Consider the following 71,279-nt stretch of genomic DNA (forward strand, 5'->3'; position numbering starts at 1 on the left):
ACCCATATTTTTAGTGACTGGGTCAGCTAAGGAACAATATGGATATTTTCCCATCGCTGTAAACCCCTCCGGGGGGCTGTGGCACGAAAGTAACAAAATAGCAGACCGCAACTATGCCATGTGTAGTCTCTACGGAAAGGTAAATTCATAATGGAAAAAGTGGCATCACTTTCAGGCCTCTATGATCAACCAGTGAGGAGTTATCAAAGAAGTTAGAGTTTTAATAAAAACATGAAGGGTGGAGCCCAGCCCACATGATGTCAGCACAGGGGGCGTGTGGACCGGTCCCTTCTTTAGCATAAAAGATCCAACTTAAGATTGATCCATATTCATTGCCGGGAGTATATATTTATTATAGCAACGGACCCAGTTCGAGAACGGTCAAATCTGGAGCGTTTCCCCTCCACCTACACTGTGTTCCAAATTATTATACAAAAAGTGTTTAGGAGTGATAAGGTAAGAATTTTTTTGTTTGTCAGTTAAACTCATTGATGGTGATGTGTGTCAGGGCTCTTTATATCACTGTAAGCAATTGCAGACACCTGTGCTAGATAGTTTGGCAGGTGTGTCCAATGAAAGGCAAGACTACTTAAGAAGGCTGTCCAACATTATTAAGCAGCTTACATTTTCTGGCAAAATGGGAAAGAAAAAGGATGTGTCGGCTGCTGAGAAGCAACAAATTGTGGAGTGTTTAGGTCAAGGCATGACTACAATCAACATTGCCAAGACACTTCATCCTGATCATCGCACAATCAAGAAGTATGTAGCTGATTCACAGTACACACGTGTGCGTGCTGATAAGGGCAAATTGAGGACTCTTTCCTACAGGCAATTACGTCAGGTTAGAAGAGCAGCGGCAAAAAAGCCTTGTCATAGCAGCAGACAAGTTTTTGAAGCTGCTGGTGCCTCCAACGTCCCTCGAACAACAAGATGCAGGGTCCTTCAGAGGTTTGCAGCTGTGCATACGCCATCCTGTCGACCTCCTCTATCCACTGCACACAAGCAGAAATGGCTCCAGTGGGCCAAACAATACATGAAGACTGACTTCAAAACTGTTTTGTTCACCGATGAGTGCTGTGCAACGCTCGATGGTCCAGATGGGTGGAGTGGAGGATGGCTGGTTGATGGACACCCCATGCAAACACGGCTACGGCGCCAACAAGGAGGAGGTGGAGTAATGTTTTGGGCTGGAATCATGTGGGAGATTGTCGGCCCCTTTAGGATCCATGAAGGGGTAAAGATGAACTCCATAATGTATGTTGAGTTTCTCAAACAGCACTTCCTTCCATGGTTCAAGAAGAAGAACCGTGTATTCCGCAGCAAGATCATTTTCATGCATGATAATGCCCCGTCTCATGCTGCACATAACACATCTGCATCTCTGGCTGCTATGGGCATAAAAGGGGACAAACTTATGGTGTGACCCCCATGCTCCCCTGACCTCTACCCCATTCAGAACCTTTGGAGCATCATTAAAAGGAGTGTCTATGATGGCGGGAGGCAGTTCACATCTAAGCAACAGCTCTGGGAGGGTATTCTGTCCTCATGCAAAACAATTGAAGCAGAAACCATCCAAAACCTGACAAATTCAATGGACGAGAGAGTTCAGAAGCTCCTTTCCAACAAGGGGTCCTATGTGAAAATGTAACATCACCTAGAATAAAGTTTTGAGTTGAAAACTGTTTGATTTCAGTTTCTAACAACCTGCTAATGCTTATAATTTCACAAATGACCATTTTTTTTGTTCTTTATTAAAATGAAAAGGTTGAAAACTCTGCTGTGCATAATAATTTGGAACATGCATTTTGAGGGCAGTTTGAGTGTTTTATTTTTTTATAAATCTCCTGTTATCATCGGCAGTTTATACAAAAACCTTTCAATTGTCCTCTAATAGTTATTAGACTGGAAAATTACAATGACTGCAATTCATAGAGGGAATTTGGGAAAATCTGAGAAAATATTATTTGCATAATAATTGGAACACAGTGTATACTGAGTCGTCCATGTGAACTGTATAGAGTAAGTTTCTTCTTTAATCCTGTTTATTTTGTATAACTGTATATTCTGTACTGAATTTTCCCCTTTTGTAAAATCTTGTAGATTTTTCATAACACTGCCTCCCTTTTGGATTAAATATAAAATGTAATAGTTCTGTTTCTTTTGCTCTGAAATCTTTCACTCCCCCGAAGCCATATACGCTACCAGGACGCAGGCGTCCGCCCAGGCCTGTATTATAGTTCAAATCTGGACGGTGGTGGCAGATAATAATTGGGCTATCGTGAAGCTGACAGTGACAGTACTGGGGCATGTACACATATTTCATGCGTTGGAATCCGGAGGTGGACGCCTTACAGTCACTGGTCGCATTCCGATTCCTATGTAGTGAGTATTCGGGATCATGTGCTCGTGAATCCCTGACGAAATCCGGACAGTGTGAGATATTGTGTGATCTCCCTGGTGTCGTCTCTGTGGAACCCTGACACATGATCTTTAAATTACTCAGAATACCCTGCCATACCGAGGAGAGTGACGAAGCAAACCGTTCCTCCTCAGGAGCTCCTGAGGCTCTTCCCCCACTAAAGGTACCAAACTGTGGGTGATAACCGTATGCACCGAAGAACAGTGGATTTTGACGATGATTATTAATGGCAAATTCTGCTAGCAGTAAGTAGGATGCCCAATCCTCCTGATTTTCGGAGACGAAACACCTGAGGTAGGTCTCCAAATTCTGATTGACACGCTTGGTCTGTCCATTCGACTGAGGGTGAAAGGCAGAGGAAAAGGACAGCTGCACCCCCAGTCGAGAACAGAATGCCTTCCAGAACTTGGAAACAAACTGGGTGCCCCGATCAGACACCACATCGGAGGGAACCCCGTGAAGCTTCACAATCTCACTTGTAAACACCTGAGCAAGAGTCCTGGCATTCAGAAGTGCAGGTAATGCGATGAAGTGAACCATTTTACTGAACCTGTCTACAACCACCAAAACCACCGTTTTGCCTGCAGAAACCGGTAGGTCAGTAATAAAATTCATGGACAAGTGTGTCTATAGCCTACTAGGGATCGGTAGCGGAAGAAGACTACCAGACGGACAGGTGAGCGAAACCTTAGAACGTACGCAAATACTACAAGCAGCTACGTGTTCAATTACATCCCGATGCAACCCCGGCCACCAAAAAAGACGAGAGAGGAGGTCCGCGGTTGCCTTACCACCTGGATGCCCAGCAAGCACAGAGTTATGATGTTCCTTAATTACTTTGCAGCACAGATTAAATGGTACAAATAAGGAGGCAGGGGTGTCCCCCTGAGCCTCCAACACCTCACCCTCCAGTTCAGGATACTGTACTGAAATGAATACCACTTTCTGTAATATTGGGGCAGGGTTCTCATGGTCACCGCCACCAGGGAAGCTCCGGGACAAAGCTTCAACCTTGACATTTTTGACCCCTGGACGAAAAGTTACAACAAAATTGAACCTAGTAAAAAACAGGGACCGTCTGGCTTGCCTAGGGTTGAGACATTTAGCTGACTGGAGATATGTCAGTGATAACAGTATTAGGATGGACAGCCCCCTCCAACCAATGTCGCCATTCCTCAAACGCCAATTTGATCGCCAAAAGTTCCCTATTACCCACGTCATAATTTCTCTCAGCCGAAGACAATTTTTTAGAAAAGAAGGCGCATGGACGCCATTTACCAGGGGACGGACCCTGAGACAACCCCGACATCCGAAGCATCGACCTCCACAATAAAGGGCTGAGAAACATCGGGTTGACTGAGTACAGGTGCAGTGGCAAAATGATTCTTTAAGAAGGAAAAAAGCCCGGGGGGAAGCATCCGACCATTGGGAAAAATCAGACCCCTTCTTAGTCATGTCAGTAAGGGGTTTCACAATTACAGAGTAATTTTGGTTGAATTTCTGGTAAAAATTAGTAAAGCCCAGAAAACATTGTAGAACCCTCAGGTTCTCGGGACGTTCCCAATCAAGGACTGCACGGATCTTCTCCAGATCCATCCGAAAACCCGAAGATGACAACAAGTACCCCAAAAACTGCACCTCCTGAACAGTGAAAACACATTTTTCCAGTTTGGCATAAAGTTTGTTATCCCTTAATATCTGGAGCACCTGCTTAACATGCCCCCGATGTGTCTCAAAATCAGGTGAGTAAACCAAAATATCATCCAGATAGACCACCACAAACCTGCCCACCAAATGATGGAAAATATAATTCATGAAATGCTGGAATACCGCAGGTGCATTGGTCAAGCCAAAAGGCATAACCAGACTCTCGATGTGTCCTTCCAGGGTATTGAATGCTGTCTTCCATTCGTCCCCTTCTCTGATTCTAACCAGATTGTAGGCTCCCCTTAAATCCAACTTGGAGAAGACCTTAGCTTCCACAACCTGACTGAACAAATCAGGAATCAGAAGAAGAGGATATGGATCATGGATGGTAATTTGATTTAATTCCCAGAAATCTAAACAGAGACGTAGACCGCCATCTTTTTTCTTCTTTTCTTCAAAGAATAACCTTTCCGCCACAGGCAAAGATGAGGGTCTGATGTGTCCCTTCTCCAGACTTTCCGCAATGAAATCCTTCATGACTTGTCTCTCAGGGCCAGAAAGATTATACAGTCTGGACTTTGGTAGTTTAGCTCCGGGGGTCAAGTTATTAGGGCAGTCATAAGCACGATGAGGAGGCAAATCCTGACACCCCCTCTCAGGAAAAACATCCTCAAAACCAGACAGAAAAGCAGGTAATATTTCCGTAGCGACAGTAGCAAGGGAAATATCTAAACAGTTCTCATGGCAGTAATCTCCCCATTGAATATTCTCCCCGGTTTGCCAATCCATCAACGGATTATGTTTAACAAGCCAAGGAATACTCAAAACAATAGGTGTGGGAAGATTGTCAAGGACATAAAGGATTATTTCACAATGAACTGACCCCACCCTCAGTTTTACATTATATACAATCTGAGTAAATGCTTTCTGTGCAAGTGGCGAAGATGGAAATAGGTTTAACTAAAGTACTGCAAGCAAGACCATGAGTTTTCACAAACTCAGCATCAACTATGCTGACTCCGGCTCCACTGTCAACAAACACAGAAATTTTCTCGGTTTTGCTCTCTAGCACCACCTCTGCCGTTAGGACAAACCGGAACTGCAGGTTGGCAACAAATGCACCCCTTGTTTATCCAACTCCAGACTACCAAGAGTTAATCAAGTCTCCTTTTGTTTAGGAATTGAAGGACAGGTCCCAACAAAATGTCCACGTTTCTCACAAAAAAAAATACGCCTTTTTTCTTGCGAATCTCCGTGGAAATGTATGATGCAGAGACACCCCCTAACTACATGGGTTCCTCCGCCTTCTCCCAGTACTGGTTCACCCCCAGACTGCTCCCCGGGCAGAGGTACACAACCTAGACAAGAAGGCCCCGGAGAAGGTGGTCTCACCCGTCTATCCCAAAGGCGTCTATCAAGATGTATGGCCAAAGACATGGCAGCCTCCAAGGATATACATTTTCAACCTTTTAGTAAGACCCTCACAAAATTGGCTTCTAAGGGCTGAGTCCTTCCATTTGGAATCCGTTGCCCATCTACGGAATTCAGAACTGTACGTTTCCACTGACCGAATCCCCTGCTGAAGGCGACGTAGCCTAGACTCAGCAAAGGCGGCTCGGTCAGGGTCATCATAGATGAGGGCCAGGGCTCCGAAAAAAAACCTCCACAGACTGGAGATAAACTGAGTCCTGCGGTAACGAAAACGCCCACGACTGAGGATCTCCCTGCAGTAGAGAGATCACAACGCCAACCCGTTGCTCCTCATTACCGGAGGAGTAAGGACGAAGTTTAAAATACAGTTTGCAGGCCTCCTTGAATACAAAAAACTTGTCCCTACCTCCTAAAAACCTGTCTGGGAGGGCAACCTTGGGTTCAGGCTGGACAGGCCTACTTGCAGAGACCCCCACATTGGCGACCTGTAGCCGCTGCTGAACCTCACAGCGGAGGTCATTCACCTCCAGAGACAGACTGCGCAGCCGCTCTGCAACTGAAACCATACCAAGGAGAAAGAAAAAAAAAACACGCCAAAAAAAACAAAGTGTCAGTTTTTTTTGTTTGTTTTCTTTTTCCCTTTTCAAAACGTGCTCGGCCGGCGATAATGTCACGCAAGGTGTGGGAAAGACTTAGTGCAACACAGAGGGAAGAGGGAAAGGGAGCCCAGACTCTAGGGAAAGGGGGGAGTGGAGACCTCCTAAGCGGATCTAGTATCACCTTGTCTCCACTAACGTCCCTATATTTGCTCTTCACCAATCGCCGCACACGAACCTCGCCCTGTCTTTTCTTGGTGTTAAGCCCTGACTAGGGAAGGGAGGGGGATGAGCGCTAGTCGATCCCCACTGACCACTAAAGACAATAAGGGGGAACAAACAAGGGAAGATAGCTTAGCTTTTAGTCGACTTCAGAGAGATGAACACCCATCATCAAAGCTCCAGAGAGAATGAAGTAATGCACTTGATCCAAGCCTTCACAGAGGGTTATGAGTATCGCCGGCATCTCCCTCTAGCAGACAGCAGGTATTTATACACCCAGGCAAGGGTGTTAATTAGCCAGAAGAAGGTAGCCTCTGGGTCCAAGAAAGACAGTCTCTAAGAAGGTGTCTGTAATGCCAAGCGTAGAAATCTCCTGCAACCAACTGCAGGGCGACTGTCTGTCACTTCTGACACACTTGTGACAAAACCATGCAAAGCACAAAATACTGATGACACAAAAAACAATGTGTGTTCATGAGATTTCTGAAATCTCAAAGATTTTGCTGATACTGTAAAACGCAGCAGAAAATGTGCATATAAAAACTCATGAAAAAACCTCTGAAAAAATGCCTAGTGTTAACATAGCCGTACTGGTGCTCTGATTCATTCTTGTCTGAACTACTGCAACTCTGTACTGATCGGTCTCCCTCTTACTAAACCCTCCCCTCTCCAATCCATCCTAAAAGCAGCAGTCTGCATCCATCGCAGTCTGGCCTGTGGTCTATACCAGCTGCCCCCTCCCGTATCCATCGCAGGCCGGCCTGTGGTCTATACCAGCTGCCCCCTCCTGGATCCATCGCTGGCCGGTCTGTGGTCTATACCAGATGCCCCCTCCTGGATCCATCGCTGGCCTGTCTGTGGTCTGCACCAGCTGCCCCCTCCTGGATCCATCGCAGGCCGGTCTGTGGTTTCCACAAGCTGCCCCCCTCCTGGATCCATCGCAGGCCGGCCTGTGATCTGCACCAGCTGCCCCCTCCCGAATCCATCGCAGGCCTGCCTGTGTTCTGCACCAGTTGCCCCCCTCCTAGATTCATCACAGGCCAGCCTGTAGCCTTCACCAACTGCCCCCTCCGGCATCCATCCCAGGCCTGCCTGTGGTCTCCACCAGCTGCCCCCCTCCTAGATTCATCACAGGCCGGCATGTGGTCTCCACCAGCTGCCCCCTCCTGGATCCATCGCTGGCCGGTCTGTGGTCTATACCAGCTGCCCCCTCCTGGATCTATCGCTGGCCTGTCTGTGGTCTGCACCAGCTGCCCCCTCCTGGATCCATCGCAGGCCGGTCTGTGGTTTCCACAAGCTGCCCCCCTCCTGGATCCATCGCAGGCCGGCATGTGATCTGCACCAGCTGCCCCCTCCCGGATCCATCGCAGGCCGGCCTGTGTTCTGCACTAGATGCCCCCCTCCTAGATTCATCACAGGCCAGCCTGTAGCCTTCACCAACTGCCCCCTCCGGCACCCATCCCAGGCCGGCCTGTGGTCTCCACCAGCTGCCCCCCTCCTAGATTCATCACAGGTCGGCATGTGGTCTCCACCAGCTGCCCCCATCCCGCATCCATCGCAGGCCAGCCTGTGGCCTTCACCAGCTGCCCCCTCCGGCATCCATCCCAGGCTGGCCTGTGGCCTGCACCAGCTGCCCCCTCCCGCAACCATCGCAGGCCGGCCTGTGGTCTATACTAGCTGCCCCCTCCCGGATCCATCACAAGCCGGCCTGTGGTCTATACGAGCTGCCCCCTCCTGCATCCATTGCAGGCTGGCCTGTGTTTTCCACAAGCTGACCCCCTCCCGGAACCATCGCAGGCCAGCCTGTGGTCTGCACCAGCTGCCCACCTCCCGGATCCATTGCAGGCCGGCCTGTGGTCTGAACCAGCCTCCCCCTGCCAGATCCATTCCAGGCTGGCCTGTGGTCTATACCAACTGCCCCCTCCCGCATCCATCACAGGCCGGCCTGTGGTCTATACCTGCTGCCCTCCTCCCGGATCCATCGCAGGCCAGCCTGTGGGCTATACCTGCTGCCCTCCTCCCGGATCCATTGCAGGCCAGCCTGTGGTCTGCACCAGCTGCCCCCTCCCAGATCCATCAAAGAACGACCTGTGGTCTATACCGGCTGTTCCCCTCCCGAATCCATCGCAGGCCGGCCTGTGGTTTCTACCAGATGCCCCCTCCTGGATTCATCGCAGGCCGGCCTGTGGTCTGCACCAGATTCCCCCCTCCCGAATCCATCGCAGGCCGAACTGTGGTCTGCACCAGCTGCCCCCTCCCAGATCTATCGCAGGCCGGCCTGTGGTCTGAACCAGCCTCCCCCTGCCAGATCCATTCCAGGCTGGCCTGTGGTCTATACCAACTGCCCCCTCCCGCATCCATCACAGGCTGGCCTGTGGTCTATACCAGCTGCCCCCCTCCCGGATCCATCGCAGGCCGGCTTGTAGTCTATACCAGCTGCCCCCCTCCCGGATCCATCGCAGGCCGGCCTGTGGTCTATATCAGCTGACTATATCCGGATGAGACTTGTGGCCTAGCTGGAAGAACCAGTGACCTCTGCTATGGCCATATAGATATAAAGAGAACTCACGTGGAGTTGTATTTCACCACAGCCATATTCTTTAGCTCGGTGAAAGGACTGGCATAGAGGGAAACCGTATCTACCCCAGCTGTCATTTCTCCCAGGAAGTCCTCTAATGCAGCTTGTTGCAGAAGCAATGGCAGCCCGTCCAACATCAGCTCGCACTTGTCGGTGGTGCTTTGACACACAAACATCTTTCTTTGCACCTTTAATTCCATGACTACAGAGTTGGGCAATGGCCTGATCTGCAATGCGGTTTGAGAAATAACATGTATAAGCACGTCCAATCCACATTAAAAAAGCAGCCACAGAGTGTCCGGGAACCTTCCTCACACTTTTCTTAGCCAGGGCTGCTTCTTAGCAGGGTTGGATGGGCCCACCAGAGAACCGTAGACTCCTCCAGTGGGCCCTGGCTTCTCCTTCAGGAGAGTTCATAGTGCCGAGGTGAGGCCATGATGATGATAGAGGCCACCATCTGCTTAGTTTTCTGTTACTTGGAATGCAAGCGCAAGTATGCAGCCAGCCACCCACCCACAGACTGCAACACTAAACTGCCAGATTTCTGGGCAGCTGCTTGCACTTGAAATGTGGCCTTTTAGGCTCGTGGAGGTGGAAGCTGTCCACAACCTTATGGCGGCGGCGGCTGGGTGTCCATACTCGGTCCCCAGCCGTCAAGCCGTCACTCTTTCTCCCGGTGTTGTCTCCAAATTCCACAAGCGCGGGTCCCTGAACATTACTGCTGGTACTTTTCTGCGGGAATTTGCTTGCCTCCTACCAGCCTGGAATATTTCCAGTAAACTATGGTACGACGCCATGGTATTAGCACTGCCCCCAGTACCAGTAGCGAAGCCATCCCCAATTTCCCTCTCAGGAATTTTATTTGGTAGACTGAGTGGCTGCCCAAATACATTTGTGTCACCCCAGGCCTGTATGCCACAAATATTAAAGGCTGTGTCTGAGAGCAGGAGGGAGGTTCCCTGGTCAGGGACCATTAGCATGCAGCACCTCCTGTCCCAGGCCAGTAGGGGGAGCAGGCTGCCCCTATAAAAGTTGGAACTGAGGGCAGGGTTAGGGAGACCAGGACCCACTTCTGAAGCATCCAGAAGGGTTCCCAGAGGAGAGGGACAGGTCAGCAGCAGCTGAGGAGTCCGGGAGGCAGAGGAGGAACAGCAAGCCAGGGACAGAGGCGACGAGAGCCGGTCCTGGCTGAGAGAGAACTACACAACCGGACACTGGGGTCTGAGGCTGTTAGGGTTGCAAGCCCGGCAGCAGATAACCAACCTGCGAGGGATTTCAGGTCCCTTGGCCTAAGAAGCCTGGAAGCTCCGCCACACAGAGGGCCCGGTACAGCACGGAAGAGCAACAGGTACCTAAGGCCTGAGTCGCAAGCCATACAGGCGTAGTACACGGCCAGCTCAGGGACGTGGGCTATTAAACCACGAAAAGGGGGATAGTCAGCAAGAGCATAGAGAGAACGGTAGGCCTACACACTCACCCAGACCAGTGGGGCTCGCCCGAATGTTCTCAGACACCCAGGCCCATTCCTACCCAGTACACCTGTTGGGTCATTAGTAATACCTACAATAAAGACCCTGGACTGTTTGAAGCAGACTCTGAACTCTTATTACTGCGGCCTGCACTATCACCCCCAGCATTCACATACGCTGCCCTGAGGCTACACTCTTCCCGTGGGGAGTTATCCTACCCCTGTGCTGCACACCAACACCAGCCTCAGCGGTCTGCCATGCAGCGGCGGTCATTCCTGACCGCAATCCACGGGTGGCGTAGTCGGACATTCATAGCTCTACAAATAGACTGCCACAGCACTTGGTCTGACCACCCTGAGCCAAGGGATCGGGTTGCCACTACTACCCCCATCAACGCACTGAAGCCCGGTTCCGGGTGCCCCACGGCCCAGGGGGTGAGTCTGCTTTGGCGTAGTCGGCAGGATTGTGACCAACCCGCCACAAGCGGGTATTGCGCGCCTGAAAAGACTGTTTACGTACCTTAAAAAGAAATTTCCCGCCATTCGGAGCTGTTTCCCGCCATCCTCAGCCGTTTCCCGCCATCTTCAGCCGTTTTCCCGCCATCGGACGCCATCTTCGGGACGCCGCGCGGGAAGAAGAGGGGCGTGGACGTCAAAACCGCGAGAGACTTGAAGCTCCGCCCTACATTGAGACGCTGCGCAAGGTCCTGGAAGGAGAGAGAGCGACGCTGACGTCACCAGAACGCGACGCAAGGTCCTTGCCCGGAGCAGCACCAGCGGAGCCGCGGCCTACAGAAGAGGATCACCGGAAGGTAGGCCACGGTTAACTAGGGGGGAGGAAGATGTCGGACGCGGAGGGACCCTCTACCACCAGCGTAGCCGCTGCAGCTGTGATGCCGTTCTCCATGCCCTATATCCCCGGAGCGGCCTGGCTGCCACAGTATGCCGGCGAGTCGCATACCTTGGGCGACTTTAAAGAAAGGCTGTATAGCTTATTCAAAGTTTATCCCTTGACAGAAGAACAGAAAGTAAGCATACTGATAGGGCAGTTAACTGGTGCGGCCCAGCGGGAGGTAAAGTCTTGGACAGCTGAGGAGAAAAGGACTGTAAGGGGGTTCTGACCCTTCTACGGGACACCTTTGATACCCGTACCTCAGCAGAAATCAAAATGCGGTTCTATGGATGTAAGCAGCGGGCCCAGGATAGTATCAGAGACTATGCCTTAAACTTGCAAGAAGCCCTGAGAGCAATCAAACAAGCTGACCCTGGCAGCGTGCAGGATACAGATAAACTGTTGACTGACCAGTTCATAGAAGGTCTGCTGTCCAGCGCCCACAGAACCCAGCTGCGCCTCATGGCCCTACAGAACCCCGATTTGACTTTTGCACAGTTTAAAGATAGGGCCATCCGGGTGCTCCGAGAACCCACACCAGGTGGCGCTGTAGCTTCCCGGCGCCCTGCCATCACTTACCACCAGGGGGCGGCGCCCTACCCTGCAGACCTTGTGGGGGCTGATGCACAGGCCCTAAATCCATCCCAGCCTGCAAACCTGCACCATCAAGTCCAAGAGCTAACAAACAGTGAGGCTGCATCGACCAGGACTGTACAGTCGTTACAGATGGACCCGTCAGGACCAATCAAGCTGGCTTCCAGTCTGGAGGATGTCCCGTGGCGTCGACAGAGGAGGATCCCGTCGTTCAGAGGGAGGCCCACCGACCATTACACTGAGGATGGACAGCCGATTTGCCGCCGATGCAGCCAGCCGGGACACGTAGCCAGGTACTGTACTTTAAATGGGTCCGACCTGGGGCAGAGGGCCAACCCCCAGGCATAAGGTCATCAGGCCCGTTTAATTGGCGCGATAAGTACGTGGGGGGACGCCCGGTTTTACCCGTGGTGCTGGACGGTATCCCCATGAGTGCACTACTGGACACCGGGTCTCAAGTGACTACCATCCCCTACGTACTTTTCAAGTGGTACTGGAGTGACGCGGATATAACACGCTATCCAGACAATGACTTAAGCATCATCGCCAGCAATGGCCAACCCGTGCCGCAGGTGGGGTTCAGAGAGATGACCATCAAGATTGGTAAAGTTGAACTGCCGGCACAGGGAGTGATCATTGTGGACATTGACCGTCGTGAAAGTCACCCTAAAATAACCTTGGGTACTAATGTGATTGAAAACTGTCTTTCAGAAGTAATTGTGATTTAGCAGCAGGTGGCTATGAATGTGAGCTCCAGCCAACAGAGGGTCCTCCAGAAGGAGATAAGAGCCCTGATGAGACGGCAACAGGTAGAACTGTCTGGTGGTGAGATCGGTAGCATGAGGATGAGCGACCCGTTCCCCATTTCCATGCCTCCCAAAAGTGAAATGATGATCTGGTGTTGGAATGCAATCGGGTTAAGAGGGAGAGACTACCAAGCCATGGTAGAACCCGTGTACTCAGACAGCAGGCCCACCATTTTGACAGCCCGGGGGGTGGTTGATGTCCGCCATGGAAGGGTGCCCGTCCGGATCTTAAACATTGGGGAAAGGGAAGTACACTTACCCAGGTACGCTACACTAGCCAAATTGTTTGCCGTCAAACACAATGCTCTCAGGGTCGTGGAACCCTTGCCTCCATCTCCCCCGGTGGAGGGTAATGGCTCCCAGAAACACAAGGAGGACTGGTGCCAGAAACTCCATGTGGGTGCTGACTCCACTCCCTCGCACCAAAAAGAAGGAGTCTACAGGGTGGTTCAGGAGTACGAGAGAATTTTTAGTAAGCACCCGCTAGACTTCGGCAGAGTAAAAGGGATAGAACACCACATCCCCACGGGGAGCCACCCACCAATAAAAGAGAGGCACAGACCTGTACCGCCGGCACATTATCAGAACGCAAAGGGCATGCTAAGAGAGATGAAAGAAGCTGGGGTCATTAGAGATAGCTGTAGCCCCTGGGCAGCCCCCTTGGTTCTGGTAAAAAAGAAAGACGGTACCATGAGAATGTGCGTGGATTATAGGAAAGTCAATCGTATCACCCATAAAGACGCATACCCGTTGCCTAGAATAGAGGAGTCTTTGGCCGCACTAAAATCAGCTCATTTCTTCTCTACTTTGGACCTTACTAGCGGGTACTGGCAGGTTCCTGTGGAAGAGGCTGACAAGGAGAAGACCGCCTTCACCACCCCGATGGGATTGAGCGAATTCAACTGTATGCCATTCGGGCTCTGCAACGCACCCGGGACCTTCCAAAGGCTGATGGAATGCTGTCTAGGGCACCGAAACTTCGAGACGGTCTTACTTTACCTGGACGACGTGATTGTCTATTCGAAGACTTACGAGGACCATCTAAAGAACCTGGCCGAGGTGTTCGAGGTCCTGGCAAGCTATGGCCTGAAGGTGAAACCCTTAAAGTGTCACCTGTTGAAACCGAAGGTACAGTACCTAGGACACGTGGTGAGTGCAGAGGGAGTAGCCCCCGACCCCGACAAGGTTATAGTAATCAAGAGCTGGCCAAGCCCCTCTAACATCAAAGAAGTGAGGCAATTCCTCGGGTTGGTAGGCTACTACCGAAGGTTCATCCCCGGGTTCACTAAGATGGCAGCTCCAATGCAGGACCTCCTGATAGGCCAGTCTAAATCCAGAAGTCACAAGCCACCCTTCAAGTGGGACAAGCCGGAAGAGGAGTCCTTCCGCCAGTTGAAGATGGCCCTCACAGGGGATGAGATCCTGGCCTACCCCGATTATGGCCAGCCTTTTATCCTCCACACAGACGCCAGCAATGTGGGGCTGGGAGCCGTACTGTCACAGAACCAACAGGGCAGAGAAAGGGTGATCGCGTACGCGAGCCAGAAGCTGAGGCCCACTGAAAGAAACCCGGAGAATTACAGCTCCTTCAAGCTAGAATTCTTGGCAGTGGTGTGGGCCGTCACAGAACGGTTTAAGCATTACCTGGCCTCCGCAAAGTTCACTGTGTACACAGACAACAACCCGCTGACACACCTGGACAATGCAAGACTAGGTGCCCTAGAACAGCGGTGGATGGCCCGGCTATCAAATTATGACTTCACAATTAAGTACCGGGCGGGCAGAGCCAACGCCAACACAGACGCCCTATCAAGAATGCCCCACCTACCCGAAGGAGAAGAGGATTCGGAAGGGCTGGAGGAAGTAGAGCTCCCTGCGTTCCACTGATATGGGGCCACTCAGTATTCTCACCGGGTAAGAGACAAAGATCTAACCACCGTCATGTTCAACCCCTTACCTCACCACGGCTGGGCTGAAATGCAAGATAGTGACCCTGCAATTCGCCTGGTGAAAGATCTGTTAACCCAGGAAGACGCTATCCCTGGCCCCGACGCTCCAGAGGAAGCCAAGCAGATATGGAAGGAGAAAAGCAGGCTATTCCTCTACAAGGGTAAGCTGTGCAGAAGGCTTGTCAACTACCGGACGCATGAGCTGACCTGGCAGATAGTGGTCCCAAGGCGAGATGCAGCAATGGATCTGGAGGCCTACCATGACAGAGCGGAACACTTCGGGTGGAAGAAACTGGAGTTCCTACTGAGAGAGCGGTTCTACTGGGTCGGTATGAGATGGGCCATAGAGAAGTGGAGCAGGGACTGCGGCCCATGTCACCTCAGAAGGAAGGACCGTACCAGCCAGCAGACACCCTTGAGGCCCATCGTCACCTGGCAGCCTCTTGAGCTGGTAGCACTGGACCATGTGAAATTGGCTCCAAGCCGGTCGGGCTACGTCTATGCCCTGACCATTGTGGACCATTACTCCCGGTTCCTGGTGGTGGTTCCTGTTAAAGACCTGACAGCCCAAACAGCGGCCAGAGCCTTCCAGCAACACTTCTGCTGTCCACACGGGTATCCGGGACAGGTCTTGACAGATCAAGGTCCAGCGTTTGAGGCTGAAGTATTCCAGGAGTTCTGCAACCTCTACGGCTGTAGGAAGATTCGTACAACGCCTTACCACCCACAAACCAACGGGCTGTGTGAGAAAATGAACAATATCATCATTGATCTCCTCAAGACGTTGCCCCTGGAAGAATGCAGCCTGTGGCCGGAGAAGCTGCCAGACCTGATTGACTTGTACAACCATATCCCGGTGAATGCTACCAATTGCACCCCGGCTTACCTGATGCGAGCAAGACCAGGTAAGCTGCCTATGGACCTGGAGATGGGAGTCCTGACACCCGAGGACACCTCCCCAGATGCGGACTGGGATACGGAACGGCGGCTACAGTACAAGAAGGTACAGGAGAGTGTGGAGAGGAGTCTGGCTCAAGCGAGAGAAAAGCAAGAGAGGCTCTTCAACCAACACGCCCCTGCTGGTCCCCTGGAACCTGGTGAGCAGGTCCTGAAGCGGAAGAGAAGGCTTCACAAGCTGGACGACCAGTGGGAGAGAGATCCGTACACAGTACTGCAGTCCGACCACAACAACCCGAAGGTATGTGTAATTACCAAGGATGGAGGAGAAACCACTAGCACCGTCTCCAGAGACCACCTAAAACGGTGCCCTGAGCAACTGCAGAGTCCAAGTGAAGATCAAGATGACCTTGAGCCCGCAGTGGACAAGGGAGAAATGGTCCGCACAGTTCTCGGAGAGTTCCCCCGAACCTGGACTCGAATAAATGATGCGATAGTGCTACCCGTCCTACACTTCCTTCAACCAACCCAGCAGGGGCCTACAGGAGAGCAGGAAGAATCAGAGGGACAAGCAGCCCCGGAGGCCGAAGAACCCATGCCAGCAGTCCAGGAGAGTCAACCCTCTGCTGACAGTGAGCCTGCCATGCCTGCGGTAAGCCAAAGGACCCGCAAACAGCTGCCTGCACTGCCTGTGAACCCAGCTAGTAGCTGTACCCTAAATGATAGTGGGGAAAGCCAGGTTAGACCACCACCAGACAGTGGGTTACGGAGGTCAACCCGGAGCACTAAGGGGCAGATACGCGCTCGCTGGAGAATATAGGGTGTATTGAATAACTGTAAATAACCCTTGTAAATAGTTGTCAAATGTCTAAACCGTTAATTGCATGACCAGTAATTATGCCTTTTCAGTTTCTTTCAGTTGAATATATGCACTAACAGGTTATGAACTTTGGGTAACCGGGACTTCCTTGTAAATATGTTCGGAGCCTAACCAAAGGAATGAATAAAGACTGTCAAGGACTCGGGGCAAGGACAGACCCCCACCTGGTTAAGGCTCCCGTTGTGTTGGTGAAATGGACACCCGGTCACAGACCATACTGTGACCCTCTTCTTTTGTTGGTGATATGGACACCCGGTCACAGACCACACTGTGACCTAAAGGACTCAATATGTGGTGTTGTTTGTTATTTCCTTCCCTGTTGTGTTTATGTTATAATTTATACCCTGTATTTGTGTTTCCTGTTTAGTCCCGGAGTACTAAAATTTACTAGGGGGGAATGTGTCACCCCAGGCCTGGATGCCACAAACATTAAAGGCTGTGTCTGAGAGCAAGAGGGAGGTTCCCTGGTCAGGGACAATTAGCATACAGCTCCTCCTGTCCCAGGCCAGTAGGGGGAGCAGGCTGCCCCTATAAAAGCTGGAACTGAGGGCAGGGTTAGGGAGACCAGGACCCACTTCTGAAGCATCCAGAAGGGTCCCAGAAGAGAGGGACAGGTCAGCAGCAGCTGAGTCCGTGAGGCAGAGGAGAGACTGCGAGCCAGGGACAGAGGCGACGAGAGCCGGTCCTGGCTGAGAGAGGCACACAACCGGACATTGGGGTCCGAGGCTGTCAGGGTTGTAAGCCCGGCAGCAGATAACCAACCCGCGAGGGATTTCAGGTCCTTTGGCCTAAGAAGCTTGGAGGCTCCGCCACACAGAGGGACCAGTACAGCACGGAAGAGCAACAGGTACCTAAGGCCCGAGTCGCAAGCCATACAGGCGAAGCACACGGCCAGCTCAGGGACGTGGGCTATCATACCACTAAAGGGGGAGATAGTCAGCAAGGGCAAAGAGAGAACGGTAGGCCTACCCACCCACCCTGACCAGTGGGGCTCGCCCGAATGCCCTCAGACACCCAGGCCCATTCCTAACCGGTACTCCTGTTGGGTCATTAGTGATACCTACAATAAAGACCCTGGACTGTTTGAAGCAGACTCTGAACTCTTATTATTGCGGCCTGCACTATCACCCCCAGCATCCTCTTACTCTGCCCTGAGGCTACACTCTTCCCGTGGGGAGTTATCCTATCCCTGTGCTGCACACCAACACCAGCCTCAGCGGTCTGCCATGCAGCGGCGGATATCTCTGACCGCAATCCACGGGTGGCGTAGTCGGACATTCATAGCTCTACAAATAGACTGCCACAGCATTTGGTCTGACCACCCTGAGCCACGGGATCGGGTTGCCACTACTGCCCCATTGTCACGCTGAAGCCCGGTTCCGGGTGTCCCACGGCCCAGGGGGTGAGTCACATTTTCTCACAAAGGAGTTGAAGATAGAGTGGCAGTAGATGCAAGTTTCTCCAGCCTGTTAGATATCAGAGGGTGAACGGCAGCACATGGGATCAGTGGTTAGCACTGAAGCCTTGCAGCGCTGGGATCCTGGGTTCAAATCCCAGCAAGGACAACATCTGCAAGGACTTTGTATGTTCTCCCCGTGTTTGCGTGGGTTTCCACCTCTGTAAAAAAAGCAGCCATAGAGTGTCCGGGAACCTTCCCACACACTTTTCTTAGCCAGGACTGGTTCTCGGCAGCATTGGACGGTCCCACCAGAGAATCCTCTGGTGTGTCTTGGCTTCTACCTCAGGAGAGTTTATGATAGCGCTAACTTTGCAGCTGCTATGGGGCTCTTGAGCGGGGGAGAAAGGTGAGTCCTCAGAATCAAATCCTCTGGTGGGCACAATGATTTTCAATCTGAAACGGCTTCTCAGTGGGAGTTGTATTTCACCACAGCCATATTCTTTAGCTCGGTGAAAGGACTGGCATAGAGGGAAACCGTATCTACCCCGGCTGTCATTTCTCCGTCACCAGGTTCCGCCCATTGTCACACACGACCATGCCTGGCTGTATGTTCAATGGTGAGAACCACAGATCAGGCTGCTGTGTTACAGCTTTCAACAACTCTGCAGCGCTGGGCGGTTTGTCACCTAAGCATTAAGCATGTTATCTTCAGCGCAGCCTGTTGCCGCTTGGCCAAGGCAGTGCTGCAGTGCTGTCAGCTTGTGACTGATGTGGTCATTTTGGAGATGGAGGAGGAGGTGCAGGAGCTGAACAATGTGATTACATTGAGGTTAAATTGGTGACGCTGTTTTTTATACTAAAAAAAGATCCTATTATTTTGGGGTTTTTTACGTTATTTTTTAAGACAAATGCATTCACCGGTAAATGTCATTTTACAACCTTATCTGTCAATGTGGTGTGTGACACATCATCAGACAACATCCTGTTTTATTTATGGAGAGACTCTGAAAGTCATAAAGCCTATTTTTATAGGGACATCAGACGGCCCTTACTATTCTTAAAAGGCCAGCAGTCGGCCCTCGCTATTGTTAGAGAGCCATCAGCCGGCTATGCATGGTAGTTCCCATTATTAACAAGTGGGTCTCCTATACTGTTATTGCGTATCCAGTGACTGCAAGCGCTGCCAAAAATTTGGACGCAACCCAATACCCCTTTGAAGAGACATAGAGGAGGGTCTCAGTAAAAAAAATGTTCCCATTATAAAGGAGCGGGTCTCCTATAGGGGTAATGCACTAAGTGTATGGACTGCACTACAGAAAAGAACTTTACTGCTACTGGATAAAGACTCCTTCTGTTAATTCAAGTTACTGTTGATTTCCATTGTTACTAATCCCTTATATAATAATTGTTATTCATATGAAGTGGTTATATTAACCCCTGACTGTTCTCGCCCCGTGGTCTCTGTGCGTTGCATTCTGGCATCTGTGTTACAATGACTGGTGGAAACAGCAAGCAGAGCTGAATCCTGACATTGCAGTACTCGCTGTGGCCGCTGGTGTCAGTAAAGAGCACACAGGCAGGTGCAGTACGCGCTGTGGCCGCTGGTGTCAGTATAGAGCACACAGGCAGGTGCAGTACGCACTGTGGCCGCTGGTGTCAGTAAAGAGCACACAGGCAGGTGCAGTACGCGCTGTGGCCGCTGGTGTCAGTATAGAGCACACAGGCAGGTGCAGTACGCGCTGTGGCCGCTGGTGTCAGTATAGAGCACACAGGCAGGTGCAGTACGCACTGTGGCCGCTGGTGTCAGTATAGAGCACACAGGCAGGTGCAGTACGCACTGTGGCCGCTGGTGTCAGTAAAGAGCACACAGGCAGGTGCAGTACGCGCTGTGGCCGCTGGTGTCAGTAAAGAGCACACAGGCAGGTGCAGTACGCGCTGTGGCCGCTGGTGTTAGTATAGAGCACACAGGCAGGTGCAGTACGCACTGTGGCCGCTGGTGTCAGTATAGAGCACACAGGCAGGTGCAGTACGCACTGTGGCCGCTGGTGTCAGTAAAGAGCACACAGGCGGGTGCAGTACGCGCTGTGGCCGCTGGTGTCAGTATAGAGCACACAGGCAGGTGCAGTACTCGCTGTGGCCGCTGGTGTCAGTATAGAGCACACAGGCGGGTGCAGTACTCGCTGTGGCCGCTGGTGTCAGTAAAGAGCACACAGGCAGGTGCAGTACTCGCTGTGGCCGCTGGTGTCAGTATAGAGCACACAGGCGGGTGCAGTACTCGCTGTGGCCGCTGTTGTCAGTATAGAGCACACAGGCGGGTGCAGTACGCGCTGTGGCCGCTGGTGTCAGTATAGAGCACACAGGCAGGTGCAGTACTCGCTGTGGCCGCTGGTGTCAGTATAGAGCACACAGGCGGGTGCAGTACTCGCTGTGGCCGCTGTTGTCAGTATAGAGCACACAGGCAGGTGCAGTACTTGCTGTGGCCGCTGGTGTCAGTATAGAGCACACAGGCGGGTGCAGTACTTGCTGTGGCCGCTGGTGTCAGTATACAGCACACAGGCGGGTGCAGTACTCGCTGTGGCCGCTGGTGTCAGTATAGAGCACACAGGCCGGTGCAGTACTCGCTCTGACCGTTAGAGGCCAGCACTGAGTTGCATGTTGTGATGTCAGTGATCGGAAGTGACGTCGTGCTGCGGCCCCGCCCCTCTCTCTTTCCTCTGGCGGCCATGCTGCAGCAGCCATAACCGGAGCGTCTCCCGCGTGATCCCCGCAGCTGTTCCCGCCGCAGACATGCCGGCCTACTTCCAGCGCCCCGAGAATGCCCTGAAGAGGGCGAACGGTGAGTCCCGGGGCTGCGGGGCGTCTCCTGCACTGAGGCCGATTCCCCGCCCGGGGTCTCTCCGTGCAGGCCGCGGCCCGGTCACCCGAGGTGTGGAGGCCGGAGCGTCATATACGGGGCGGCGACGTCACCTCACGTTATATACGGGGCGGCGACGTCACCTCACGTTATATACGGGGCGGCGACGTCACCTCGCGTTATATACGGGGCGGCGACGTCACCTCGCGTTATATACGGGGCGGCGACGTCACCTCGCGTTATATACGGGTCGTATATAGAACCCGCGGCCCCCCCCTTCCTTCTCTGCAGGAGGCGGAGTCACAGCGGGGCCAGTAGTGCGGAACATGGAGGAATCCTGCTGCTATGGAAACCCCCACTGCCCTCCCCACCACAGTGTGAGACCCCCACATCACCTCGTACAGTGTAATGGCCCCACCACAGTGTGAGACCCCCACATCACCTCGTACAGTGTAATGGCCCCACCACAGTGTGAGACCCCCACATCACCTCGTACAGTGTAATGGCCCCACCACAGTGTGAGACCCCCACATCACCTCGTACAGTATAATGGCCCCACCACAGTGTGAGACCCCCACATCACCTCGTACAGTATAATGGCCCCCACCACAGTGTGAGACCCCCACATCACCTCGTACAGTATAATGGCCCCCACCACAGTGTGAGACCCCCACATCACCTCGTACAGTATAATGGCCCCACCACAGTGTGAGACCCCCACATCACCTCGTACAGTGTAATGGCCCCACCACAGTGTGAGACCCCCACATCACCTCGTACAGTATAATGGCCCCACCACAGTGTGAGACCCCCACATCACCTCGTACAGTGTAATGGCCCCACCACAGTGTGAGACCCCCACATCACCTCGTACAGTGTAATGGCCCCACCACAGTGTGAGACCCCCACATCACCTCGTACAGTATAATGGCCCCCACCACAGTGTGAGACCCCCACATCACCTCGTACAGTATAATGGCCCCCACCACAGTGTGAGGCCCCCACATCACCTCGTACAGTGTAATGGCCCCACCACAGTGTGAGACCCCCACATCACCTCGTACAGTGTAATGGCCCCACCACAGTGTGAGACCCCCACATCACCTCGTACAGTGTAATGGCCCCACCACAGTGTGAGACCCCCACATCACCTCGTACAGTGTAATGGCCCCCACCACAGTGTGAGACCCCCACATCACCTCGTACAGTGTAATGGTCCCACCACAGTGTGAGACCCCCACATCACCTCGTACAGTATAATGGCCCCACCACAGTGTGAGACCCCCACATCACCTCGTACAGTATAATGGCCCCACCACAGTGTGAGACCCCCACATCACCTCGTACAGTGTAATGGCCCCACCACAGTGTGAGACCCCCACATCACCTCGTACAGTATAATGGCCCCACCACAGTGTGAGACCCCCACATCACCTCGTACAGTATAATGGCCCCCACCACAGTGTGAGACCCCCACATCACCTCGTACAGTATAATGGCCCCCACCACAGTGTGAGACCCCCACATCACCTCGTACAGTATAATGGCCCCCACCACAGTGTGAGACCCCCACATCACCTCGTACAGTATAATGGCCCCCACCACAGTGTGAGACCCCCACATCACCTCGTACAGTATAATGGCCCCACCACAGTGTGAGACCCCCACATCACCTCGTACAGTGTAATGGTCCCACCACAGTGTGAGACCCCCACATCACCTCGTACAGTGTAATGGCCCCACCACAGTGTGAGACCCCCACATCACCTCGTACAGTGTAATGGCCCCCACCACAGTGTGAGACCCCCACATCACCTCGTACAGTGTAATGGCCCCCACCAGTGTGAGACCCCCACATCACCTCGTACAGTATAATGGCCCCCACCACAGTGTGAGACCCCCACATCACCTCGTACAGTGTAATGGCCCCCACCACAGTGTGACCCCCACATCACCTCGTACAGTGTAATGGTCCCACCACAGTGTGAGACCCCCACATCACCTCGTACAGTGTAATGGCCCCCACCACAGTGTGAGACCCCCACATCACCTCGTACAGTGTAATGGCCCCCACCACAGTGTGAGACCCCCACATCACCTCGTACAGTGTAATGGCCCCACCACAGTGTGAGACCCCCACATCACCTCGTACAGTGTAATGGCCCCCACATCACCTCGTACAGTATAATGGCCCCCACCACAGTGTGAGACCCCCACATCACCTCGTACAGTATAATGGCCCCCACCACAGTGTGAGACCCCCACATCACCTCGTACGGTGTAATGGCCCCCACCACAGTGTGAGACCCCCACATCACCTCGTACAGTGTAATGGCCCCCACCACAGTGTGAGACCCCCACATCACCTCGTACGGTGTAATGGCCCCCACCACAGTGTGAGACCCCCACATCACCTCGTACAGTGTAATGGCCCCCACCACAGTGTGAGACCCCCACATCACCTCGTACGGTGTAATGGCCCCCACCACAGTGTGAGACCCCCACATCACCTCGTACGGTGTAATGGCCCCCACCACAGTGTGAGACCCCCACATCACCTCGTACGGTGTAATGGCCCCCACCACAGTGTGAGACCCCCACATCACCTCGTACGGTGTAATGGCCCCCACCACAGTGTGAGACCCCCACATCACCTCGTACGGTGTAATGGCCCCCACCACAGTGTGAGACCCCCACATCACCTCGTACGGTGTAATGGCCCCCACCACAGTGTGAGACGCCCACATCACCTCGTACGGTGTAATGGCCCCCACCACAGTGTGAGACGCCCACATCACCTCGTACGGTGTAATGGCCCCCACCACAGTGTGAGACCCCCACATCACCTCGTACGGTGTAATGGTCCCCACCACAGTGTGAGACCCCCACATCACCTCGTACGGTGTAATGGTCCCCACCACAGTGTGAGGCCCCCACATCACCTCGTACGGTATAATGGTCCCCACCACAGTGTGAGGCCCCCACATCACCTCGTACGGTATAATGGTCCCCACCACAGTGTGAGGCCCCCACATCACCTCGTACGGTATAATGGTCCCCACCACAGTGTGAGACCCCCACATCACCTCGTACGGTATAATGGTCCCCACCACAGTGTGAGACCCCCACATCACCTCGTACGGTATAATGGCCCCACCACAGTGTGAGACCCCCACATCACATCGTACAGTGTAATGGCCCCCACCACAGTGTGAGACCCCCCCACATCACCTCGTACAGTGTAATGGCCCCACCACAGTGTGAGACCCCCACATCACCTAGTACGGTATAATGGCCCCACCACGGTGTGAGACCCCCACATCACCTCGTACAGTGTAATGGCCCCCACCACGGTGTGAGACCCCTACATCACCTCGTACAGTATAATGGCCCCACCACAGTGTGGTCTCCACCAGCTGCCCCTCTCCCGGATCCATCGCAGGCCGGCCTGTGGTCTCCACCAGCTGCCCCCCTCCCGGATCCATCGCAGGCCGGCCTGTGGTCTCCACCAACTGCCCCCCTCCCGCATCCATCGCAGGCCGGCCTGTGGTCTCCACCAGCTGCCCCCCTCCCGCATCCATCGCAGGCCGGCCTGTGGTCTCCACCAGCTGCCCCCCTCCCACATCCATCGCAGGCCTGCCTGTGATCTCCACCAGCTGCCCCTCTCCCGGATTCATCGCAGGCCGGCCTGTGGTCTCCACCAGCTGCCCCTCTCCCGCATCCATCGCAGGCCGGCCTGTGGTCTCCACCAGCTGCCCCCTCCCGGATCCATCGCAGGCCTGCCTGTGGTCTCCACCCGCTGCCCCCTCCCGGATTCATCGCAGGCCGGCCTGTGGTCTATACCAGCTGCCCCCTCCCGCATCCATCGCAGGCCTGCCTGTGGTCTCCACCCGCTGCCCCCTCCCGGATCCATCACAGGCCGGCCTGTGGTCTGTACCAGCTGCCCCCTCCCGGAGCCAGCGCAGGCCGGCCTGTGGTCTCCACCAGCTGCTCCCTCCCGGATCCAGCGCAGGCCGGCCTGTGGTCTGTACCAGCTGCCCCTCTCCCGGATCCATCGCAGGCCGGCCTGTGGTCTGCACCAGCTGCCCCCTCGTGGATCCATCGCAGGCCAGCCTGTGGTCTCCACCAGCTGCCCCCTCCCGGATCCATCGCAGGCCAGCCTGTGGTCTCCACCAGCTGCCCCCTCCCGGATCCAGCGCAGGCCGGCCTGTGGTCTCCACCAGCTGCCCCCTCCCGGATCCAGCGCAGGCCGGCCTGTGGTCTCCACCAGCTGCCCCCTCCCGGATCCAGCGCAGGCCGGCCTGTGGTCTCCACCAGCTGCCCCCTCCCGGATCCAGCGCAGGCCGGCCTGTGGTCTCCACCAGCTGCCCCCTCCCGGATCCAGCGCAAGCCGGCCTGTGGTCTCCACCAGCTGCCCCCTCCTGGATCCAGCGCAGGCCTGCCTGTGGTCTCCACCAGCTGCCCCCTCCTGGATCTAGCGCAGGCCTGCCTGTGGTCTCCACCAGCTGCCCCCTCCCGGATCCAGCGCAGGCCGGCCTGTGGTCTCCACCAGCTGCCCCCTCCCGGATCCATCGCAGGCCGGCCTGTGGTCTATACCAGCTGCCCCCTCTCGCATCCATCGCAGGCCTGCCTGTGGTCTCCACCAGCTGCCCCCTCTCGCATCCATCGCAGGCCTGCCTGTGGTCTCCACCAGCTGCCCCCTCCTGGATCCATCGTAGGCCGGCCTGTGGTCTCCACCAGCTGCCCCCTCCTGGATCCATCGCAGGCCGGACTGTGGTCTATACCAGCTGCCCCCTCCCGCATCCATCGCAGGCCAGCCTGTGGTCTCCACCAGCTGCCCCCTCCTGGATCCATCGCAGGCCGGACTGTGGTCTATACCAGCTGCCCCCTCCTGGATCCATCGCAGGCCGGCCTGTGGTCTTCTGATTTGGTGTTATCTGGGGTTGATGATCTGGCGAATACTCTTCTGTGGTGATTTTGGGGTTGGTGATCTAGTGGATCCCCGGCTTCTTTTCATGTCTTTTATTCTTCCTTGTAGAATTTCTTGAAGTTGGTAAAAAGCAGCCGGCGCTGGACGTTTTATACGACGTAATAAAGAGTAAGAAGCATCGAACATGGCAGAAAATCCACGAGCCCATAATGCTGAAGTATCTGGAGCTGTGCGTGGACCTGCGCAAGAGCCACCTGGCCAAGGAAGGCCTGTACCAGTACAAGAACATCTGCCAGCAGGTGCGGGGGGCAGCTGGGGGGCTGCCGGAGTCAGGGGCAGGTGTGGGGGGGGGCAGACTGGGAGGTGGGGCAGCTCGGAGCTGCGGGAGGCGGGGGCAGGTGTGGGGGGGGCAGACTGGGAGGTGGGGCAGCTCGGAGCTGCGGGAGGCGGGGGCAGGTGTGGGGGGGGCAGACTGGGAGGTGGGGCAGCTCGGAGCTGCGGGAGGCGGGGGCAGGTGTGGGGGGGGCAGACTGGGAGGTGGGGCAGCTCGGAGCTGCGGGAGGCGGGGGCAGGTGTGGGGGGGCAGACTGGGAGGTGGGGCAGCTCGGAGCTGCGGGAGGCGGGGGCAGGTGTGGGGGGCAGACTGGGAGGTGGGGCAGCTTGGAGCTGCGGGAGGCGGGGGCAGGTGTGGGGGGCAGACTGGGAGGTGGGGCAGCTAGGGGCTGCGGGGGTCGGGGGCAGGTGTGGGGGGCAGCTAGGGGCGGCAGGCGGGGAGCTGCTGGAGTCGGGGGCAGACTGGGAGGTGGGGCAGCTAGGGGCGAGAAGGGGGCGGGGGCAGGTGTGGGGGGCAGACTAAGGTAATGGGCAGCTAGGGGAGGGCTGCCGGGGGCGGAGGCAGGTGTGGGGGCGGCAGGCGGGGAGCTGCTGGAGTCGGGGGCAGGTGTGGGGGGCAGACTGGGAGGTGAGGCAGATAGGGGCAAGAAGGGAGCGGGGGCAGGTGTGGGGGGCAGACTAAGGTAATGGGCAGCTAGGGGGGGGCGCTGCCGGGGGCGGGGCAGGCTGAGGTGGGGGCAGCGCCGTGCTTCCTGCATGTCCTGGCTATAGGGGGCGCTGTTCTGACTCCTGGTCTCCTGCTCTGTAGGTTAATATCAAGTCTTTGGAAGATGTGGTACGCGCCTATTTAAAGCTGGCGGAGGAGAGGACAGAGGCCGCCAAGGAGTCTTCACAGCAAATGGTTCTAGATATTGAAGACCTTGATAACATCCAGACCCCAGAAAGGTAATGAGGCGCGACCTCTCCAGCTGGGGTGTGCCGGGGGCAGGGACGAGGCGCGACCTTTCCAGCTGGGGTGTGCCGGGGGCAGGGACGAGGCGCGACCTCTCCGGCCTGGGGTGTGTCGGGGGCAGGGACGAGGCGCGACCTCTCCGGCCTGGGGTGTGTCGGGGGCAGGGACGAGGCGCGACCTCTCCGGCCTGGGGTGTGTCGGGGGCAGGGACGAGGCGCGACCTCTCCGGCCTGGGGTGTGTCGGGGGCAGGGACGAGGCGCGACCTCTCCGGCCTGGGGTGTGTCGGGGGCAGGGACGAGGCGCGACCTCTCCGGCCTGGGGTGTGTCGGGGGCAGGGACGAGGCGCGACCTCTCCGGCCTGGGGTGTGTCGGGGGCAGGGACGAGGCGCGACCTCTCCGGCCTGGGGTGTGTCGGGGGCAGGGACGAGGCGCGACCTCTCCGGCCTGGGGTGTGTCGGGGGCAGGGACGAGGCGCGACCTCTCCGGCCTGGGGTGTGTCGGGGGCAGGGACGAGGCGCGACCTCTCCGGCCTGGGGTGTGTCGGGGGCAGGGACGAGGCGCGACCTCTCCGGCCTGGGGTGTGTCGGGGGCAGGGACGAGGCGCGACCTCTCCGGCCTGGGGTGTGTCGGGGGCAGGGACGAGGCGCGACCTCTCCGGCCTGGGGTGTGTCGGGGGCAGGGACGAGGCGCGACCTCTCCGGCCTGGGGTGTGTCGGGGGCAGGGACGAGGCGCGACCTCTCCGGCCTGGGGTGTGTCGGGGGCAGGGACGAGGCGCGACCTCTCCGGCCTGGGGTGTGTCGGGGGCAGGGACGAGGCGCGACCTCTCCGGCCTGGGGTGTGTCGGGGGCAGGGATGAGGTGCGACCCCTCCGGCCTGGGGCAGGGACGAGGCGCGACCCCTCCGGCCTGGGGCAGGGACGAGGCGCGACCCCTCCGGCCGGGGGCAGGGACGAGGCGCGACCCCTCCGGCCTGGGGCAGGGACGAGGCGCGACCCCTCCGGCCTGGGGCAGGGACGAGGCGCGACCCCTCCGGCCGGGGGCAGGGACGAGGCGCGACCCCTCCGGCCGGGGGCAGGGACGAGGCGCGACCCCTCCGGCCGGGGGCAGGGACGAGGCGCGACCCCTCCGGCCGGGGGCAGGGACGAGGCGCGACCCCTCCGGCCTGGGGTGTGTCGGGGGCAGGGACGTGTGTGACATGTCTCTCCTCTGCAGCGTTCTTCTGAGTGCTGTGAGCGGTGAGGACACTCAGGACCGCACTGACCGTCTGCTGCTGACTCCATGGGTGAAGTTCCTCTGGGAATCCTACAGACAGTGCCTGGACCTGCTGAGGAACAACTCCAAGGTGGAGCGATTGTATCATGACATTGCACAGCAAGGTGGGTGCAGGTGACGCTGGCGGGGGATGGTGGGTGCAGGTGACGCTGGCGGGGGATGGTGGGTTTAGGTGACGCTGGCGGGGGATGGTGGGTGCAGGTGGCGGGGGATGGTGGGTGCAGGTGACGCCGGCGGGGGATGGTGGGTGCAGGTGACGCCGGCGGGGGATGGTGGGTGCAGGTGACGCCGGCGGGGGATGGTGGGTGCAGGTGGCGCCGGCGGGGGATGGTGGGTGCAGGTGACGCCGGCGGGGGATGGTGGGTGCAGCCGGCGGGGGATGGTGGGTGCAGCCTTGTCTGCCATCATTGCTTTCTATCTCCACAGCTTTCAAGTTCTGCCTGCTGTACACCAGGAAGGCCGAGTTCCGGAAGTTGTGCGATAACTTGAGGATGCACCTGGGTCAGATCCAGCGTCACCACAATCAGAGCACGGCCATCAATCTGAATAACCCGGAGAGTCAGTCCATGCACCTGGAGACCCGGCTGGTGCAGCTGGACAGCGCCATCAGCATGGAGCTCTGGCAGGTACAGTCAGTGGAGGGGGGAGGTGGGTTCAGGTGGCACCGGGGGGGGTTTCAGGTGGCACCGGGGGGGGGTTCAGGTGGTGCCGGGGGGGAGGGGTTCAGGTGGTGCTGGGGGGGGGGGGGTTCAGGTGGCGCCGGGGGGGGGGGGGGGGGGGGGTTCAGGTGGCACTGGGGGGGGGGGGTTCAGCCCTTCCCCGGGTGCTTTTTATGCCCTTTGCTCTTTCTCTCCTGCTGCAGGAAGCCTTTAAAGCTGTTGAGGATATTCATGGACTCTTCGCCTTATCCAAGAAGCCGCCAAAACCTCAGCTGATGGCGAATTACTACAACAAGGTGTCCACGGTGTTCTGGAAGTCGGGGAACACGCTCTTCCACGCCTCCACCCTGCACAGACTCTACCACCTGTCCAGAGAGATGCGGAAGAACCTGACGCAGGAGGAGATGCAGAGGTGAGAGCCGTGGTTGCTCCTGCCCCCCAGCACCCCGGCACGTTGCGGCATTGTCATCTTCTGGGTGAGGACGACGTCCCGTGGAACGTGCCACATGAACGTGGAAGGACAATTAGCAGTGCAGCGCTTCTGATGGCCAGCACTGTCAGTCACCTTCACACAATCCTCCAGCCATTTGTCTCTTGCGTTTCATCATCTGTCGGGACCCCCAGGTAAAGAAGCAACATCTCTTCAGGTAATGACACACGGCTTTATTTTCCCCCTCAGGATGTCGACCCGGGTCCTGCTGGCCACTTTGTCCATCCCCATAACTCCAGAACGTACGGACATTGCTCGGCTGCTGGACATGGATGGGATCATTGTGGAGAAGCAGAGGCGCCTGGCCACTCTCCTGGGACTGCAGTCTCCTCCGACGCGCGTGGCCCTCATCAATGATATGGTGAGCGACTATGGTGGGCCATGGGGTGGGGGCTTTAACCCCTTCTTGACTTTTGTAGTACATGTATGTCCTATGTAGGGCCCTGCCTCTGTTGCGGCATCGCACGCTGAGCCTGCATCTTTCCCTGCACTTGACTGCTGATTTAATCAGCCATCATCTGCCTCCATCAGTCGCAGGTGGAGCGAACTCTGCTCACAGCTGTTAACCTGTTAAATCCCGCTGTCAATCTCCAACAGCGGGGCATCATTCCACGCTCCCATCAGTGCCTGACACAGGATTGCAGGGCACCGATGGTTGCCATGACCGCTGCGGATTTGCTGAAGACCACCGTGCTTCATTGTGTTCCTCCTGTGAGCGCCGGCGTTCACATAGCGGTGACGATGCTCCGAGTGTCGCAACTTCACGTCCCCTGGGGGACGATTAAACGGGGAAAAGTGGAAAACGCGTTCAAGTCTCCCCCTTTTGCACCATTAAAATAAAACAAAAAAAAAAAGTTTGGACATCTGTGAACACGGTGATAACAAATATGTTTTTTTTTTTATCACTTAAATGAAAAAAACCCACTATAGATGGGGCATTGCACTTTTTTTTGCAATTTCCCCACACATGGAATTTCTTTCCTGCTTTCCAGAACATCACATGATACAACCGATAATGTCATTCAAATGTACAACTCGTCCCGCAAAGAAACAAGCCCTCCTACAGCTATGGGGACGGAAAATAAAAAAGCTATGAAAGACTGAGGGAAAAACCAAAATGCAAAATCCTCCAGGGGTGAAGGGGTTAAAGCCGCCTTTTTGGTTTCCAGATCTTCTGCTGATTGTTTAGGAGTTTAGCTTGTGAGCTGCAGGAGGACGATGGGATGACGATGGGATGACGATGGGATGACGATGGGATGACGATGGGATGACGATGGGAGGACGATGGGAGGACGATGGGAGGACGATGGGAGGACGATGGGAGGACGATGGGGCCGGTAATTCCTGACGTCTCTTGTATTGTAGGTTCGCTTTAATGTTCTTCAGTATGTGGTCCCTGAGGTGAAGGAGCTGTACAACTGGCTCGAAGTCGACTTCCATCCCCTGAAGCTCTCGGCACGGGTCACCAAGGTACGACGCTCCGGCCCGTTCCTTCCCACTCCCCTCACCAACCTGTGCTCTGGCCCGCTGCCCGTCGGCTTCCCCTTCGCCGCGGCCTGCTGCCCGTCGGCTTCCCCTTCGCTGCCCGTCGGCTTCCCCTTCGCCGCGGCCCGCTGCCCGTCGGCTTCCCCTTCGCCGCGGCCCGCTGCCCGTCGGCTTCCCCTCCGCCGCGGCCCGTCGGCTTCCCCTCCGCTCCGGTTTTATCGCCAACCATGAAACTGTTTGTCTTCCTAAAGGTTTTGGACTGGGTGAAAGACCAAGCGGAGAAGGAGCCTGAGCTTCAGCAGTACGTGCCGCAGCTCCAGAACAACACCATTCTGCGCCTCCTGCAGCAGGTGAGGCCCCGGCCACCGCTCATCTGCCGCCTTCTGCGGCTGTTCGGACAGATCTGAGCGGTGACCACTGATTTTCTGCTCTTCTTCCCTCAGGTGGCTCAGATCTATCAGAGTATCGAGTTCTCGCGCCTTACGTCGCTTGTGCCTTTTGTCGATGCGTTCATGCTGGAGAGAGCCATTGTTGATGCTGCCCGTCACTGTGATCTGCAGGTGAGCGTGCCGGGATGCCGGGTGGCCCAGGGTGCCAGTCTCCATGGCACATTTCATGGCCTTGCTCTGTGTCCTGATGGTTATTCCTGATGTGAGACAACAGAAGGCTAATTAGCAGCATAACTTGTTTCTAGTGGTCACCTCGGCCAGTCCCTTTCATACATGTGCGGCCGGTTCCCCACTTCGTGGCCGCCCCTGTGCTTATCTCTTTGTTCTCCGCAGGTCCGTATAGACCATTCTTCCAGAACACTAAGTTTTGGCTCCGACCTGAATTATTCTACACGGGAGGATGCACCCGTTGGACCTTACCTACAGAACATGCCCTCGGCGCACATCCGGAACCAGCTGACTGCGATGTCTTCTGTCCTGTCCAAGGCGGTGGCCACCATTAAGCCTGCTCATATCCTGGTTAGTTTCTGCCCCCCGCTCCGGCGTTCTCCGGTGGCACGTCTCGTTGACTGGCTCTGCTTCTCTTGAGCAGAGTGATTTCTGATGTGCTAGACCAAGCTGAAGGCTAATTAGCAGTGTGACTTCTCCACGGTAGTCACCGCTGCCAGTCTCCTTCATACATTTGTCACTGTCTCCATGTCTTCCACCCAAGCACGCCAGTATGGCCATGAAATGATGAAGGTCAGCATTATCCGTCTTGACCAGATGTGTCTTTCCTTTCAGCAAGAGAAGGAAGAGCAGCAGCAGCTCGCCATCACCTCTTTTTTGAAGAACTCGAGGAAAGAACATCAGCGTATTTTGGCGCGTCGTCAGACGATTGAAGAAAGGAAGGAGCGGCTAGAAAATCTCAATATCCAGAGAGAGAAGGAAGAGCTGGAGCAGCGAGAAGCTGAACTCCAGAAGGTACGGAAGGCTGAAGAGGAACGTCTGCGTCAGGAGGCCAAAGAGAGAGAGAAGGAGCGAATTCTTCAGGAACATGAACAGATCAAGAAGAAGACTGTGAGAGAGAGGCTCGAGCAAATCAAGAAAACGGAGCTTGGCGCCAAAGCCTTCAAGGACATAGACATTGAGGTAAGAAGCGCATGACGTGTGGGTGGCCGTACCAGAACCCCCGTCACAAGGAGTGTACTACGCTCTGTGAAATCATTACTGAATATGAACCTTCTGCAGAACCTGGATGAGTTGGATCCAGACTTCATCATGGCCAAACAGGTGGAGCAGCTGGAGAAGGAGAAGAAGGAGCTGCAGGAACGCCTGAAGAATCAGGAGAAGAAGGTAAGTGGCTGAAGTGCTGGACCAGGCTGCTCGGTCGCTCCGATCTTTGCTTAACTTGTTCATATTTGTGTTTCCTGTCAGATTGATTATTTTGAGAGAGCAAAACGTCTGGAAGAAATCCCCCTCATTAAAAAGGCTTATGACGAGCAAAGGATCATGGACATGGAGCTGTGGGAGCAGCAGGAGGCAGAGCGGGTATGGACCTTCAGCTCTGGGGGCTCGTCACCTGCCGGGGGCTCGTCGCCTGCCAGAGTCTAGTTGCTTGGTCACTTGGGATTTTTCTGAACAGTTTGTAATGGAGGATTGAGTCGCTCTCCGCTGTAAATCTCTGTTCTTCGTTCCTCTGGAGTGTAGACGTTCGGGATGTGCTGCTCAGATCTGAGGGTCACCGCTTACTCTTTGTGTTTTATGGGGTTTTTGTCCGACAGATTAACACGCTCATGGTGGAGCGGGAGAAAGCAGTGGAGCACAAGAACAGGATGTCTCGGATGCTGGAAGATCGAGACACGTTTGTTTCGAAGCTGAAGAACGCCCGCCGCTCTGTGTACGAGGTCAGACATGTGCCGCTCGGACTTTCTTTCCTTTTAATGACGATGCTTCGCCAGTGGGTTCCTTTCCCGTGCTAAATCAGCGAGACGTCTGTCTGACGTGTTCTTCTCTGACTGTCCTCTATGGCCACAAGTGAAGGATGATATTTATCACATCTCCATAAGGCACCTATTAAATATGTGATTGGAGGTCCTATCACTGCAATCCCCTTCAATCACTAGAATGGGGGTCCTCAGGCTCCGTTCCCCCCTGCTGGGATGGTCCATTTATTGCCTACATGACAGATTTAGATGGCCGAGTGCTTAAGGGTCTGTTTACACGGACCGACCCACAGCTCTAGACTTCTGCTGATCTGTAAATCTTTACCGAACGGCAGTCGTTTAATGGCCTGATAACACAGCAGGCCGCAGTAATCGATGTGCTCTGAGTGATCTGTAATGGATCTAATGGATCTCTGGGTGCACACAGGCTGCCAATCCTGATTACACAGCAGGCCGCAGTAATCGATGTGCTCTGAGTGATCTGTAATGGATCTAATGGATCTCTTGGTGCACATAGGCTGATATGGTCCTCGGCCACTGAGCTGTGCCTCACTGCAGCTCGGTGGCTCTGGAGCCCCCTGCTGGAGGGGTAGCTGAGGGTCCCAGTGGGTGTAATCTGACATTGGTGATTGAGCATCATTTCTTGTATGCCGCTGTCCCGTTGGCCGTCCTCGCCCCGATTCCCGGGGAAGACGCCTCCAGTCATTTGTTCGTTGTAGGATTTTAAATTTTCCAATTTACTTCAGGATAAATTGAAGCAATTCCAGGAGAGACAATCGGAGGAGAGGAAGGCTCGACTGGAGGAGCGCAAGAGGCAGCGCAAGGAGGAGCGGCGCATTGCTTACTACAAGCATAAGGAGGAGGAGGAGCAGCGGGTGCAGGAGGAGCAGCTGAAGAAAGGTGCGTGCGGCTACCGCCTCACAATATGCTGGTGGCACCTGTCCTCTTGTGGCTCCCGCCGCCTCACAATATGCTGGTGGCACCTGTCCTCTTGTGGCTCATGCCGCCTCACAATATGCTGGTGGCACCTGTCCTCTCGTGGCTCATGCCGCCTCACAGTATGCTGGTGGCACCTGTCCTCTCGTGGCTCATGCCGCCTCACAGTATGCTGGTGGCACCTGTCCTCTCGTGGCTCATGCCGCCTCACAGTATGCTGGTGGCACCTGTCCTCTCGTGGCTCATGCCGCCTCACAGTATGCTGGTGGCACCTGTCCTCTCGTGGCTCATGCCGCCTCACAGTATGCTGGTGGCACCTGTCCTCTCGTGACTCATGCCGCCTCACAGTATGCTGGTGGCACCTGTCCTCTCGTGACTCATGCCGCCTCACAGTATGCTGGTGGCACCTGTCCTCTCGTGGCTCATGCCGCCTCACAATATGCTGGTGGCACCTGTCCTCTCGTGGCTCATGCCGCCTCACAGTATGCTGGTGGCACCTGTCCTCTCGTGGCTCATGCCGCCTCACAGTATGCTGGTGGCACCTGTCCTCTCGTGGCTCATGCCGCCTCACAGTATGCTGGTGGCACCTGTCCTCTCGTGACTCATGCCGCCTCACAGTATGCTGGTGGCACCTGTCCTCTCGTGGCTCATGCCGCCTCACAGTATGCTGGTGGCACCTGTCCTCTCGTGGCTCATGCCGCCTCACAATATGCTGGTGGCACCTGTCCTCTCGTGGCTCATGCCGCCTCACAGTATGCTGGTGGCACCTGTCCTCTCGTGACTCATGCCGCCTCACAGTATGCTGGTGGCACCTGTCCTCTCGTGGCTCATGCCGCCTCACAGTATGCTGGTGGCACCTGTCCTCTCGTGGCTCATGCCGCCTCACAATATGCTGGTGGCACCTGTCCTCTCGTGACTCATGCCGCCTCACAGTATGCTGGTGGCACCTGTCCTCTCGTGACTCATGCCGCCTCACAGTATGCTGGTGGCACCTGTCCTCTCGTGGCTCATGCCGCCTCACAGTATGCTGGTGGCACCTGTCCTCTCGTGGCTCATGCCGCCTCACAGTATGCTGGTGGCACCTGTCCTCTCGTGGCTCATGCCGCCTCACAGTATGCTGGTGGCACCTGTCCTCTCGTGGCTCATGCCGCCTCACAGTATGCTGGTGGCACCTGTCCTCTCGTGGCTCATGCCGCCTCACAGTATGCTGGTGGCACCTGTCCTCTCGTGGCTCATGCCGCCTCACAGTATGCTGGTGGCACCTGTCCTCTCGTGGCTCATGCCGCCTCACAGTATGCTGGTGGCACCTGTCCTCTCGTGGCTCATGCCGCCTCACAGTATGCTGGTGGCACCTGTCCTCTCGTGGCTCATGCCGCCTCACAGTATGCTGGTGGCACCTGTCCTCTCGTGGCTCACATCGGGGCAGTGTGCTGCCGATCGTCCAGAGCGCTACGGGAAAGCATTCCACTTTTCACAAGATTGGTGTTGGGGTGCGCAGTTTCCTGTTAGTACTTTTATGATGTCCGTCATCCTGGAAGTGTCTCCTGTGCTGGGAAGTGAAAGATGTGACCGTCTATCTATGAGCCGTGCTCATGCGAGGTCAGAATGGCGGCTCTGTGCCTGTGATGGCCACTGCTTTCTCTCTCCACATGTTGGTACATTACCACGTCACCGCTCCTTCCACCTGTTAAGTTTCCTCTCTTTGTTCCAGAGCGAGAAGAGCGGGAGCAGATAGAGAATGAAAAGAGAGAAGCCGAGGAGCGAGAATACCAAGAACGTATCAAGAAGCTTGAGGAGCAGGAGCGTAAGAAACGCCAGCGGGAGCTGGAAATCGAAGAGAGGGAGCGGCGGCGGGATGAGGAGCGGCGTGGTGGCGATGACCCTTTCAGAAAGGTGGGTGTTCTGCTGATTGGTGGCGTGTATACAACTTCTGTTAGTTGTAATTTCTGTAATCTGCGGTCACAAACCGCTGCCGACTGTCTGCCTGCAGCTTTGTTTGCCATGTACCAGATGGCGGACGCCGGGTGCTCAAACAGGCCCTGAGCACAGGGCCTGTTTTAGTCTGATCTCTCAACTTTGAGACAAGACGTCTTGTATGAGCCGTGTGACATAATGTAATGTTCTTTATGTTAGGACTCCAGTCGCTGGGCTGATCGAGAGGCTGAGAGCGGCTGGCGGCGGGCAGGCGATGCTGACGACCGCAGTAAACCAGCAGAACGGTAGGTCCTCTTCCTAGATTGGTCATTGCCAGTAAAGATTTGGTCCAGGTTCCTTTCTCCACTACGCTATAAACCGTATTCCTAAAGGTATATACATTTTATACAGTAGTAATGTTCTGGTGTTCTTTTTTTGGGTTGCAGGGAATGGCGCAGAGGACAGGAATCTGACAAATCGCCAAGACCAGAAATGGAAGAGAATACACCAAGCCCTGATGAAGGATCTCGCTTCAAAAAGGATGCTGAAGGTCATTTGAACGAAGATCATGTACCACTCCGCGGTGGGCCAAACGATGAAAGAGGACCAAAGCGGGATGTAGAAGAGGATAAAAAGTCATGGAGAGGTGCAGAAGAGGATCGCGGTCTTCGGAGAGCTTTTGAAGATGACAGGGGTCCTAGAAAAGGCTTTGATGAAGATCGTGGCCCTAGGAGGGCCTTTGAAGATGATGACCGTGGCCCTAGGAGGGGCTTTGATGATGACCGTGGCCCTAGGAGGGGCTTTGATGATGACCGTGGCCCTAGGAGGGGCTTTGATGATGACCGTGGCCCTAGGAGGGGCTTTGATGATGATCGTGGTCCTAGGAGGGGCTTTGATGAAGATCGTGGTCCTAGGAGGGGCTTTGATGAAGATCGTGGTCCCCGGAGAGGTTTCGATGATGATCGTGTTCCAAGGAGAGGAATTGACGAGGATAGGGGCCCCAGGCGTGGCTTTGATGAGGATAGGGGCCCCAGGCGTGGCTTTGACGAGGATAGGGGCCCCAGGCGTGGCTTTGACGAAGACAGGGGCCCCAGGCGTGGCTTTGACGAGGACAGGGGCCCCAGGCGTGGCTTTGACGAGGACAGGGGCCCCAGGCGTGGCTTTGACGAGGACAGGGGCCCCAGGCGTGGCTTTGACGAGGACCGGGGCCCCAGGCGTGGCTTTGACGAGGACCGGGGCCCCAGGCGTGGCTTTGACGAGGACCGGGGCCCCAGGCGTGGCTTTGACGAGGACCGGGGCCCCAGGCGTGGCTTTGACGAGGACCGGGGCCCCAGGCGTGGCTTTGACGAGGACCGGGGCCCCAGGCGTGGCTTTGACGAGGACCGTGGACCACGAAGGGGCTATGATGAAGATCGAACACCACGTAGAGGATTGGAGGAAGACCGTAGTTCGTGGAGAAGTGGTGAAGAAGACCGAGGTCCCAGGAGAGGTGGAGATGAAGACCGAGGTCCCAGACGTGGGGCTGATGATGATGATGATGGAGAACAAACTGCCTGGAAACCATATGGGTCCAATCGCCCAGGTGATAAATGAGTTTCCTCTGAGGGGGACCGTTCAGGAGGACCTTTCCCACCTTTTGCCCTTGTACACTACACTCCTGCACATAGTAGTGGGCGTATAAAGAGGTTGTTATTTCTCTATCGCTTCATTGGGGGACACTGGAGACCATAGGTGTATGCTGCGGACACTAGGAAGCTGACACTAGGCAAACACAGTTAACTGCTCCTTAGCAGGTTACACCCACCAGCTGGAACCAAGCTAATCAGTGTTCGCTTAGTGTCAGTAGGAGGCAGACACGTGTTTGTTCCCATTAGTGTCAGTAGGAGGCAGACACGAGTCTGTTCCCAGACCTGTTTCTACCTTAGATTTGTTGTGTTTTATTACTTTCCTTTTTTCTTTCAGATGCGGCTTGTGACTTGGGCATCCGAGTGCAACCGCTCACTCTATCATCCCACGTAGACACCAAGAGAACATTGTGGAAAGTGCCGTATCGTACCCGCTCTGTTCTATACAGCAGGACTCTAACACATCAAGAGTGTTAGGACTGTCCGTCAGGTTGCCCCAATCTCCGGCCCACTCGTCCACCATAGTGAGACGGTGCAGGGAGGAAAGACTGACCTGATTCCAGCGACTCCCCTACCCGGGGCTCCTAATAACCGTCTTCTATTCTGCAAAGGAGGAGTCTGGATTTGTCTTCAGGATCAGATACTCTCCACTCTTCTTCCAGGTCTCGGCAGCTGGGGCTCCTAGGTCAATGTTCCAGGTCCTGTAGGGTCTTCTGGCTCTTTTCCTCCCTGTTCTGGTTCTGCACCGTCCCGTCATTTTCCCCTTCTAAATTTAGGCCCCGGCTTTTTCGAGGTCTACTTGTTTTTCTGTGCCATGCCCCTGCTTCCGCACAGCCAATAGCACTCGTGCGGGCTCTTTTTGGTCCCACCCATCTTTTTTTTGGCCTATCCGGTACCATCTTATTCTCGGCCAATCATCGCGCAGAAAGCTTTGCGCTTCTTTTAGCTTCACCCTTCTTCTGCTTGGTGCCATTACAGTTTGCTCGTTTCCCGGTCCGGCGGCTATCTGGCTAGTCGATCTTCTGCTCTCAACACAGGATTCTGCACCAGGGCTCCTCCAACTTTAGGAAAGACTAGATCTTATGCCGATATGGGCCACACTAGCCCACCTCAGTAGATACCCTTAGTGCAGGGATGTCAAACTCAAACACACAGAGGGCCAAAACCGAAAAGTTGGACAAAGTCGCGGGCCAACCAATATATACTACAATGGGCCTCGCACAGTCCTCCATACAGTATAATGGGCCTCGCACAGTCCTCCATACAGTATAATGGGCCTCGCACAGTCCTCCATACAGTATAATGGGCCTCGCACAGTCCTCCATACAGTATAATGGGCCTTCGACGGTCCTCCATACAGTATAATGGGCCTCGCACAGTCCTCCATACAGTATAATGGGCCTCGCACGGTCCTCCATACAGTATAATGGGCCTCGCACAGTCCTCCATACAGTATTATGGGCAGCACATAGTGCTCCATACTGTATAATGGGTGTCGCGGAGTTTGACATGTATGCCTTAGTGGAACCCTGTTTTCTTCTCCTTACTTAACTTCAGGGAGAATAGTCTACATAGTCTTGCAATTTGTCTGCTCCTCATGCAATAAAAGATTTCCCTCAGGTCAGCCCCCCCACTGCCAGAGATGAGAGCATGCCCCCTCCCCCCGGGTGGGCTGCTGCTCTATCTGTTACTGACCTAATCAAGATATCCCCAACTTTATTCTCGATCATAGAGCTTCTGCCTAACTCATCAGCCGCCACTGGAGCTTCAATAGTCTTTCCAGGTGAATCAGACCCCCGCTCCATCATGGCAAATCGTGCATGAGAACTAAGAAGCAGGAGTGTACAAGCTCCTCTTCGAGCCAAGATGGCTTCCCCTTCTCCCGGAACCCAGGCAATTCAGGAGTCTGTCCTCCTCTGAGTCGGACTCTGACCTAGACCGACCAGGTTTCCAAACTTCAGGACATGGACAAATCTGGTTCTAGCCATTAATCAGACCCTTTGCCCATGCCCACAGAACCTACGGTATCATACAAGAAGGTGAAGCGCTCTCCACAGGTGTTCTCTAATCACAAGGAGTTTGACGAGATCTTCTCTAAGGAGTGGGAGCATCCTGAGAAACCTTTCCAGAAGAAAAGACCCATGGACATTTTGTACCCTTTTCTTCCCTCCGACCTTTGCAAAAATTGTACTGATTCCCCTATTGTGGACCCACTGGTATCACGATTGTCCACCAACACCATCCTTCCGCTCCCTGATGACGCCCTTCTTAATGATCCTACCGACAGACACATTAAATCCTCTCCCAAGTCCACCTTCAAAGCTGAGGGTACGGCTGATGCCTTCAAAGCTGAGGGTACGGCTGATGCCTTCAAAGCTGAGGGTACGGCTGATGCCTTTGCCTCCACCTGGATCTCTTAAGTTAGTCTCCGCCTGAGCGAAACTCCTACGTCAGGGCATCCGCTCCATTACCTCGCCTGATGACTTTGTGGACCTGTCAAATCAGATTGTCACACAGGAAAATACCTCTCTGCGTCCCTAGTTGGTGCCGGATGCTCTGCGCTGGTTTCCAGCAACATGGTGGCCATACGTAGGGTTCTATGGCTTAAAGCGTGGAATGCGGATTCAGCTTCTCAGTTTCTCGCTAGCTTTCCCTTCCAAGGCTAACGCCTGTTCGGAGCCAGGTGGGATCAGATTTCTGATGCTACCAGAGGAAAGAGGACTTATCTTCCCCAGCCAAGATCCAAGCGCCCACCCCCTAGAAGACATACCGTCCATTTTCACTCACTTTGTCAATTTTTGTCTTCCGGGGTCTCCAATCGACAGGATTAGTCTCCGGCACAAGAGAATAAAAGACCTTTGTTTAAGCCCGTTCCTTCCTGGCGGCCACGTGATCAGCAAAGCAGGTTTTCCAGATCTGACAGGTTCTCCTCTGCATGACGGGCGCTCCCACCTTTGGATCTTTCTCAGGCAGGGTGGGCAGCCATCTCCTTTTTTGCAGTTGACGATGCTTGGGTCAGTGAAGTCTCCAGCTACTAAATAGAATTTTCTTCTCTCCCTCAGAATCATTTCTTCGAGTCCCAGCTGTCTCCTGGTCCCCCAGAATCCACTCCCTAGCCTCCGTTTTTTTAAAGGACGTCACTTCTCTTTACCAAGCAGGCGTCATCATTCCCGTTCCCCCTCAGGAGCGCTTTTAAGTTTTTATTCAAACCTGTTCCCAAAGGAGGACCCATCCTGGATCTCGTGCTCCTGAACAGACGTGTCCATCTTCACCACTTCAGAATGGAGTCCCTTCGTTCTTTGATGGCGTCCATGGAGCCAGAGGAGGTCCTCTGTTCAGTGGACATCCAGGACTACCTTCACATCACCATTTTTCCGGCTTATCAAAGATTTCGTTTCGCAGTCCAAGAATTGCATTTTTAGTTCCTGGCTCTTCCTTTCAGGCTAGCCACCGCCCCCAGGGTCTTTACAAAGATCATGGCAGCTGTCATGGCCATCCTTCGAACCAGAGGAATTTTAGCTATCCCTTACCTGGATGACATTCTTATCATATCCCCATCCTATCTAGTCTGCTGCGAGAGGCTGCGAATTTCTCTCAACACACTTTACCGACTTGGCTGGATCATTAACAGATCGAAGTCCTCTCTGATCGTGTCCCAACGTTCAGTATTCTGTTTGATATCGCACGTGCAAGAGTTTTTCTTCCCGAATCAAAGATCTGTGCGCTTCTTGGGATTCGTTACCTCAGCGTTCCCTCTCGTTGCTCACTTCGGCTTTGACAGAGCGTGTTGGGCAAGATAGTGGTGGCAATGGAGGATGTTCCATTTGCACAGTTCCACACTCGACCCCTCTAACTGGACCTTCTTTCGCATTGGGACAAGATGGTCTCCTCTCTGTACCGATCTATCCTCACCCCAAGTAAAACGGTCCCTAGCCTGGTAGAGGTGCTCTCCTCTCATTCGTTGCGGGAGATCATTTCAATCAATACGTGTGGATGTTGTGATGACGGACAGCAGTCTCCTGGGTTGGGGAGCAGTATTCCAAAATCTCAGGGTTCAAGGTCTCTGGAAGGTTCAAGAATCCTCTCTTCCCATCAACATTCTGGAACTCTGAGCCACTTATCTTCCTCTCTTTCCCTGGCAGGACCTGCTGCCTGGCTGTCCACATTAATTGTGACAACGCCACGGCTGTGGTATACACCAATCACCAGGGCGAAACTCTTGAGCATGTCAGTCATGCCACAAGTATCTTGCATCCTGTCATGCATCACAGAGCGTACTGGTGATTTTGGCAGTGCACATCCCCGGAGTGGACAACTGGGCCGCCGACTTTTTAAGCCGCGACAGGTCTCTGAATCCAACAGTCTTCAATCAGATTTGTCTTCGCTGGGGCTGTCCTGATGGCGTTCAGCATAAACAGCAAAGTTCCTTAGCTCCTTTCCAGTTCCTGTGATCCTCTAGTGGTCGATTTTTGATGCTTTATTGTTCCCCCTGGTGCCAGTTCACCTTGCCATAGTTATTCCCCCCCTCTTCCTCTGATTCCCATGCTCATCAAGAAGATCATGGCGAAAGGAGTGGTAGTCATCCTCATAGCTCATGACTGGCCCGGAAGAGTTTGGTACGCAGAAGTGATTGACCTTCTCGTAAACTCTGACTTCCTCTCCCAGGGTCCCTTCTTCCACCACAATTCACAGTCTCTCTTTTTAATGGCATGGCTGTTGAAGCCGCAGTGTTAAAGGCTTCATGGTTCTCTGATCCAGTTATCCAGGCCAAAATCAAGACAAGGAAAACCTCTTTCTCTGGCATCTACCCCCGGCACATGGAAGGCCTTTTTTCGCTGGTCGAAACCAATCAGGCTGCACTCTTGTCCTAATCTTTCCCTTCTGGCCTTTTTACCGTCTGGTCTGTCCCTCAGTTCTCTTAAGTTCTCTGCCCTTTCTATTCTTTTCTAAAGGAATATTGCTTCCCACCCTCACATCAAAACTTTCCTTCAGGGCATTTCTGATTCAGTTCACCTCTACCAGCCTTCCCTGGAACCTCCATTTTTGGTCTTGAATGTCCTTCAAGCTTTGCTCTCCTTTTAAGATTTCCTTTCTTGTGGCAATCACCTCTATCAGGAGAGTCTCTGAGCTAGCAGCACTCATGTCATTCACCAACCAGGACAAGGTGGTCTTGCATCCAGTTCCATCCTTTCTCCCCAAGTTGGTTTTCCCCTTCTACGTCAGTGAGGGTATTGTCCTTCCCATCCTCTAAAGACGTCTCCTCACAAACTGGATCTTGTCAGAGCACCGCTCTACCTTTCCTGGACAACATCCTTTAGATGCTCGGATTCCTTGTTTGTGATCTCCTAGGGTTATCGCAGAGGGCTACCTGCCTCTAAGGCCTCCATTGATTGTTGGGTCCGTTCTGCCATCTTGAAAGCATATAGAGTAAAGATGACTACCCCCACTCGGGGTCATGGCTCACTCCACATGTGCGGTGGAGACCTCCCGGGCTGTTCGTAATTGGGCCTCTGCTCTACAAGGTTGCTACCTGCTCCACTCTTCATACTTTTTCCAGGTTCTACAGAATGCATACCTGCGTCTTTGCAGATGCGTGTCTGGGTCGTAAGGTCTTACGAGCGGCAGATGGCTAGCCTTCCTCCTGAGATTAAGTGCCTCCTTTGTTTTTTTTAGGATGTCCCATGGTTTCCTATGTCCTCCAATTAATCGATAGAGAAAAGAGGATATTGGGTACTCGCCGTAAAATCTCTTGCAGCCTTCATGGGGACACTGCAGCCACCCTTGTTTGTGCCTATGTTTAGCCATTTTGAGGTTATTTTTTCTTGTTCCTTCTACTGCTCTTTCACTAACAGATTAGAGTTGTTTCAGATGGTGGGTGTCACCCCCCCAAAGAAGGCTCTGAGAGATTTTATGCTAAGGGCCCTTGATCATGGAGGCCCAGGGTGCTGAAATTACAATGTATGATTGGGTGGTTTCTTTTCTCTCGGCTCTGTACTTTCATCCCACTATGACGTCCCTCATTACGGACCAGTCATTTTGGTGCCCTGTATCTCCATGATGGAGGGCAGAAAATAAAACCGATTTTATCTATATTCCCGCTAGTATATGTAGGAGTGTACCGTGTATAAGTGCAACAGTTGAGAGGTTCTCCCTCCATCTTGGCGTTGAATTTTTTTCTTCTGTTGCTTCATAAATTCAAATCTAATCAACTTTCTAAATGTAATTGAAAGTTTCCTATTTTGTTGTGTATTTACGGTTCCTTTACGGAGCTGCTATTCTGCGTGATCTCACATAGGTCTTGTCTGCGAGGCCTCTTCGCCCTGCGTTAGACAGAGCAGCAGGAAAGGTGAGGCGCTTGTAGGAGGTGAATGACCACATCCAAGTACTCAGAGGGGGCAGATTACACTGGATAGGGAGTAATGCTCACAGGCGGTCTGCAGCTTAGGCTCGCAGGCATAGGGAGTAATGCACACAGGCGGTCTGCAGCGGAGGCTCGCAGGCATAGGGAGTAATGCACACAGGCGGTCTGCAGCGGAGGCTCGCAGGCATAGGGAGTAATGCACACAGGCGGTCTGCAGCGGAGGCTCGCAGGCATAGGGAGTAATGCACACAGGCGGTCTGCAGCGGAGGCTCGCAGGCATAGGGAGTAATGCACACAGGCAGTCTGCGGCGGAGGCTCTCAGGCATAGGGAGTAATGCACACAGGCGGTCTGCGGCGGAGGCTCTCAGGCATAGGGAGTAATGCGCACAGGTGGTCTGCAGCGGAGGCTCTCAGGCATAGGGAGTAATGCGCACAGGTGGTCTGCAGCGGAGGCTCACAGGCATAGGGAGTAATGCACACAGGCGGTCTGCAGCGGGGGCTCACAGGCATAGGGAGTAATGCGCACAGGCGGTCTGCAGCGGAGGCTCACAGGCATAGGGAGTAATTCACACAGGCGGTCTGCAGCGTAGGCTCTCAGGCATAGGGAGTAATGCGCACAGGCGGTCTGCAGCGGAGGCTCGCAGGCGGTCTGCAGCGGAGGCTCACAGGCATAGGGAGTAATGCACACAGGCGGTCTGCAGCGGAGGCTCACAGGCATAGGGAGTAATGCACACAGGCGGTCTGCAGCGGAGGCTCACAGGCATAGGGAGTAATGCGCACAGGTGGTCTGCAGCGGAGGCTCGCAGGCATAGGGAGTAATGCACACAGGCGGTCTGCAGCGGAGGCTCGCAGGCATAGGGAGTAATGCACACAGGCGGTCTGCAGCGGAGGCTTGCAGGCATAGGGAGTAATGCACACAGGCGGTCTGCAGCGGAGGCTTGCAGGCATAGGGAGTAATGCACACAGGCGGTCTGCAGCGGAGGCTCGCAGGCATAGGGAGTAATGCACACAGGCGGTCTGCAGCGGAGGCTTGCAGGCGCAGTGTGAGGGTGGAGCGTGTCCATGGCGGACTTCAGCATTCTTCACTCAGGGACCTGAGTCCAGGAGATAGGTAGAAGCCACATTTTAGGTGTCTGAAAATCAAAGGCGAAATGAAGGTTAATGAAATTTACTGCAACTTTTTAAGCACTTTAAAAACGAAATCCTTTATCTGATGTCATCTGACTCCTGAGCTTTAAAGCGAAAAGCTTCTGCTTGGGATAAGAGGCGAGAGGAGGGAACAGCCTCACAATACAGATTGGTCAGTGACCGTGGATCAGGGCAGAGAAGTGGAAGTCTTTGTTTTGTAGAAGTCTTTTCAAAGATTTGCCTTTTGCAGGAGGGTGGCGAGAACGTGAAAAAGCTCGGGAGGACAGCTGGGGGCCTCCTCGGGAAATAAAGCCTTCTGAAGACCATGAATGGTCCAGGAGTGAGAAGGAACCAGATTCTGAGCGCGAGAGGCAGCCAGCCCGGTGAGTGAAGATGATGGGACAATGAGCAGTCCCGGTGACCGGGACACACCTATAATCACTGCTGTATAGTCCCGGTGACCGGGACACACCTATAATCACTGCTGTATAGTCCCGGTGACCGGGACACACTTATAATCACTGCTGTATAGTCCCAGTGACCGGGACACACCTATAATCACTGCTGTATAGTCCCGGTGACCGGGACACACCTATAATCACTGCTGTATAGTCCCGGTGACCGGGACACACCTATAATCACTGCTGTATGTTCTAGAGAGGAGTCGGTCTGGAGACGTGGAGGAGAAGGTGGATTAACAGCGAGGAGAACCTCACCTGGTGACGAAGACCAGAAGGATGACCGAAGACGTCCTGCAAGGACAGAACGGGATGAACGTACGTCACTCACTGTCCCGTACACCTAATTATTGGTTCCTAAACATATGAAGGAGTAGCAGTCACCTTGCAAAACTAATCTGAGTGTTCTCCGAAGCCCAAATTGTACTTGGGCCAGACAGGGACTGTCCTTCTGAACACTTGCGTTTCGCGTAGCTGGAGGCATGCGAGTCCCTTCTTGTGTGGTTCCAGGTTTAATATTCTTCTTTCCTGTATTACAGCGAGTCCGTGGCGATTAGGAGAAGATAAAGAGGAACGTGGGACTCCCCGACGAGCTCCAGCTGCCGACAAGGAGAAAAGTTCATGGCGCACAGAAAAGAAAGAGGATAAAGAAACGCCTCGTCGTACCAAGAATGAGACTGATGAGGAAGGGTGGACGACCGTCCGCCGCTAGGTACAGCCTTCGGTTTCCTCCGCCATCTTTAGAGATATTACTTTAAAATCTCGGGAGGACAGCAGGTGTCTGTTTAGATGAAGTTGCCTGTCGTCCTCCCACTGATAGCAAGTGTAGCAGAAGCTTGTGACCACCCTGTTTTTTTTATTAAAGAATTGACAGAAGCTGCTCAAACTATGACTCCTTTGCCCCCTTACCATTCTGGATCCAGATTGTGTCTGGCCTCTGTCCAGACCTCTTTGAATCAGTGGTCATGAATTCGGGCATCCTCGCCACTATTCTTGCTGCCTTCTCCTTATCTTGGTCCTTTGGATGTGTATGTAGGATTTCCGCGTCTGCTAGATAATGGGTAATCTTACCCTACATGCCCGCGTCTGCTAGATAATGGGTAATCTTACCCTACATGCCCGCGTCTGCTAGATAATGGGTAATCTTACCCTACATGCCCGCGTCTGCTAGATAATGGGTAATCTTAAGCCCCCGTCTCACATAGCGATATCGCTAGCGATATCGCTGCTGAGTCACGGTTTTGGTGACTCACCAGCGACCTCACCAGTGATGTCGCTATGTGTGACACTTTGCAACGATCAGGCCCCTGCTGTGAGGTCGCTGATCGTTGCAAAGTGTCCTGGACCATTTTTTGGTCGTTGCCCTCCCGCTGGTCAGCACACATCGCTGTGTGTGACCAGCGGGACCAAGGATCTGGCTGGTAACTATGGTAAACATCGGGTTACTAGGGGCACGCGCGCACTTAGTAACCCGCTGTTTACCATGGATACCACTCTGCTACGGTGCACGGAGGCTCCCGCGCACCGTAGCAGAGTGGTATCCATGGTAAACAGCGGGTTACTAGGGGCACACGCGCACTTAGTAACCCGATGTTTACCATAGTTACCAGCCTGCTCCTGCTTGCAGCAGGCTGGTAACGGGAGCAGGACATCGTGGAACGATTTTTTCCACGATATCGCTGCTCCCCTGATCGCTGGTGAGCCTGCCTGTTTGACAGCTCACCAGCGATGTATTAGCGATGCAGCAACGATCCCTGACAGGTCGTATCGTTGTCGGGATCGCTGCTGCATCGCTTAGTGTGACGGGGCCCTTACCCTACATGCCCGTGTCTGCTAGATAATGGGTAATCTTACCCTACATGCCCGCCTCTGCTAGATAATGGGTAATCTTACCCTACATGCCCGCGTCTGCTAGATAATGGGTAATCTTGCCCTACATGCCCGCGTCTGCTAGATAATGGGTAATCTTACCCTACATGCCCGCGTCTGCTAGATAATGGGTACTCTTACCCTACATGCCCGCCTCTGCTAGATAATGGGTAATCTTACCCTACATGCCCGCCTCTGCTAGATAATGGGTAATCTTACCCTACATGCCCGCCTCTGCTAGATAATGGGTGATCTTACCCTACTTGCCCGCCTCTGCTAGATAATGGGTAATCTTACCCTACATGCCCGCCTCTGCTAGATAATGGGTAATCTTACCCTACATGCCCGCCTCTGCTAGATAATGGGTAATCTTACCCTACATGCCCGCCTCTGCTAGATAATGGGTAATCTTACCCTACATGCCCGCCTCTGCTAGATAATGGGTAATCTTACCCTACATGCCCGCCTCTGCTAGATAATGGGTAATCTTACCCTACATGCCCGCCTCTGCTAGATAATGGGTAATCTTACCCTACATGCCCGCCTCTGCTAGATAATGGGTAATCTTACCCTACATGCCCGCCTCTGCTAGATAATGGGTAATCTTACCCTACATGCCCGCCTCTGCTAGATAATGGGTAATCTTACCCTACATGCCCGCCTCTGCTAGATAATGGGTAATCTTACCCTACATGCCCGCCTCTGCTAGATAATGGGTAATCTTACCCTACATGCCCGCCTCTGCTAGATAATGGGTAATCTTACCCTACATGCCCGCCTCTGCTAGATAATGGGTGATCTTACCCTACATGCCCGCCTCTGCTAGATAATGGGTGATCTTACCCTACATGCCCGCCTCTGCTAGATAATGGGTGATCTTACCCTACATGCCCGCCTCTGCTAGATAATGGGTGATCTTACCCTACATGCCCGCCTCTGCTAGATAATGGGTGATCTTACCCTACATGCCCGCCTCTGCTAGATAATGGGTGATCTTACCCTACATGCCCGCCTCTGCTAGATAATGGGTGATCTTACCCTACATGCCCGCCTCTGCTAGATAATGGGTGATCTTACCTTACATGCCCGCCTCTGCTAGATAATGGGTAATCTTAATGCTTGTGAGCGAACACTCTATTAACTTCCTGTTTCTTCTTGTATTTTTAGGGCTATTGATTACAATTTAATAAAACCTTTTGGGTCCTTGTTGCATTGTGGCTCTTCGGTGATTGCACGAAGCGAAGACCAAACCATCATGAAGTGTTGCCTGATCAGTGATGTGGGAACATGGCTTCCATCGCTTGAGATGAGCATTTTATCGGAGTGACCCCAGGAGGCTTGTGTGATCGGCTCCTCCATGCGTCTGCGGCATGGTGAAGTCCTGACATGGTCTTTGTGAGGGAATTCTGATTTTAGTCTTTTCTTTTCCCATGAGTCTTGTGTTGGCTTGTATCACGATGATGTGTGATTTAATGTCATGTGGTGATCACAGGATTTAGTTCTGCTTATCAAGAAAGAAATAAAACTTGGCAACAATTTGTGTTCTGTCTTTACTGATGGATACATTTACCCCAGTGTGTCTCCGCCGTGCAGGAGCACACGAGGTCTGAGACGGCCATTATGGATGTGTGTCTTCGCCTGGCATTGAGCGGCTCCCACCAGCAGATTAATGGGGAGTTTCCCAATGGAGATGTGCGGGATTTTCTTCATTTCCTTTACAAGGTGCCATTCCTTGTGGCTCCGGCGCTAGGACCACTCACTGGGCCATGATCCCATCAATGCCGATGAGGCCATATTACACGTCTCTGGAAAACTTCATTCTTCATCGATGGACTGCTTAACACTAGAACTACCGGAGGGGTCATTTTGACCCTTTTGCGATTTATTTTTCCTATAATTTCTAAAATTTTAACAAATGAGTTCTGAGTTTTTGTGACTTTTATTTATTCATGGTAGTCTATATTTTAGGACACAAAAATGAATTGTAATTTTTTTCAGGGGCCCGGATTTTACAATTCATACCTATAAGTACTGAAGGGGTCAATTTGACCCCATACGTAAAAGTAGTAGTAGGCAAGTCACCTAATATTACAAAGTACAGAAAATCACAGTGCTTCTCCCTAGTTGTAGAGTGTAATTGTGTCTTTGCATATCAGGGATGATTCAGCATTTTGTTTTGTCTAAACTTGTCTGAACATGTTTGATCCATGTCTCTTCTAGCGATTTCTGTCTGCACTTCAGTAGCAAACATTACAGTTAAAGCTACAACTCTGCATGTTTGTACAGTGTTTCGTTTTATTACTTCTGCGATCTTACAAGTCCCTTTTTGCGACGTATATTTGAAGCATGAGTAAGCAGAGGGGTCTGACAAGTGATGAAATTTTGAAATGTCTTCAGCAATTATCTAAAAATGAGTCAGAAGAAGAAAATCAGGAACAAATAGACTCTCAGAGTCTGATGAAGAATATTTTCCTCATGATATTTCCGAAGAATCAGATTCTGTCGGGGTTGTAGCGACATTCCACTCGTCCTCCAGTCACTCCAAATTAAGGCTATGAGCATGGGTCAACCATTCAAAGAATGAGTCAGACAACAAGCTGGTTCAAACTCAGAGCACGCTCAGAAGGCTACTGGCAAGCCACGATCTCAGCAATGTTCTGCCTTTATTAAATACACTACGTAATGGGGAGGGGAAAGGGGTTCGGGGCGGGGTAAGCCATAAATGGATTGTTCGGGGCGGGGTAAGCCATAAATGTCTAGTATCCGGCCACTCCTGATTGGTCCACGTCTCCTTAACTCAGTCTCTGGGCAGACAACCGTCAGTTGATGATTCGGTTTAATTTCTCTGAAACAGGTGCTGGCTGATATTGGCGCCATCTTAACATAAATTTCGATCTAAATAACACGTAGCAAGGAAAGCTTATTGTTATAAGACACAAAATGGTGGTTAGTACATAAGCAAAGCGTATAAAAGTGAAAAAAATATATATTCTTTCTTACCCTGACAATTCAAGCAGTAACAGTGATATAATTGACGATACCGAAGATTCTGGAGAGGATGATGGACGTCCTACTACGTCAACAAGATGTACGGCCACACCACAATTGCGGAGAGGAAGAGGGACCCAACCACAATATTTTGGATACGGAGGGAGAAAGAAAGGTACAGTGGACATTCCTCCTGCTATGGGTCATAAAGAGACTTTGTCGCGATGGAACTGTGTGGGAAGTTGTCCCAATTGCTTCTGCATCTACTGGCCGACTGTCCCAACAAAACATTCTACGAGAAACAGCTGGACCCACCCCTTATGCCAAACGGGAGATCGTCAATGGGAATGTATCAAGTGCATGGAGGTTGCTAATTGACGAACCTATACTTCGCCACATAAAAAAGTGTACAGAAATGGAGGCTCGTCAGAAACTTGAAGATGATAAATGGACAGTTTCTCTAATCGAGCTTGATGCATTTACTGCAATATTATATGCGAGGGGCGCATATAATGCAAATGGTCTTTCTGTAAAAACCTTGTGGTCAAGTACTTGGGGTCCTCGCTTCTTTCAAGACACTATGCCGAGAAGTAGGTTCGAAGAATTGATGCGATTTGTATGATTTGACATCAAATCCACCCGATCTGATACATTGAAGAATGACAAGTTTGCTTTATTTTCTGAAGTGTGGAATCGCTTCATTGGAAATTGTATACTGTGTTACAAACCTGGACAAAACCTGACAGTTGATGAACAGCTTTTTCCAACTAAATCAAGATGTCCTTTCACCCAATATATAGCCAATAAGCCGGACAAATTTGGAATAAAATTCTGGCTGGTAGCGGACGTAGAATCCAAATACCTCTGCAACGGGTTTCCATAGTTGGGAAAAGATGAACAACGACCGGCTGATCGGTCTCTTGCACAACACATTGTTCTCAAACTAATGGATCCATTTTTGAACAAGGGAAGAAATGTTACTACAGATAATTTTTTCACTTCATTGAAACTTGCCAATACACTGAAAGCCAAGAGAACAAGCATTGTGGGAACGATGAACCGTGCAAGAAAAGAGATTCCATCTTTGGCAAAAAAACTACGAACAAATACATATGAGACTACTCTGATGAAGAATGGTGACATCACTCTTACAGTTTACCAAGGTAAACCAAATAAGAATGTCATTTTGCTCAGTAGTCTTCACCCAGATGTAGTAGTTGGAAACGACAAGAAAAAAAACCCGGAAACTGTAAAAATTTTACAATAAAACAAAGGTTGGAGTGGACACAGTAGACCAGATGGCTCGAAAGTACACCACAAAATCTGGAAGCCGCCGATGGCCTGTTCAGGTGTTTTGTAATGTACTTCATTTAGCAGCTATAAACACAACAATACTCTATAAAACAGCAACTGGGAGTCAAATTAGCAGACGGGAGTTCATTCTTCAGCTGGCATTAGACCTTCGCAAGAATTATTTGGAATCAAGAAGTGGCCCATCATCCGCAATGTCTGAACCACAAACAAAAGGACAAGAAATCCGCAAGAGTCGAAAATGTGGAGTTGGAAGATGCAACGAAAACAAAACAATGAAAACTTGCGCAAGCTGTAACAAACCAGTTTGTGGAAAATGCACTGGGAAAGTGGAAGAAAGTACTGTTTGTGTTAACTGTTAGACACCGCATGCTATGACCATGTAAAATGAAAATGCGTTTAAACTGCTGTACTTGATCTTAACACTGGTCCTACTAAGTTAAAATAAATGTTCTTTAATTTGTTGGCAAAAAAAAGTTATTTTTACTCCAGAGTCAGTACTTTTGAATGGGGGTCAAAATGACCCCTAATGATAGTTATAGGTATTATGAAACATGCAGTAGTTCTAATGTTAACCAGTTCAGGACTGGACCATTTCCATCCATAACCAGTCACGTTTTCAGATATTGGCGTACTTATCCTTGTAATGTTCTTGTTCATATAATTAACCCCTTTACCCCCAAATACCTATAATTATGTGGTTCTACTGTGGAACGCTTCAACGGATCCCACCGATTCTGAGAACTGTTTTTTTCGTGACATATTGTAGTTCCTGATAGTGATAACATTTATTTGATATGACCGGCGTTTATTTGTGAAAAAAATCCAAAATTTGGTGAAAATTGTTATTTTCAAACTTTGAATTTTTATGCCCTTAAATCAGAGAGATCTGTCACACAAAATAATAAATGACATTTCCCACATGTCTACTTTACATCAGCACAATTTTGGAACCAAAATTTTTTTTTTTTGTTAGGAAGTTATAAGGGTTAAAAGCTGACCAGCGATTTCTCATTTTTCCAACAAAATCATTTTTTTAGGGACCACATCACATTTGAAGTCACTTTGAGGGGTCTATATGACAGAAAATACCCAAAAGTGACACCATTCTAAAAAACTGCACCCCTCAAGGTGTTCAAAACCACATTCAAGAAGTTTATTAACCCTTCAGGTGCTTCACAGGAATTAATAGAATGTGGAAGGAAAAAAATAGCATTTAAGTTTTTTTCACTAAAGTTTTACTTTGGACCCAATTTTTTTTTATTTTCACAAAGGTAGCAGGAGAAATTGGACCTCAAAAGTCTGTTGTGCAATTTCTCCTGAGTACACTGATACCCCATATGTGGGGGGAAAACCATTGTTTGGGTGCACGGCAAGGCTCGGAAGAGAAGGAGCGCCATTTGACTTTTTCAATGCAAAAATTGCTGGAATTGAGAGCGGACGCCATGTTGCGTTCGGAGAGCCCCTGATGTGCCTAAACAGTGGAAACCCCCCACTAGTGACACCATTTTGGAAATTGGACCCTTTAAGGAACTTCTCTAGATGTGTGGTGGGCACTTTGAACCCCCAAGTGTTTTACAAAAGTCTATACCATAGAGCCGTGAAAAAAAATCACACTTTTCCACAAAAATGATTCTTTAGCTGCAATTTTTTTTATTTTTACAAGGGTAACAGGTGAAATTGGACCCCAAAATCTGTTGTTCAATTTCTCCTGAGTACGCTGATACCCCATATGTGATAAAAATCTACTGTTTGGGTGCACGTCAGGGCTCTGAAGGGAAGGAGTGACGTTTTGGAATGTAGACTTTGATGGAAGGGCCTGTGGGCGTCATGTCGCATTTGCAGAGCCCCTGATGTGCCTTAACAGTGGAAATGCCCAACAAGCGCCCCCTTTTTGGAACTGATCTACCATTTGCTGGTATGTGAATTTTAGAATGTAGTGCTCGTCAGGTTGTCATAAGCCAGTTGGGTAGTGTACTTCAGGTTGCCATGTCAGTGTATTGTACGTCAGGTTGGCTTATGTCAGTTGTGTAGTGTTCGTTAGGTTGTCATACGTCAGTTGTGTAGTTTTTTTGTTAGGTTGTCATATATCAGTTGTGTAGTGTTTGTTAGGTTGTCATACATCAGTTGGGTATTTTTTTCTTAAGGTTGTCATGTCAGTTGGGTAGTTTTTTCGTTAGGTTGTCATACGTCAGTTGGGTAGTTTTTTTTCTTTAGGTTGTCATACGTCAGTTGGGTAGTGTTAGGTTGTCATACGTCAGTTGGGTAGTGTTTGTTAGGTTGTCATGTGTCAGTTGGGTAGTGTTAGGTTGTCATACGTCAGTTGTGTAGTGTTAGGTTGTCATACGTCAGTCGGGTAGTGTTAGGTTGTCATACGTCAGTCGGGTAGTGTTAGGTTGTCATACGTCAGTTGGGTAGTTTATTCGTTAGGTTGTCATACATCAGTTGGGTAGTGTTTGTTAGGTTGTCATACGTCAGTTGGGTAGTGTTAGGTTGTCATGCGTCAGTTGGGTAGTGTTTGTTAGGTTGTCATGCGTCAGTTGTGTAGTGCTCGTTAGGTTGTCATACGTCAGTTGGGTAGTCTTTGTTAGGTTGTCATACGTCAGTTGGGTAGTGTTAGGTTGTTATACGTCAGTTGGGTAGTGTTTGTTAGGTTGTCATACGTCAGTTGGGTAGTGTTTGTTAGGTTGTCATACGTCAGTTGGGTAGTGTTAGGTTGTCATACGTCAGTTGGGTAGTGTTAGGTTGTCATACGTCAGTTGGGTAGTGTTAGGTTGTCATACGTCAGTTGGGTAGTGTTAGGTTGTCATACGTCAGTTGGGTAGTGTTAGGTTGTCATACGTCAGTTGGGTAGTGTTTGTTAGGTTGTCACGTCAGTTGGGTAGTTTTTTCGTTAGGTTGTCATACGTCAGTTGGGTAGTGTTTGTTAGGTTGTCATACGTCAGTTGGGTAGTGTTTGTTAGGTTGTCATGCGTCAGTTGTGTAGTGCTCGTTAGGTTGTCATACGTCAGTTGGGTAGTCTTTGTTAGGTCGTGATACGTCAGTCGGGTAGTGTTAGGTTGTCATACGTCTGTTGGGTAGTGTTTGTTAGGTTGTCATATGTCAGTTGTGTAGTTTTTCGTTAGGTTGTCCTACATCAGTTGGGTAGTTTTTTCGTTAGGTTGTCATATGTCAGTTGGGTAGTGTTAGGTTGTCATACGTCAGTTGGGTAGTGTTAGGCTGTCATACGTCAGTTGGGTAGTGTTAGGCTGTCATACGTCAGTTGGGTAGTGTTAGGTTGTCATACGTCAGTTGGGTAGTGTTAGGTTGTCATACGTCAGTTGGGTAGTGTTAGGTTGTCATACGTCAGTTGGGTAGTGTTAGGTTGTCATACGTCAGTTGGGTAGTGTTAGGTTGTCATACGTCAGTTGGGTAGTGTTAGGTTGTCATACGTCAGTTGGGTAGTGTTTGTTAGGTTGTCATACGTCAGTTGGGTAGTGTTTGTTAGGTTGTCATATTTCAGTTGGGTAGTGTTTGTTAGGTTGTCATATTTCAGTTGGGTAGTGTTTGTTAGGTTGTCATATTTCAGTTGGGTAGTGTTTGTTAGGTTGTCATATTTCAGTTGGGTAGTGTTTGTTAGGTTGTCATACGCCAGTAGGGTAGTGTGTGTTAGGTTGTCATACGCCAGTTGGGTAGTGTTTGTTAGGTTGTCATACGCCAGTTGGGTAGTTTTTTCTTTAGGTCGTCATACGTCAGTTGGGTAGTGTTCGTTAGGTCGTCATACGTCAGTTGGGCAGTGTTTGTTAGGTTGTCATACGTTAGTTGGGTAGTTTTTCGTTAGGTTGTCATACATCAGTTGGGTAGTTTTTCGTTAGGTTGTCTGGTGAGGCCCGGGACTGGAAATTCATATTTCCAGTTATGAAGGTCTCATCAGGAATGCTAGTCTGTCTGACTTCAAAAGACCCCATGGGAAATGGTGTATTCCCCACAGTCAGGATATGACTTAATTACCATTACGTTACTATGCCTGCTCCAAAAGGCAATTAACAAGAGGATGCTATTGCCCAGGATGGCGTTCACAGGGACACGACAAATGTTTATAACGAGTAACATTGATTGTCATAGCAGCTGACCATTGTAAGGGATATATACAGTTATATGAAAAAGTTTGGGCACCCCTATTAATCTTAAGCTTAATGTTTTATAAAAATTGGTGTTTTTGCAACAGCTATTTCAGTTTGATATATGTAATAACTGTTGGACACAGTAATGTTTCTGCCTTGAAATGAGGTTTATTGTACTAACAGAAAATGTGCAATCTGCATTCAAACAAAATTTGACAGGTGCATAAGTATGGGCACTCTAATCATTTTCTTGTTTTAAATACTCCTACCTACTTTTTACTGACTTACTAAAGCACTTTTTTTGGTTTTGTAACCTCATTGAGCTTTGAACTTCATAGCCAGGTGTATGCAATCATGAGAAAAGCTACTTAAAGTGGCCACTTGCAAGTTGTTCTCCTGTTTGAATCTCCTCTGAAGAGTGGCATCATGGGCTCCTCAAAACAACTGTCAAATGATCTGAAAACAAAGATTATTCAACATAGTTGTTCAGGGGAAGGATACAAAAAGCTGTCTCAGAGATTTAACCTGTCAGTTTCCACTGTGAGGAACATAGTAAGGAAATGGAAGAGCACAGGGACAGTTCTTGTTAAGGCCAGAAGTGGCAGGCCAAGAAAAACATCAGAAAGGCTGAGAAGAAGAATGGTGAGATCAGTCAAGGACAATCCTCAGACCACCTCCAGATAGCTGCAGCATCAACTTGCTGCAGATGGTGTCACTGTGCATCGGTCAATTATACAACGCACTTTGCACAAGGAGAAGCTGTATGGGAGAGTGATGCGAAAGAAGCCGTTTCTGCAAGCACGCCACAAACAGAGTCGGCTGAGGTATGCAAAAGCACATTTGGAGAAGCCAATTTCTTTTTGGAAGAAGGTCCTGTGGACTGATGAAACCAAGATTGAGTTGTTTGGTCATACAAAAAGGCTTTATGCATGGCAGCAAAAAAACACAGCATTCCAATAAAAACACTTGCTACCCACAGTAAAATTTGGTGGAGGTTCCATCATGCTTTGGGGCTGTGTGACCAATGCCGGCACCGGGAATCTTGTTAAAGTTGAGGGACGCATGGATTCCACTCAGTATCAGCAAATTCTTGACAATAATGTTCAAGAATCAGTGACAAAGTTGAAATTACGCAGGGAATGGATCTTTCAGCAAGACAAAGATCCAAAACACCGCTCCAAATCTACTCAGGCATTCATGCAGAGGAACAATTACAATGTTCTGGAATGGCCATCCCAGTCCCCAGACCTGAATATCATTGAACATCTGTGGGATCATTTGAAGAGGGCTGTCCATGCTCGGCGACCATCAAACTTAACTGAACTGGAATTGTTTTGTAAAGAGGAATGGTCAAAAATACCTTCATCCAGGATCCAGGAACTCATTAAAAGCTACAGGAAGCGACTAGAGACTGTTATTTTTGCAAAAGGAGGATCTACTAAATATTAATGTCACTTTTCTGGTGAGGTGCCCATACTTATGCACCTGTCAAATTTTGTTTGAATGCAGATTGCACATTTTCTGTTAGTACAATAAACCTCATTTCAAGGCAGAAACATTACTGTGTCCAACAGTTATTTCATATATCAAACTGAAATAGCTGTTGCAAAAACACCAATTTTTATAAAACATTAAGCTTAAGATTAATAGGGGTGCCCAAACTTTTTCATATAACTGTACCTTTGTAGTGCAAACGCCTATTCCTGACAAGAGTATGGGGGAGCTAATTGAATCATGGCAATGAAGAATAGCTAATTGAATTACCTCTGAAGTCAGGGGAAGCTCCTGTGTTAGATCAATTACCATGCGCACCTTACAATGAGAATATTACTGGGAAATGGATTATGAAATGTCTGATAGAAGGGAAGAGGAGATTACATGTACATCGCCTATTTTCTGCCCTGCCCAAGTTACGTATAAATGTGTCACTCTGACTCAGCAGGTCAAGAGCACCCTGTTAAATACCTCAGTCGGAAACTTCTGCCGAGGGAAGTGGCCTACTCTACGGTGGAGAAGGAATGCCTGGCGATCGTGTGGGCTCTGCAGCCATACGTGTACGGGCGCCATTTCAGCGTGGTGACGGACCACAACCCCCTCACTTGGCTATCTCGAGTAGCCGGTGAGAACGGAAGGTTGTTGCGTTGGAGCCTAGTTCTCCAACACTACAAATTTGATGTTCGGTATAAGTCCGGCCGGGCCCACGGTAGCGCAGATGGGTTATTCAGGCAAGGGGAGGCAGCTGAAGTGCATGCGGATGATGACCGATGAGGTCTTCCTCCGAACGCACTCTAAAAGGGGGAGGTGTGGTGAGGCCAGGGACTGGAAATTCATATTCCCAGTTATGAAGGTCTCAGCAGGAATGCTAGTCTGTCTGACTTCAAAGGACCCCAGGGGAAATGGTGTATTCCCCACAGTCAGGATATGACTAAATTACCATTACGTTACTATGCCGGCTCCAAAAGGCAATTACCAAAAGGATGCTATTGCCCAGGAGAGAATTGAATACAGGTCAGCTAGGATATATACCTTTATAGTGCAAACGCCTATTCCTGACAAGAGTATGGGGGAGCTAATTGAATCATGGCAATGAGGAATAGATAATTGAATTACCACTGAAGTCAGGGGAAGCTCCTGTGTTAGATCAATTACCATGCGCACCTTACAATGAGAATATTGCTGGGAAATGGATTATGAAATGTCTGATAGAAGGGAAGAGGAGATTACATGTAAATCGCCTATTTTCTGCCCTGCCCAAGTTACGCATAAATGTGTCCCTCTGTGAGAGAGGAGGGGTCTTCTGTTGAGGGTCACCTTTCGCTACAGATGTGCAGAAAGACAAGGAACCGCCCTGGACCCATGACAGCACCCTTCCCTGCCGTGTCCAGAGACCTTTGATGAAAGTGTGGTATATTCACTTTTATTCCTTTTAATTTTACTGTATTGTATTACTGCTTCCTTACTGTATTTGTCTTGACTACTGTATATATATATCAGGTAACCGCTTGTATATATTGTACCTAGCATCGCTCTTTTGAGTAAATAAATATATAAAATTTATAAGCTCGCTTCACATTATCCTAAACCCGGAACTCACAGAAGTTGTGAGGAAGGATCAGGGGCACGTGGCTCCCATCGGTTTGTGACAAATTGGTGGCAGCGGTGGGATTTGGATATCTGAACTGAGCTCGGTGCTAGTTAGTAGATCAGACATAGTATACAGTGAAAGTGTGTGTACGATACTGTACCCTTCCCCATCTTAATTTTCTGTCCTATCTTTTATTTGGCTACGCTCTCTGGTGGATGGCATACTGCCTCAGAAGCAAAGGTTCCCAGATGAGGGCTACCAGAGGGGACGCTGAGCAGATGGAAGGTGGCAGTATGGTGCCAGTCGCTGACCAGACTGGGGTGTCAGAGGAGGGTGGAAGTGCCCCCGACCCCCACGAAAATCCTGGACATTCTGTTATGCAATCCACAGATCCAGCTGGAGGGGCCAGTAACCCGGCCCTGGACGCTCTTATGCAGGCCTACCTCCAGGCTCTGAGAGATGGACAGCAGGAGCAGAGCCAGGCCGTGCGCCACATGTGGCAAGCTGAGCGAGATGCCCAGGAAAGAAAGGAGCAAGCTGAGCGAGATGCCCAGGAAAGAAAGGAGGAGAGGCAGTACCAGCTACAGTTAGCCCAGCTGCGGAGCCGGCAGGACCCACCGGCTCAAACAGTACAGACTCCAGCAGCCCCAAAAGCTAAGCTGTGCTCAGAGGATCTGCCTGTCCTGGAATCGGACGGAGACCTGGACCTTTTCCTGAAAGGGTTTGAACAGGTGTGTCTCCAGTACCAGGTACCCAAGGCAGACCAGTCCACCAGGCTAAGAGGGAGAGCCCTGGACGCTTTCTCGTCCCTCCCTGCAGCCCAGCACCAGGACTATGACCTCATTAAAGCTGCGCTGATCCTGAGGTACCATCTCACGCCTGAGGTGTACAGAGTGAAATTCCGCAGCCTGAGGAAACGACCGACCGAGAGCCACCTAGAGACTGTGCTCCAGATGAGTGTCCAGCTTCACAGATGGGCAGAGGGAGAGATAGACAATCCCAACGAAGCAACCTTGGATCTGTTCCTCAAGGAGCAATTCTTAAACATTTGCTCGGAGGAAGTGCAACAATATGTCTTGGACCCGAAACCCCAAGATGCCAGAACTGCTGCGGAGCTAGCGGATGAGTACGTCGCCAACCGGACGTCGCGGAGACCCGTCAGCATCGGCTGGAGGGGGGGTAGGACCAATCCTGTTGCGGGTAACCCTGCAGTTTCCCGAGACTACCCCCGCCCGAAAACCTATGGGCCCCATTGTTCCCCCTCCCAAGCCCCAGGGAGGACCCCCTCGATGTCACGCCTGCAATCAGCCGGGACATTACAGCGCGAACTGCCCTAGCCGGACGAGGAACCCCCCTACTTCCCAAACCCCAGCAGCGGGTCCAACGGTTTATGTGGTGGGGAGGGGTGGGGCCAGGCCCAATGACAATCTCCAGCAAGTGACTGTGGGGAATAAAGTGGTTATGGGACTAAGGGACATGGGGGCCGATGTGACCCTAGTACAGCCTGAACTGGTACCCCCGGAGAGTATCATCCCTGGAAAGACGCTGACCGTCAGCGGGGTTGGTACGGAGAAGATAACTCTACCCATGGCTTGTGTGCAGCTGGATTGGGGTGTGGACAAGGGGCTGGTAGAGGTCGGGGTTACATCTCGTCTCCCTGCTAATGTCTTGTTGGGGACAGACTTGGGGCCTCTCACCTCTCAGTATGGGAAGAGAGCAACCCCACTGTCCCGTGGTAATGTATCTGTAAGTGATATTATACTTTGTGGTACCATACATGCTGATCCTTGTAGTGACGTGCCAGCTGACAGGAGTGCAGCTGGGGGGGGATTTAGCCCCCCTTCCTGCTCTCTCAACTGACATGTCCAGCTCTGAACTTTTCAGTGAGAATGCTAATGTAATTCATTGTCGTGCTAATGAACTCTCTGGCTTGGCTGAGGAGCTGGTGGGGGCCTTGCCTGCCCCTCCCAACTGTCAGCTTGCACATGATCCCTCCAGCAGCTCAAAACCTAGTGAACCTGTCAAGTGTGTATCACCTGTTGGGGCAACCCACAGTGACCCCCACAACCCATCCAGGTGAGGGAAGGGGACCGGGACTCCCTGAGGAGACCCCGGGCATTGCTGTGGTCACCCGCAGCAGGAGGGCTCAGGAGGCAGAGGCCGCTTTGCACCCTGACTCCTCCACCCCATCACCTGGGTCTGGGACTGGGCCCCCTGGTGTTAACCCCCCAGCGCCGTTCCCTGAGGGTTCCGGCGAGAGTGCGGCCTTCAGGTCCCTGTTAGCGGCCTCCGGCCAGGAGTTCCAGGCGGCTGTCCAAGCCGACAGCAGCCTGGAAGCCTTGAAGGAACGCGCAGGTAAGCCCCCCTTGGAGACAGACAATAGCTGTCTACAAATATGTCAAGGGCTGTCACATTGTAGAAGGATCATCTTTATTCTCATTTGCACAAGGAAAGACTAGAAGCAATGGGATGAAACTGAATGGGAGGAGACACAGATTAGATATTAGAAGACACTGTATGATAGTGAGGAGATCAATGAGTGGAACAGGCGGCCACGAGAGGTGGTGAGTTCCCCTTCAATGGACGTCTTCAAACAGAGGCTGGACAGACATCTGTCTGAGATGATTTAGTGAATCCTGCTTTGAGCAGGGGGTTGGACCAGATGACCCAGGAGGTCCCTTCCAACTCTACCATTCTATGATTCTATGACCGCTTGTTCTGGGACCAAGGGAGGCTGTATAGGGAAACACTGCCCACAGATGGACAAGAAGGTTGGCGCGGCGAGAAGCACCTAGTGGTACCTCAGCCGTACCGGGCTGAGTTGTTACGGCTCGCGCATGAAATTCCGTTGGCTGGTCACCTAGGGGTCGCTAAGACCAAGGCTCGGCTAGCCCACTTGTTTTATTGGCCTAAGATGGGGACAGCAGTAGCTGCCTACTGCCGTTCGTGTGTCACCTGTCAGAGGATGGGGAAGGTGGGGCCAGGCCCTAAAGCCCCATTGATACCTCTGCCCATAATAGGTGAGCCTTTCCAGCGGATTGCTGTGGACCTCATTGGGCCGCTGCCCATTCCCAGCAGCTCCGGGAAATGCTACATACTAACGGTAGTAGACTACGCTACTAGGTAACCAGAAGCTGTCGCGCTGTCCTCCATCCGGGCAGACGTAGTGGCCAAAGCCCTGCTGGAAATCTTCACCCGTGTTGGTTTCCCCCAGGAGATGCTCACGGACCGAGGGACCCAGTTCATGTCTGACTTGATGCAGAGCCTGTGTAAGCAAACAGGGGTGCAACATCTGGTGTCCAGCCCGTATCACACACAGATTAATGGCCTGTGTGAACGGTTCAATGGCACGTTGAAACAGATGATCCGAATGTTGGTCGAGTCCCAGGGACGCGACTGGGAGCGACACCTCCCACATCTGTTGTTTGCTTACCGGGAAGTGCCTCAAGCCTCGACGGGATTCTCCCCCTTCGAGCTCCTGTATGGAAGACGGGTACGGGGACCCCTCGCTCTCGTGAGGGAATCCTGGGAGGAAGAAGCAGCCACCCCGGGCGTTTCAGTCGTGGAATTTATCTTGCGATTCCGTGACAGAATGCAGGCTCTGACGCAGCTGGTGCATGACAACATGGTCCAGGCCCAGGCAGAGCAGAAGCGCTGGTATGACCAGAATGCTCGGGAGAGAACATACCAGGAAGGGCAGAAAGTATGGGTCCTATTCCCTGTGCCCCAGGACAAGCTTCAGGCAAGATGGGAGGGCCCTTATGACGTGCATCAGCAGCTCAGCAAGGTCAATTACCTGGTCACCAATGACCCGGTCCGGAACAGGCAGAAGGTCTTCCATGTCAACATGATGAAAGCGCATCATGACAGGGAAGCCTGTGCCTTTCCGGTGTGCAGTCTGCCGGAGGAAGGGGAGGAGGAGGACCTGATGGATCTGCTCGCACATGCCCATGCGGGAGGGTCCATGGAGGATGCCCCCATGAACATCCTTCTGTCTGAGGACCAACGGTCCCAGCTGAAGGAGGTCATGCGCCCTTTCCCTGGCCTCCTCTCGGGAAAGCCCGGACAGACAAAGCTGGCAGTCCACCGAGTGGACACGGGGAATCACGCCCCTATCCGGCGAACGGCATATCGCGTCTCCTTGGAGGTACAGGAGCAAATGCGGAAGGAGATTGGCGAGATGCTGGGGGTGATCCGCCCGTCCACCAGCGCATGGGCCTCACCTGTAGTCCTCGTACCCAAAAAGGACTGGACGACCCGGTTTTGTGTGAATTACAGGGGCTCAATGCCATTACCGCCGATGACGCGTTCCCCATGCCGCGCATTGACGACCTGCTTGACCGGTTGGGCAAGGCTCAGTACTTGACCATCATGGACTTGAGCCGAGGATACTGGCAGATTCCTCTGTCCCCAGAAGGACAGGAGAAATCAGCCTTTATCACTTCTTTTAGACTGCATGAGCCCACCGTCATGCCATTTGGCATGAAGAATGCCCCCGCCACTTTCCAGTGGATGGTCAACACCTTGCTGTCAGGGTGCGAAGGGTTCGCAACCACGCACCTGCATGACATTGCCGTCCTCAGCCCCACTTGGGAGGAACACCTTCGACACCTGTCAGAGGTGCTGGGGCGGATCCACCGGGCAGGCTTGACCATCAAGCCGGGAAAGTGTCAGATGGGCATGACCGAGGTCCAATACCTGGGACACCGGGTAGGTGGGGGGAAACTGAGACCAGAACCCGGGAAGGTGGATGCAATCACGACCTGGCCCACCCCAAGGACCAAGAAACAGGTGATGTCTTTCTTGGGTACGGCTGGGTACTATAGGAAGCCCGGCCGCTTGTAGTACAGACTGACGCCAGCACCTACGGACTCGGTGCGGTGCTGAGCCAACCTGACTCAGCAGGTCAAGAGCACCCTGTTCAATACCTCAGTCGGAAACTTCTGCCGAGGGAAGTGGCCTACTCTACGGTGGAGAAGGAATGCCTGGCGATCGTGTGGGCTCTGCAGCCATACGTGTACGGGCGCCATTTCAGCGTGGTGACGGACCACAACCCCCTCACTTGGCTATCTCGAGTAGCCGTTGAGAACGGAAGGTTGTTGCGTTGGAGCCTAGCTCTCCAACACTACAAATTTGATGTTCGGTATAAGTCCGGCCGGGCCCACGGTAACGCAGATGGGTTATCCAGGCAAGGGGAGGCAGCTGAAGTGCTTGCGGATGATGACCGATGAGGTCTTCCTCCGAACGCACTCTAAAAGGGGGAGGTGTGGTGAGGCCAAGGACTGGAAATTCATATTCCCAGTTATGAAGGCCTCATCAGGAATGCTAGTCTGTCTGACTTCAAAGGACCCCAGGGGAAATGGTGTATTCCCCACAGTCAGGATATGACTAAATTACCATTACGTTACTATGCCGGCTCCAAAAGGCAATTACCAAAAGGATGCTATTGCCCAGGAGAGAATTGAATACAGGTCAGCTAGGATATATACCTTTATAGTGCAAACGCCTATTCCTGACAAGAGTATGGGGGAGCTAATTGAATCATGGCAATGAGGAATAGATAATTGAATTACCACTGAAGTCAGGGGAAGCTCCTGTGTTAGATCAATTACCATGCGCACCTTACAATGAGAATATTGCTGGGAAATGGATTATGAAATGTCTGATAGAAGGGAAGAGGAGATTACATGTAAATCGCCTATTTTCTGCCCTGCCCAAGTTACGTATAAATGTGTCCCTCTGTGAGAGCGGAGGGGTCTTCTGTTGAGGGTCACCTGTCGCTACAGATGGGCAGAAAGACACAAGGAACCGCCCTGGACCCATGACAGCACCCTTCCTGCCATGTCCAGAGACCTTTGATGAAAGTGTGGTATATTCACTTTTATTCCTTTTAATTTTACTGTATTGTATTACTGCTTCCTTACTGTATTTGTCTGACTACTGTATGTATATATATATATATATATATATATATATATTGTATATATTGTACCTAGCATCGCTCTTTTGAGTAAATAAATCTATAAAATTTATAAGCTCGCTTCACATTTTCCTAAACCCGGAACTCATGGAATTTGTGAGGAAGGATCAGGGGCACGTGGCTCCGATCGGTTTGTGACACACACCATCCTTCATAGAGTCACACAACCACACCATCCTTCATGGAGTCACACAACCACACCATCCTTCATAGTCACACAACCACACCATCCTTCATAGTCACACAACCACACTGTTACGCTCGCGCCTGGACTGACTGGCGTGAGCGAGATTAGTGATCCCACTGTACTATGAACCGAGGAGTGCCTGGAGGGGCGTAACTAAGTATCAACCTGATCAGACCAAGGTCGCACGGCGGCTTAGTCGACTCTGTGGACCAAGGAGGAACCGAGCAGAGGGACCAGGTGCGACTCCAGGTCAGACCCCGGTCACAGTTGCTGACCCACACCGGGGAATGCAGGAACAGGCAGATTAGACTGGCAGACAGGCAGGTGGGTATTGGCAAGTACGGCTGGTATGCAAACAGGTGGGCACTGACCAGCACGGCTGGTATGCAGACAGGTGGGCACTGGCAAGCACGGCTGAAGTGCAGACAGGGAGGTACTAGCAGGTTGGAGCGCAGGCTGGATAGGGTCCAGTACAGACTGGGAGACTGGTTCAGAGCCGCAGATGCGGTAGTCAAGCAGAGCAAAGGGAAACCGCAGGTGCGGTGGACAAGGCTGAGCAGAGCGAAACCGCAGGTGCGGTGGACAAGGCTGAGCAGAGCGAAACCGCAAGTGCGGTGGACAAGGCTGAGCAGAGCGAAACCGCAGGTGCGGTGGACAAGGCTGAGCAGAGCGAAACCGCAGGTGCGGTGGACAAGGCTGAGCAGAGCGAAACCGCAGGTGCGGTGGACAAGGCTGAGCAGAGCGAAACCGCAGGTGCGGTGGACAAGGCTGAGCAGAGCGAAACCGCAGGTGCGGTGGACAAGGCTGAGAGGACAGGGCTCTGTTCACATGGAACAGACAAGAAAATGCAGGAAGATGGCTAGAACACAGGAGGAAGACACGAAGGAAGGGAAAAGGGACAAGCAGAACCAGATACACACAAGGTACTACACATGAAGTAGCGAGTGGACACAAAACTCACAAACAGAAGTACAGAGACAACGAGTTGGAGTTAGGTGCAGGTTCAGATACTGCAGGAAAAGGGAAGGTACGGACATAGAGACAAACAGGCTAGGAGAGTGTTCAGACAGAAATTGACACTGCAACATGATACAGGAGCGAGTCTGGGTATACGGCCCCCAGAGAGGCGGTCAAACAGGCTAGGAGAGTGATCAGACTGGAACTGACACTGCAACAAGATACAGGAGCGAGTCTGGGTATACGGCCCCCAGAGAGGCGGTCAAACAGGCTAGGAGAGTGTTCAGACAGGAACTGACACTGCAACAAGATACAGGAGCGAGTCTGGGTATACGGCCCCCAAAGAGGCAGACAAACAGGCTAAGAGATAGTTCAGACAGGCCTGGGAATACAGCCCCCAGGTTGGCGGACAGGCAAGAAACAGAACGGGACCTGGTGTTAGAACTCTCCTGTTAGTTTTTTTCTAGTTTGCTGGTCACATGACCTTTTTTGCCCATTTAATCCTGCTCCGCCCTTCTGGCCTTGCTGGACTTCATTGTATTTCTACTCTTTAGCTAGCCAGGTGCTTTGTTACCTTACTCCGTCAGTTTAGCTAGGTCTCTTGACCTCTATGTTCTATGTTGTTTGTTTTTCCTTTTCTGCTACAATTTCTGCTAGGAGGTGTCCATCTTACTCCCAGTCCCTAGTTCTTGTAGGGATCCCTCCCTCACATCTATAGGTCTTCGTACAGACTAGCTGAGGACTTTAGCGGGTCTGATCGCAGGATCAGGTTCCCCTTTACATCGTAGGGATCAAGCTTAGTTCTATTGTAGGGACAGATCTCCTGTCTTTCCTTAGTGCTTGTAGCAGATCATAACAGTAAGTCCAGTCCAAAAATTTCTCTAAGGAAAGACCTCCTGTTTCCATCATGGTGTCGGTTCAGGATTTGGCTCAAAGCTTGCAGGGACTCTCTCTGGAGGTGGCCAAGCTCCAACAACACGTGAGTAGCTGTTCAGGAGCGCATTTTGTAGAGCCAAAGGTACGTTTGCCTGATTTATTTTTTGGTGAACAACAAGATTTTTTTTCCTTTAAAAATGCTTGTTTATTGTATTTTCGTTTAAGACCCAGATCCTCTGGTGATGAATCACAGCGCATAGGGTTCATAATGTCACTTTTGCGCAAGGAACCTCAGGGATGGACCCGGTGAAAGCTCAAGCTGTGCAGGAATGGCCTAGGCCTATTGGTTTGAAATCGATATAGAGGTTTTTGGGTTTCGCCAATTACTACAGAAAATTCATCAAAAATTTTTCTATTATTGTTAAACCACTGACCGATCTCACCAGGAAAGGTGCTGATGCGGTTCAGTGGACTTCTGAGGCCATTGAAGCTTTTGTGTTTCTAAAGGAGAGGTTCACCTCTGCTCCCATCCTTATGCAGCCTGATGTGACTAAGCCGTTTTTGGTTGAGGTTGATGCTTCTTCGGTGGGGGTCGGTGCGGTGTTGTCTCAGGAAAACAAGGATGGAGTACATCCCTGTGCCTTTTTTTCAAAAAATTTTTCTGAGACTGAACTTAATTACGATATTGGTAATCGGGAATTGCTGGCGATTAAACTCGCATTTGAACACTGGCGTCATCTCTTGGAAGGTGCTGATTTTCCCATTCAGGTTTTCACTGATCATAAAAATCTGATCTATCTTGATGCTGCCAAGCGCTTGAATGCCCGTCAGGCTAGGTGGGCACTTTTTTTTTTGCGGTTTAATTTTTCTGTTACTTACATCCCGGGTACCAAGAATGTTAAAGCTCATGCGTTGTCTCGCAGCTTTTCTCCCATGGTCGGTGCTGAGGAGGAAGAGGAGAGCATTTTACAAGAAGGTGTTGTGATTGCTGCATTGGACTCCGTTTTGGAAGATGAGATTCTTAAAGCACAGGAGAATGCCCCATCTAACACTCCCCATGGGAGGTTGTTTGTGGAGTGTCATGAGTCTCGGTTGGCAGGTCATCCAGGAATTTCTGAGACCAAGAGACTTGTGGGTCGCAGTTTTTGGTGGCCTGGATGGCAGAAGGAAGTCATTAAGTGGGTGCGTCAATGTACTGTGTGTGCTAGATCTAAGTCTTCTCATACTCCTGCGGCGGGGTTGCTTTGCCCTCTGGAGGTTCCTAGTGCACCTTGGACACATCTGGCTATGGACTTTATTACTGACCTTCCCCCCTCTGAGGGTTTTACGGTCATCTGGGTGGTCGTGGACTGTTTTAGCAAGATGTGTCACTTGGTTCCCTTCATCAAACTGCCCTGCGCTAAGACACTCGCTAAGGCCTTTGTCAAGGAGATTGTCAGACTCCATGGTCTTCCTACTGACATTGTTTCTGATAGGGGACCTCAGTTCGTGGCTCGTTTTTGGCGTGCCTTTTGTGACAGGTTGGGAGTTCATTTGTCATTTTCATCTGGATATCATCCTGAGTCTAATGGCCAGACAGAAAGGAAGAACCAGGATGTTGAGCAGTTCTTGCGTTGTTTTGTGGCAGACAATCAAGAGGGGTGGTCTGAGTTTCTGCCGCTTGCTGAATTTGCTCTTAACAACCATACATCCTCGTCTGCTGGGTGTTCGCCTTTTTTTTGTTGTTCTGGGAGACATCCGTCTTTTGGGTCATTCTCCAAATTGGTATTGGCTGTGCCTGAGGAGGAGAGTTTTTCCGGTGATTTTGAAAGAGTTTGGACGGATGTGTGTGGTAATCTGCAGGAGGCTAACAAAAAATCTAAGAGGTACTTTGACAGGAAACGTCAAGAGGTTTTGTTTACGGCTGGTGACATGGTTTGGTTGTCCTCTAAGAATCTGCGGTTGAGGATTCCTTCTAAAAAATTGGGTCCCAAGTTTGTAGGGCCCTTTAAGGTGCTTCAGGTAGTTAACCAATCTGTTGTTAGGTTGGAGATTCCCACCTCCTGGAAGATTAATCCGGTGTTCCATGTTTCTCTATTGAAAAAAGCTGATGTATCTGATAGAGACGCCACTGCCACTGTTCCTCCGGTGGTGGAGGACGGGGAATATGAAATTTCCCGCATCCTTAATTCTAGACGGTATAGAGGGAGTTTGCAGTATCTCGTCGCTTGGAAGGGTTTCGGTCCCGAGGATAACTCATGGGTGAGGGCGGATGACGTTTCTGCTTCCAGACTTGTCAGAGCGTTTCACAGGAGGTTTCCTGATAAGCCTGGGCCTAGGGGATCCGGAGGATCCTCATAGAAGAGGGGGTACTGTTAGAACTCTCCTGTTAGTTTTTTTCTAGTTTGCTGGTCACATGACCTTTTTTGCCTATTTAATCCTGCTCCGCCCTTCTGGCCTTGCTGGACTTCATTGTATTTCTACTCTTTAGCTAGCCAGGTGCTTTGTTACCTTACTCCGTCAGTTTAGCTAGGTCTCTTGACCTCTATGTTCTATGTTGTTTGTTTTTCCTTTTCTGCTACAATTTCTGCTAGGAGGTGTCCATCTTACTCCCAGTCCCTAGTTCTTGTAGGGATCCCTCCCTCACATCTATAGGTCTTCGTACAGACTAGCTGAGGACTTTAGCGGGTCTGATCGCAGGATCAGGTTCCCCGTTACATCGTAGGGATCAAGCTTAGTTCTATTGTAGGGACAGATCTCCTGTCTTTCCTTAGTGCTTGTAGCAGATCATAACACCTGGCACATCAGAGGCAAGGAGCCCTCTGAAGGTAAGAGTTGCTCAAGCATCTCCTACAGGGTGGAGTGGGTTTAAATATTCAGTGACTCACAGCAATAGGCTGGGGATGCATTAGGAGTGTGCCCACAGCAGCTATAAGAAACAGGAAGTAACCGGGCCGCCGCCCTAAGCAGTCAGACCAGAGCATGCACACAGTAGAACAGGAGCACGGCTTACAAATTGGACTGAAGGTTAAGATGCGATCTTGCATAGTGGGAGATGGTGCACTATGCAAGCACGCCGCCAGGTATGTTACAGTACCACCCCCTTTATGCCCCCTCTTCTTCGAGCCTGCAAGGGTCTTCCGCAGAGAATCTGGAGGCCAATCCTTCTCTTCAAGAGGATTACCTCTTCTGTCCACTAGAGGAAACGAAACTGGTCTCATCATCTTGATAACTAGGATGCTTCCTCCCATCAAGCCATCATCAGCAACAGATGAAGTGGGTGAAGTACCAGGAACAGCACACAGGAAAGTCTCTCTCCATTTGTTATCAGATGGCACCCCAGAGGATTCAGGAGACAACTGGAGGTCCTCCGCCTGGTTGGAGGGGTGCAGAGACTCGGGGGTAACCATCGCCTTGATGTACACTTTGCCAAGCTTACTGGATGAAGTGGGCGGCGTACCAAGTACAGGGTGTAGGAAAGTCTATCTTCCTTTGTTATCAGTTAGCACCACGGAGGATTCAGAAGACAACTGGAGGTCCTCTGCCCGGTTGGAGGAGTACAGAGACTCGGGGGTAACCACTGCTCTGAAGTATACTTTGTCACGCTCACTGGATGAAGTGGGCGAGGTATCAGGTACAGGGTGTAGGAAAGTCTCTCTCCATTTGTTATCAGGTAGCACCCCAGAGGATTCAGGAGGCAACTGGAGGTCCTCCGTCTGGTTGAAGGGGTGCAGAGACTTGGAGGTATCCACCGCCTTGATGGACGTAAGGCCAGATTTATTAGAGATGGAGGGTCCATGCTTTGGGACCATCTTAAGTCTGGTTTCAGAGATGACATGTCTGTGAGGCGGGACGGTACCTGAAGCCTGATCATTGGTACAATCGTCGAGACTGTGTGGGGACATTGCCTCCGCTTCTCTTCCTTCGGAGACTTCAGCGCACAGCGAGTCAGCGACTAGCAGATCTGGTGAAGAAGAAGAAACTGCTAACTGTCCTGAAGATATGGGAACTGGACACCCCTTGTACCTTAGCAGTCCCCCAGGATACACCATGCAGGGTCTCCAGACCTGAGCGGTCACTAGATCTCTCGGCTCTGGACGACTTGTGGATAAACCAGTCAGCACCTGGAATGTAAGCTTGTTCATGTGTAATGCTCCATTCTGGAGCTTAATTTGTACAGACATATTTTGACTGTTTGAGTAGGGCTCGTCCTTCCGCTGACAATGCCCAAACCGGCTTCTGGAGTCTTCGGACGGGAATCAAACACTGACTCTTCAAGGTTTTAAGCCCGAAACTTCCGGTTAATCCGAGGCTTTTACTTGCCACAGAGACAGTCATGGTCATCTGTGGAGAGGAAACACTAAGGCCAACGGCAGCCTCTCCTATAGGCCCTA

The 71,279-nt window shown here is 52.1% G+C and overlaps 1 protein-coding gene and 1 non-coding gene across 2 annotated transcripts; both read left to right on the forward strand.

Annotated features, from left to right (window-relative positions):
- Positions 1-20,456: 20,456 nt before the first annotated feature.
- EIF3A (eukaryotic translation initiation factor 3 subunit A) lies at positions 20,457-48,955 on the forward strand. Its single transcript, XM_073684602.1, has 23 exons — positions 20,457-20,614; positions 25,671-25,861; positions 26,704-26,840; positions 28,061-28,224; positions 28,547-28,746; positions 28,983-29,191; positions 29,459-29,630; positions 30,635-30,739; positions 31,006-31,104; positions 31,198-31,314; positions 31,537-31,722; positions 31,987-32,334; positions 32,434-32,538; positions 32,620-32,733; positions 32,967-33,089; positions 33,875-34,028; positions 35,776-35,957; positions 36,198-36,283; positions 36,425-37,560; positions 45,343-45,475; positions 45,750-45,868; positions 46,090-46,262; positions 48,587-48,955. The coding sequence occupies exons 1-22, from the start codon at positions 20,566-20,568 to the stop codon at positions 46,260-46,262; spliced, it is 4,302 nt and encodes a 1,433-aa protein (XP_073540703.1). The 5' UTR covers positions 20,457-20,565; the 3' UTR covers positions 48,587-48,955.
- Positions 31,757-31,887, forward strand: LOC141151332 (small nucleolar RNA SNORA19). The gene has a single exon (XR_012247019.1). It is a non-coding gene; the product is annotated as a small nucleolar RNA SNORA19 (small nucleolar RNA).
- Positions 48,956-71,279: the final 22,324 nt, after the last annotated feature.

The sequence above is a fragment of the Phyllobates terribilis genome, unplaced genomic scaffold (genome assembly GCF_046119375.1).
Source record: "Phyllobates terribilis strain yellow unplaced genomic scaffold, ASM4611937v1 Scaffold_5__5_contigs__length_657084704, whole genome shotgun sequence".
NCBI lineage: Eukaryota > Metazoa > Chordata > Amphibia > Anura > Dendrobatidae > Phyllobates > Phyllobates terribilis.

Bases quoted from the DNA above. Each gene is read 5' to 3' on its own strand.
- EIF3A (XM_073684602.1), top strand. From the start codon at position 20,566: ATGCCGGCCTACTTCCAGCGCCCCGAGAATGCCCTGAAGAGGGCGAAC. The intron at 32,539-32,619 runs GTAAGTGGCTGA...GTTTCCTGTCAG, and splicing joins TGAAGAATCAGGAGAAGAAG to ATTGATTATTTTGAGAGAGC. The intron at 33,090-33,874 runs GTCAGACATGTG...AATTTACTTCAG, and splicing joins CCCGCCGCTCTGTGTACGAG to GATAAATTGAAGCAATTCCA.